Source organism: Cryptomeria japonica, chromosome 11 (genome assembly GCF_030272615.1).
Source record: "Cryptomeria japonica chromosome 11, Sugi_1.0, whole genome shotgun sequence".
Taxonomy (NCBI): domain Eukaryota; kingdom Viridiplantae; phylum Streptophyta; class Pinopsida; order Cupressales; family Cupressaceae; genus Cryptomeria; species Cryptomeria japonica.
This window is the reverse complement of record NC_081415.1, coordinates 4,810,879-4,882,967: the sequence shown is the minus strand read 5'-3', so window position 1 is coordinate 4,882,967 and position 72,089 is coordinate 4,810,879. Positions and strand designations below refer to the sequence as shown.

Here is a 72,089-nt window from a genome sequence, read left to right as displayed (position 1 = left end):
AACCAAAGAAGACCAGACAATCAAACAAGAAGGCAAAGTCTACCAGTAAGGTTCCTGCAACCTTAGCACCGGTAAATATAGATATTTCCTCTTATAAGCCGATGACACATTGTCAGAGGACTTTAAAGAATATAAAAAGGAAAGTGCTTGATGATTTAAAAGAGTATTTTGATGATTTTACTGATAGTGAAAAAGAAGAAGTAGAGTAGGAAGTTATCAAATATTTGTGTGTTAATGACCGGTCGTTGTCAGAAATTAGATCGATTACAAGAGATTCTTTGTATAATTCTTTAGATAATAAATGGTGCATTGCCATTGAAAAAGAACAGGAAATAAGGGAGAAAGTCTGCACAATACTTTCCTGATGCCTCTAATTCAAAATTATTTGAGATAATGGATAAGAACAAAGGCCTCTTCTTCATGAGAAGAAGAAGACTCGGGCTACTGGAAGGTAAAGCCTTTGAAGTGGAGAAGGATACTCATCTACATGCTAAAGAGGATGTCAAGCTACACCAAGTATCTAAAGCAAATATGAAGGCTGAACAAGAACCAGGCCTATCATCAGGAAAACCGGATGAAGCATTTGACAGTGAAGGTGAAAGAGTGACAGAGCAAATTGACACTATTGATGTTGATGCTTTAGATATTGAGGATGTCACTCCGGACAAAGATCAAGAGAAACGAGATAAGGAAAAAGCTAAGAAAGAAAAAGAAGAGAAAGAGAACCAAGATAAAGAAAAACCAAAAAAAGAGAAACAGGACAAGGAAAAATCTAAAAAAGAGAAATAGGACAAAGAGGTAGAAAAGAAGAAAGAGGAAGAGAAAAAGAAAGGGGAAGAGAAAAAGAAAGAGGAAGAGAAGAAGAAAGAGGAAGAGAAGAAGGAAGAGGAGAAGAGAAAAGAAGAGGAGAAGAGGAAAGAAGAAGACAAGAGGAAGGAAGAATAAAGGAAGGAGGAGGAAGATAAGAAAAAAGCAGAAGAGGAGAAGGAAGCAAAGAAGAACATACAGGCAGAGATTCCTAAGGCAACCGGTGGTCAAGCCAAACAGGTTGACACCACCAGTCCTATTGACTTACAATTTGTAGATGACTCTGAGCTACTTCAAAGCATAAAACTTGCACAGGAGAGACTAGAAGCATTGCGGAGGAAGAAGGAACGGGATGTTATTCAAACTATGGTTGACACCCTTACCATTCTGATTCCCGGTAATAACCTCCCCACTACCGATTCCTCCCTATCCAAGCTTAAACTTCTTTGTACCATAGTGGAGGACCAGGTACAATGCTTGGAAGATGTTGTTGCAGCCACTGCTAAGAAGAATCATGAAAAGGAACTTAACACTGCCTTAGTCAAGCAAATGAATGAGCTCTGGTCACAACTTCTGAAACAACAAAAGGATATCAGTGTTGCCATGGATGAGGGCAAATTACTTTTAAGCAAAATCTGCCAACCCCATCTATTTTGTGATGATGTGATTAAACAAAAAGATAAACTCCAATTGGAGTTACAGGCATATATAAGCAATTTCAAGATGCCATATTCCTATTATTTTGCGTATGGAGATTGCCCAGAATATCTTTCTACGAAAGAAAAGAGGAACCCGAGGCTAAAGGCAGCTAAGTACATCATTTTTAATGATGTAATATATAAGAGGGGATTGGATGGAACCTTCTTGCATTGCGTTGATAAATCACTCCAAGAGTCTCTCTTGAAAACATTCAATGACGAAGCCTATGGGGATCACTTCTCTTCAACGATAACTGCCTACAACATCTTGAGGAACTGTTATTATTGGCCAGGAATGTTCAAGGACGCATATGCATGGGTGGCTAGGTGCAAAAAATGTAAGTTGTTTACAGGTAAGTCGCAGCTCGTAGCATTACCACTTCAACCCGTGGTGGTGGATGAACATTTCAAGCAGTGGGGTCTGGATTTCATTGGTCCCTTGACACCTACCTCTAGTGTAGGACACACCCATATATTGACAGCCACAAACTATTTCACTAAATGGGTCGAGGCCATTCCGGTACAAAAGACAACCTCAGAGATTGTTTGTAATTTTCTGAAAGAGAACATCCTAGTTCGATTTGGAGTGTCATTTAAAATTGCAGCTGACAATGCTACCAATTTCTCCTCTGCAAAAATTTCTTTGTGTTGCTATGATCATGGAATCTCTCTTGCTCACTCGTCTGATTATTATCCTCAGGGAAACGGTCAGGCTAAATCCAATAATAAAAATCTCATTAATATCATGAAAAAATTAGTGAGTGAGAATTTTAAGGATTGAAATAAGAAACTATATGAAGCTCTTTGGGCCGACCATACATCACCAAAGAGGGAAATTGGGATGTCTATGTTTGAACTAGTCTATGGTGTTGGCGCTCAGGTAGCACTTCCTTTGGAGCTGGCAGCTACCAAACTACAAACGGTTATTGAAGATGTTTATTTCCAAATTTCTCTAGAAAAACAAAATGAAGAAAGAGATAAACTGGTGGACCAGATAACAGAACATCAGATGAGGGTGAAAAGGATATTTGACAAGCAAGCAAGGTCATGGAAGTTCATGCTAGGTGATTAGGTACTGCTCTAGGACAGAAGAAGAGAGTCTAACAGAGCGCATGCCAAGTTTGAATCACTCTGGAAAGGACCATTCTTTATTCATGAGGTAAAAGGACCATATTCTTTCAAACTTGCATATTTGGATGGTATTGTTCTTCCTCTAACCTATAATGGTCAAGATTTGAAATTATATCAATTGTAAATGAGTGTCCCTTGTGGTCTTTGTATAGTGTTTAGTTAATTTTGTTGTTGTGTGTCTTTTTCTATTTTGTTTCTATTTGTGTCTTTGAATAAAGTCTGCATGTGAAACCAGAGATCCTAGAGTTCATTTCTAGTTCCTTCACAGTTCTAGTCCCCAGTCAGAGTCGATGTTAGTCTACCCATATTTTTTCCCTTTTAAACATTCAAATCCGCGGGTTGCCTTTTGTGCCTTTACTTAATTCGGGTCATTTGTTTTCCTTCGTACTTGAACCGTTGAACTCTTCTTTAAAAGTTCAGATCGTTCAAGGTTCAAAGCGCGTTTTAAAAGAGTCATTTTCGGTCTTTGTTATCGTGTGAACAAGTGCACTTTTGTTCATGGTCTTTGAATTTTTAAACCCATTGAACCAAACCTCAAGTGGTTCAAAAGGTTCAAGGTTCAAAATGCCTTTTGTGAGTCGTGGCAATGTATTGTTATCTGACAAGCATAAGTCCTTATGTTTCAGGTTGATATGTGGTCTTGAAACTTGAACCAAACCTCAAGTGGTTCCAAAGGTTCAAGGTTCATGTTCAATAGTCATTTTCCTTTGTCGCTCATTCTCGATGTTGTTGTGTGTGCTGCCCACTCACTGTTATACTTCTTAAGTGAACTTGAACCATTGAACCCTTTTGTCAAGCGGTTCAAGGTTCATGGGTTCATTTCAAAATTAACTCTAAAGGCTTTTTGGTGGAAATAAAGACGGTGCGACAAGAAGGAATATTCGCTTTTCAATAGTTTAAAATTTTTAATATGGAAAGTAATCATGAGTGCATCAAGCTACTTGTGCGGAAGTGATAGGTAATTAAGAAGGTGTCAAATTTTTGTCATTTCACCATTACTTCGCATGCTTGGATAAATCATGCTGAAGTGTGTGTAGCTCTAAAGATATTTATCCATTTGGTTGAAGGAAATATGTATGAATTTATTTCCATATTTAAGAAGGTCACAGATGCCATACTTCAGTAAAATTGGAGGCGCCGAAGGTAAAACCAACTCTGTTCTCTGGAAGAATTTCAAGTTTTCATGGTGTTAACGGGTAAGTTCAGTTGATTTCTCCTAAGTTATGTTTCTTTGAGTTCTGAGGTTTTTATCAGTATAGAAAAGGGAAATCTCTAAATTATTGGGGTAGGATACTGTCTTGTTAAAATTTCTTGGTTAAGGGGGTAGATAGTTAACATGAGGCTTGTGCTACCGAAGCTTGGTTGGTCCTCATGTCTAGTGAGTATTTTGCTGAAATTGGAAGACACCTCCTTAATTCATGTAGATTTAGAGGATTTCCTGGAAAGAACCAAGAACCCTCAGACTGGTTTAATAATGGAAAAGATAGTTAAGAGTGTTCTTGTGGAAGCTGTTGCATTCCCGCTCGTCGCACCTTGCCCAGATTTAGTGTTGGCATGCATGAACAGATATGACTCTTAGAATAGATGTATCAGAACTAGTGATGGTGAAGAGTTGGTCAGAATTAATAGAGAAACGATGATGGTAGTGATGGGTATTCTGCATAAGGATGAGTATGAGGACTAGACAATTGGGAGTTTGTACGCCTATTTCTTCAAAAAGAAGAGCAAGTATAGGAGTGTAATTGCTAGAAATTGGCTCTTGAAGATTTAGAAAGGAGGATCATGGTTACCCAAGCCCCTGACCAAAAAACACTTCATCCCAGAGATGTGGGACATTGTTATACTTTTGAACAGAGTAAAGGGGAATTCACATTCCTTCTAATGGGAGGATTGGATGCACTTTTTCATCCAAGTGGTTCTATCTGGTGACAGATTTCTGGATTGGTCTCAAGTAATTGCAGAGAGACTTCACGAAGGATTGAGCAATTTTGTGGGGATGACAGGGTTTTACATGTCTTCCTACCTTTTCTATATTTTAGCTTGCATAAGGGATTGGCATGGACTACCTAATGAACCTTGGATTGATGGAATAAGGGTTTACAATTTTTACCCTCTGTTGCATTAACAGAGACATGTTGAGCAGATTGATAGATGGAATGGAGTCTTTCCAGGGAAAATTGCCTATGAGCTTCGGGGTGATGCCAACAGGAGGATGTCAGTTGAAGTTATGGAGTTTGTGAGTATATATGGAAGTTTCTTTATCCAATTTCCTCAATTTACTTACATATGGGTAGGTGGCTTTGAAGGCCAACCATTCAAACTGCCCAGGTACGCTTTTGCTAGCTATGTGCTTATAGAAGTGAGTAGGCAGTTGGCTTACATAGATAAAAGATTAGGAGCAAAGGGTGAGTCAGGGGTGGTATTTCCCATTGAACTTGGATATTACAGTTGCAAGTCTGTATCAGATGCCTTGAACTTGGAACTGGAGTTCAAAATGATAAACCTACAGCCATATGCGGCAAGGCGAAAATTTGATAGCAAGGTTTATGCAAGGAAGAACCTTATTGTAGACAGTCATTTTTACCATGAACCTCAGATAGAGGATTATTGGGAGAACTACAAGGATGAGTATGAAGTGAGAAAGAGATTGTGGTCCAGATTCACTTTGCAATAGATAATCACCATGAGGCTCCTAATTAATATATCTAGCATATAAGAAGATACAGAGGGGAATGTTTTGGATCCTGAGTTTGATACTGAGATTGAAGGAAAACCAATTCTAGAAATTGACTGGAACAAAAAAGAAGATGACAGTATCCAAACAAGAACATTCAATGTTGTTAGGAGAATAGAGAGATGGTTGAGGAATGAGAAGTTCAAAGAGGGACCTCATATGTCCCACATGAATCAACAATTGATTCACACATTGTGGTTCAATCCCCTGTTTCTGACACTAATGAAGTTGTTTATGTTGCAGGTGTCTCAAAGCCCATTGTAAAGAAATTTCAACCAAGAAGGTCAAAAAGGTCGCCACTCAGTCTTACAATTGCCCGAGTAACTCGGTCCAGAAGCAAAAAGAAGAGTAAGGAACCCATCCTGAGACAGGTTATTGCAGACTTGGACCCGAGTGAAGATCCTGAGCAAACAATGGACTCACGGGATCAAGGTGAGCCCGGAATGCAAGAAATGGACACAAATAAAGAAGTGGAAATTCAACAGGATCCCATGAATACCTTGGTAATTGTTACTTCACCAGATGCACAAACTACTCTGCCACCTAAGGAACCTGCAATTGTACCAAGATGGCTAGAAGCTACCATTAGGAAAAAGAGGAGTGTGGTGTTGGTCACAATTCCAATGGAGGACATGGTTAGAAGATGCCTGGGAAAGGCATCAAAGCCAAAAAAGCTCAAAACACAAGCAATGCTTGATGTAGATGACACAACAGGTCACTGGATAGCTAAGGTTGCCAAACCCATTCCTGGAAGAGATGCAAACAAGGCTACAAAGGAGGATTTCACTATGGAGAAGATAGATTTGGGGGTTGCTTCAAGAGTTGTAGATGTTAAGCATCTGGAATCCTCCACAAAGAGGATAATTTTAAGGACTTGGAAAGATGAAAATGATAAGAGAGAACTGAAGCAAGTTGTCACATAGATGGCTCAATACATCAATGCTATCCATGGCCCAGACCCCCAACCATAACGTAGATACCAGTGTCTTTTGATCCTAAATCACCAACAAACCAGAAGATGCTAGATCAAGTTCAAAGGAACATGGTAGTGACGGAAATGTTAAGTAAATGGTTGGACCTAATAATACAATAAGGGTCAGATTATATTCGTAATCTGGCTAAAGTTTATAAGGGTGTTGAAACTGTGAGTAAAGAGCTTGAACTAGAAATGGCTGCCTGGGAAAAAGAAAGGATTAAGTGGGTAGCAGTCCTTGCACAGAAGAACGATGTTCTAAAGTATGGAGTAATGAAATTCCTAGCTGAGAAACCGATGGAGAACTTAAGGGGGGGTGTTGGTGTAAATAATTATTCATCTTGGATATTGTTACACTTTACTTAAGTTTACGAAGATAAATGCATTTCATAGTAGTTTGGGTATGAGACACTTGGGTGTTTGTGCCACATTGGGATAGTGTGTGTAGGAGAATTTCCACCTTTTATGGTGTAGATCGTATCTTGTTGTTACATTCCACCTCATGTGGAATATTATATTGTTTCTCCTACCTACCCACACATATTTCCTACCTACCCGTGTTTCTTATCGAGCCACATGTCATGTTTGTGTGCTCACATATCCATATAGTCTTGCCTATATAAGCAGGCTCATCTACATTGTTTGTACGAGCAATCATTGAACATCTTGTAATGATCTAGTTGATCACATTTTGCATCTTGATAGAATACAGTTTATTCCTATCATCTATTTTGTTATCTCTTATTTGTTCTTTCCATTGCCTCTTGATCTTGGAAAAATCTCACATGGTATCAGTCATTAGAGTGCCATTGGTTTGCCAATTGAGAAAAATTTGGGGTTTGCATTTTGGAGCTTTCTATTGCAGATTATTATTGGAGCTTGTTGGGTCAAATATGAGGTCACCATTGGATTGAGGAGGTTCTGGCAATTAAAAAATCGCCTTTTATTTCATCCAAATCCGACATCTGAGGCCAAATCTAGAGTCGTTTGAACATGGAGGGTGGTGACTTGTCCCAGCACCGATTTGCAATTTTGGAGCATTTTTGGCCAAATATGTCATCGCCATTGCGCTGAGAAGGCCCAAAAACCCCAAGATCGACTGTCAATTCGTCGAAATCGGCCTTCGTTACCCCGAGTTGAAAATTTTCCACTCCTGGCCCGTCGTACAAACTTGCAGGTATAGGTCTAAAAAAAAATATTTTTTTTTTCCGTTTTTTGTTAATTTTCGGAAAATAAAAAATAATAATAATAATTTTTTATTAAAGGGAGGGGCATTTTTTGGTTTTGTTTTTTTAAGAAAGAAAAAAAGGGGGGGGGGGGGGGGCGGGGGGGGGTCTTTATTTGCCCGTAGGTGTACCTACGGGTATCGCAGGCCACCTGCGACCCCGTGGGCACTGAGGGTCATCGCAGGGTAAATGCGGGTCATCGCGGGGTACATGCGGGTCACCGCAGGCCCTGTGGCCCCGCAGTTTAACTATGGGTGTCTACAAGCACTGCGGCCCCGCAGTGTACTTGCAAGCCCCTCCCCGTGTGGGGGGGGTTCAATAAATTTTTATTTTTTATTTTTTTTTTTTTGAACTTTTTTTAATAATTAAAAAAAATCATTTTTTTTTCTTATTTTTTAAAATAAGATTTTTTTTAATTAAAAAATAAAAGTTTTTTAAAGTTTTTTTTCTTTTTTTTCAAAAAAACTATCGCCTTTTTTAATTTTTTTTCTTTATTTTTAATAAAAAAATTTATGGGCTATAATAAATTGTTTTTATTTAGATTTTAAAAATCTTTTAAAAACACAAATATCATTTAATAAGTCAAATTGGGAACACTTTTTTTCTTGTCACTTCACACCTATCTTGCAGTGCTTCCAACCGGCAGTCAAGGGGGGGATTGATTCGCTCCTTTATATCTCTTGGCCACATCCCAATTGGAGGCATCTTTTTCTGCAGTATTCTACAGGGCTTCTTGGTGGCATCATTTTCATGTTTCCAGATTTGCACTATCATGTTGTATGCTCTTGCATGAGCAATGTTGTACTCGCACTATCATAAAGTGTCACACCTCTTTGTATCTTGTCATTGTTGACTATATGATGTAATCCTCTTGTACACGTAGATTAGGAATATCCTTGTGAGACTTGGTGCATGGCTCAAGTTGAGACTTAGATTGTACACATTTGTGCATGGCTCCCATGAGACTTAGATTGTACCAGTATTTATGTCATTTACGAGTATCCAAATGATGCTCAAAGCAGGTTGTCTCCATGCCTGATCTTCATTTTTTTGTAGCGAGTGATTCATCGTCATTGACATGGTACCTGGTTTTGTCACACTTTGACATTATTGGTGCAGCATTGGCTCTCTTTCTTCCTTATGAGGAGGTATTTTGGTCAACATCATTGGACCATCTTTGCAGGAGATTCGACATTGAGGGGGGGCTTCATGGTCCCTTCTTCTCTCTTATGGGGGGGACATATTTTGTTCTTCTCATTCATCATTGAGAGCATTGTGTGCTTTCTTCATCTCTCTTTTGGGGGGAAAGTTTTTTCCCACTGGGTTTTTCTCTCTTTCCTCACTCTATGGGAGATTGTCTTTGCATTTGTACATGGGTACCTAACATGGCCTTGTAGCCGGGACCCATCTTGCATTGCTTAGTTGCATTGTAGACTTTAGTGCATTCCCCTAAGTTGCACTTAAGGGGAGGTGTTGGTGTAAATAATTATTCATCTTGGATATTATTACACTTTACTTAAGTTTACGAAGATAAATGCATTTCATAGTAGTTTGGGTATGAGACACTTGGGTGTTTGTGCCACATTGGGATAGTGTGTGTAGGAGAATTTCCACCTTTTACGGTGTTGATCTTATCTTGTTGTTACATTCCACCTCATGTGGAATATTATATTGTTTCTCCTACCTACCCACACCTATTTCCTACCTACCCTTGTTTCTTATTGAGCCACATGTCATGTTTGTGTGCTCACATATCCATATAGACTTGCCTATATAAGCAGGCTCATCTACATTGTTTGTACGGGCAATCATTGAACATCTTGTAATGATCCAGTTGATCATATTTTGCATCTTGATAGAATACAGTTTATTCCTATCATCTATTTTGTTCTCTCTTATCTGTGCTTTCCATTGCCTCTTGATCTTGGCAAAATCTCACACTCAGCCTCCTTGGCTAAGTACTGTATCTTCTTGAGTGTGTCCTTGAGAGGGGCGCCTGTGGCTGCTCTATCTAACCTATAAGCGAGGGCCTCTTCTTGTCCCTGTCACTCAACAATTGTATCTCTCTCTATCTGTAGTTGGGCAATCTGTCTCTGCTGCGCCAAACTATTGCAGAGAGAATTGAAGGGCCCTAATTTGTGCATCATGTTGATGGGAAGGTACCCTAATCTAGATAGGTACTTGCGAGGAAGTACCTATTGCACCTGTCTCTATCCGCGAAGCTAGTGGGGGAAGAATGTTTGATCTCCTCCTTAGTGTGGGTCGTCTACCTCCCATCGCACCTCCCACTATACTTGCCACTGCACCTCTCCCTGCACTCCACCTACACCGAGCACAAGACCACCACCTCTACTACCATCATCACCCCGATCATCCCCCTCATCATCATCATCTCCCTCATCCTCCTCTCTCCGCCTCTGACCTCCTCGCCTCTGCAGCCGCTCCTCCTCCTCATCATCATACACCAACAATGGCTCCGCATGATCAAATAAACGGGCCACCGCATGAGCAATAAAGTAGACTGAGAACTCCTCAGTCATCCTGACATCTACCACTCTGACTCTGTAATCCCAAATCTGACCTGCTAAACTCATGTACTCAGCCACTACTTCAGCACAATCTATAGTCATCCCCCACTCAGGTACATCCTATTGCTGATGAGCATACAAATAGGCTCCCTGTGGAATCCTCTGATGGACTTGTAAAGCACTGAGAGGGGGCGGTGAATCAATGACACCAAAAATAGTACTACTTTAAACACTGACCGGTAGATAAACTTAACAATTTTGTTAAACAATATGCATGCAATCAAAAATGATATAACAGCATCCACAATAAGTAAAACATCCACCATAACACAAGTGTTTATACATGGAAAAACCATATAGGTAAAAACCATGGTGAGATGGGACTCACAAGTTAGCTATCTGCTGTAATAGATAATTGACTGGTTAGGGTCTACAAATGCTCTGCTAGGAGTGAATCATGTTAAAGATACCAAAGATTAGTTAAAAGCTATACCCTATAAAAGGTAGTACCCTGTAAGGAGTAACCTCAGTGGAGGATTTCTAAATCCAAACTAATGGATCACCCAGTTAGAGGATTTGAACAATGAAGCTTGTTAGAGCTTACCCGGTTAGGGGATTTGACTGTTGCAGTGATTAGAAAATAACAGATGATGTGATCTAGTAGTAGCACAAATTGCTTGTATAGATCCTCTTATACGCACTTAACTCCTCTTTACCAACATACTCTGCGACTTAACACTTCTGCCTTTACAAATAGCATATCACTTTCACTCATACAAAATAATTCATTGTGATGTCAATATATAGACATTTAAGATTTCATGTTGGCCTCTAGAAATCATAACACAATTACCTAGGTGTAGTGAATCTGGTCAAGTGATCATAACTCATCACAAAAATACCGCCAAAACTTGTCGGTAAGGATAACTCATCACGACTTGTGATAACTCATCACATAATCAATGAATACCGATTGGAACAATCAATGCCAGTTGGAGTTAAACATATAAACTGTTATTCTTGATGCTCCTGTGATAATCTTTGATGGATCTTCATGTTGATGTCGAGTTATGTATATCCACCAGTTGTCTCCATATATATATGCCAGTTGTCACTAAGTATCGGTTAGAAATAAACCTCTAGTATACGGGTTGTAGTATAAACAACTTTGAAGTTACACCGGTAGACAATATCAATATGTGTGTGTATATGTGTTTCGTCAATGACAACATATGATGAATTCCTTACAATCATCATCAAGCCAACAATCTACCCCTTTCGCATTGATGGCAACACTTAGAAAATTTTATAGTAATAGCGCTAAGTGTGTTTACAAAAAAAATATACACATACTCCCCCTCACTACATAGATCATACAAAATTTTCAAAAGCACACATACATATTTCTACTCCCCTTTGACAACAATGTCAAATTGAAAAGCAAAATATATATATATATAGAAAAGTTTGTATCAAGACGTTTTACATATACAAAAATTTGAAAAACTGAATTAGGATTCATGCATTTGCAAGTCTCATGAAAATAACATTAAAGTTCATCTTCAACTGTGATAAGGCATGTTTCCATGTTTCAAGCATGTTCTCAGTGTACTCAAGTGTAGACATAATCTGTGTATGAAACTCTTCCATGGATTCAAGTGTACAGGTTTCTCGAGTAGCTAAAATAACTTTTGCATTCTTGTAGGCTCTTGACATTATGTCCACTTGGGATGTAAGTAGACTCTTCAACCTTCATTGACCAGAGTCTTTTTTCTTTCTCAAGATCATAGGTATCCAACTTGTTGTGCAAATCATCCACGGATTTGCTAAAAGAAAGAATAGAGTCTTGAAGTGGTACATATGCATTGCATATCTTTGCTAGCTCTTGCTCTATTTCAATTCGCCTTTTATTGATGTCGGAATAAAAGAATGAAACATTAGAAGTAGAAGCAAGATATTTGCCTCCTGTTTCAATAGCTTTACTTAACAAATCCTTATTCAAAGATAGAGCAAGTTTCCCTGTATCAATTGCTTTCATAAGTTTCTCTCCATGCCTCTTTCTATAACTCTTCTCAGCATAAGTTTGTGATGCTTTTTCAAGTGACTTAATTTGGTCAGATGCATCAGCAACCAATTGACCAAGTTTGCTAATACGGGTTGTCAGTGTTGGTATTTTGGTATGGTTTTGTCATTGATGTCAACACCTACTTTGGAGATCCAGCAACATTCACCGGCAAACAGTAAACTGTGCAACAGTTACTGGTATATGGTTCACCAGTAGGATATATTGTTCACCGGTACCTGGAATGATATGGAAGACACTTGGTAATGTCGAAGACATCATGTGGACACTTTATTTTGAAGTAATAATCATTGATATATTCTTATTTGCATATTTGCTTTTACCGGCAAATAGGTCTAGGTTATCTAGGGTTACACCGGCAGGTTTATCTTTTCCAGATCAACATGGCACGCTATGGAGATGATTTATTATTGTTGTAAATGCATTAAGCCGACATGTTTAATCGGTTATTGCATCAGATATTATATTATTTGTAAAATGTTTTTATTGTAATATCTTGTAGAGCCGACCTACTAAAATTGGTCTTAGGGTATGTTATAAATGTAAGATCTTATTTGTAAGATCAAGTGTGGAATGCGAAAAAGGTTTGAGTGAAGATATATGCGAGATCAAGCAGAGGTATACACGAAGACATCATCTGAAGGTGAAGTTAGGTTTTTGTAGAAGCATATCAGCATTACACCGGTACTGAATTCAGCATATGAAGATGCAATTTTATACAGTACATTCTTATTGGATTTAACCATCCAACTGTAGTCAGTGTGACTCCCATTTGTGATTGAGCAATGAGCTCTACGTTGTTGGCCTTTCTGCATGTGCAGACCCCTCTTTATACACTTACTATCTGTAGTAGTATCATCTGATTGTGGGTAAGGTTTCCCACCGTGGTTTTTCCCCTTACAGGGTTTCCACGTACAAATATTGGTGTCATGTGTTGTGGATGACTTTGTGTTTATGTTTCATGCATTAATTCTTACCGGTATAGCAATTTACTATTAACACTGTCTACCGGCATACTTAACTGATTTACCGGCATACTTAACTGATTTACCGGTATTAAGCATTAAGTTGGTTAATAAGTTTTTGGTTTGAATTTATTAGACAACTGATTCACCCCCCCCCCCCCTCTCATTTGTCTCCAGGACCTAACAATTGGTATCAAAGCTTAGTCCTCTTTTTGCAAAATTTTAACAACTTGAGGAGATCCAATGTCTACTAATTATTTCAGAAAGGATAGTCCTAAACTTGATGGAACCAACTATGGGATATGGAAAATCAGAGTGGAGACACATCTGAATTGCATTGGTAAAGACATCTGGGAAGTTACTAAGAATGGTTATACTGTTGCTGTAGTTGGTCAGACTGCTCCCACTACTTTAGCTAAAGATGAAGAAAATGATTGCAAAGCAAGAGAAGCACTCTTGAGCGCATTATCAGATCAACAAATCATGGGATTATTAGATAGGTCTACTGCTAAAGCTATTTGGGATCATTTGGAAACACTGAATGAAGGAGATTCCATAGTCAAAATTGCAAAACTTGAAAGCTTCCGAGTCAGGTATGAACATCTGAAAATGGAAGAAGATGAAAGGATTTTTGCTTTTATGGAAAAAGTAAATGAAATTGTTTTGGGTATCAAATGTTGTGGAGGAACCTTGAGTGAGGATGAGATTGTTTCAAAAATCTTAAGAGGTGTGCCACCAGCATATAAAATGAAGGTTACTGCTATAAATGATTTAAGAACAATGCCTAATACATCAGTAACTAGGGATACATTGATTGGAAAACTTTCAGCTTTTGAAATTGAGGAATTTGGTCCTGTTGCTACTATAAAAACTGATTTGGCCTTCAAAGCATCAACATCATCTGCTCCATCTTTTGACAAATCAGACTGGAGAGCCTTTTATGCAAGAGAACTTGAAGAAACCAGGAAGGAGAATGAAGAGCTTGAAGAACTTGAAGCACTATTTGCAAGAAAAATGCCAAAAGGCCCAATTGGAAGTAAGTATGAAGGTAAAGCACCCTTTAAATGTTTTAACTGCAATAAGATTGGTCATATGGCTTCAAGATGCCCTGATAGACATGCTAGACTAAGAGAAGAAGCTAGAAGAACATACAAACCTAATCCTGAATATCAAAGATACAGATTTAAGAAAAACAAAGATAAATCTTGTTACATTGCTGATGAAGGTGTGACTGATAATTTTGATGAGGATCCAGCAGACAATGGATGGGTCTTTGTTGCTATAATAGAAGATCAACCGAAACCTATTGCTCAACCGGTAGAACAAGCCCTAGCAGCTAAAGTTGAATCAAAGGATGAATGGATTATTGACTCAGGATGCTCACATCACATGACTGGAGACAAAGGTAAATTCTTAAACTTTCAAGAATACAATGGAGGTTTAGTAAGATTCGGAGATGACAAAGCCTGTTCAATCAAAGGTAAGGGTTCAATATCTCTTGATGGTAAACATAACACTGACAATGTCTACTATGTTGAAGGATTAAATCATAATCTTTTAAGTGTTGGTCAATTAGTTGAGAAAGGTTTTCAGTTACAATTTAAAAATGGAAAGTGCAAAATCATCAATAGAACTGGTTTGGAAATTGCAACCGGTAATTAGACTAGAGGTAATATCTTTCTTTTGAATAACAGTGAAAAGGCATGCTTAATTGTACATATAGATGAAAGTTGGCTATGGCATAAAAGACTATGTCATGTAAATTTTGATTGCATGGTAAAAATCAGTACTTCTAAGGCAGTTAGAGATCTACCTAAAATTGTGAAACCTCATAATACAATTTGCAAGGAATGTCAATTTGGAAAACAAGTTAGAGCTAGTTTCAAAAGTATTCCAGAAAAATCCAATAATGCTCTTGATTTAATTCACACTGATTTATGTGGTCCAGCTAGAACTAAAAGCTTACAAGGTGATAGATATTTCATGCTAATTATTGATGATTATTCTAGAATGTGTTGGGTTACTTTTCTCAGAGAAAAATTAGAAGCACTTGGGAAGTTCAAACTATTCAAAGCAATGGTTGAAAATGAAACCGATAAGAAAATTAAATGTTTAAGATCAGATCAAGGAGGAGAATTCACATCTAAAGATTTTAATACATTCTGTGAAGTAAATGGAATCAAAAGACCGTTATCAGCACCTCAGACACCACAACAGAATGGAGTTGTTGAAAGGAAAAACAGAACTATTTTGGATGCAGCAAGAAGTATGTTATCAGAAGCAAATCTACCACATGTGTATTAGAGAGAGGCAGTAAGCACTACTGTCTATACATTCAACAAAGTTCACATCAAAGGTGAAACTAGTAAGACCCCTCATGAACTATGGTTTGGTAATATTCCTACTCTTAAGTACTTCAAAAATTTTGGAAGTAAATGTTATATTAGAAGAGATGAGTATATTGGCAAGTTTGATCCTAGAAGTGATGAAGGAATATTTCTTGGTTATTCATCTAAGAGCAAGGCATATAGATGTTTTAATAAAAGATTACAGAAAATTGTTGAGAGTACAAATATAAAGATTGATGAACAATTCAGAGGAACTTCAAGGTATATAGACTCTGAACCGGAAACAGAAATTATGACAAATGAAACTACAATAAATCCACCGGTACAGAATGATGATCCAGTTACTCCGGTATCATCAGAGGATTCCACAGTAATTGAAGAACAACAACATACTAAGACACCCCGGTATGTAAGACTGAATCATTCTAAAGATCAGATAATTGGAAGCAAATTTAAAGGAGTCATGACAAGAGGAAGATTGGCAAATGAAGAGGTATGTCTTATTTCTCAAATTGAACCATTATCTATCAATGAGGCATGTGAAGATAAATTTTGGATTAAAGCTATTGAAGAAGAATTAGGACAAATTGAGAAAAATAATACTTGGACATTAGTTCCCTAGCCTAAAAATAAAAATGTAATTGGAACCAAATGGGTATTTAGAAACAAACTTAATGAAGATGTTAAGGTTGTCAGAAATAAAGCAAGACTAGTGTGTAAGGGATATTCTTAGAAAGAAGGAGTTGATTACAATGAAACCTTTGCACCAGTAGCCAGAATTGAGGTAGTTAGATTATTCTTGGCTTTTGCAGCTCACAAGGATTACAAAGTTTATCAAATGGATATTAAATGTGCATTTTTGAATGGAGATCTTGAAGAGGAAGTCTCTATTGATCAACCTGATGGATTTTCTTTGACAGATGACAATGATATGGTTTGCAGATTAAGAAAAGCTCTGTCTGGATTAAAACAAGCCCCAAGAGCTTGGTATGCAAGATTAGATAAGTATCTTTTAAAGATTGGTTTTACTAAAGGAAATGCAGATAACAATTTATATTACAAAGTAACTAATGATGACATCTTGATTATTGAAGTATTTTTTGATGATATAATCTTTGGAGGAGAAAATGAATTATGCAAAGAATTTTCTCTTGAAATGCAGCAAGAATTTGAAATGTCTATGATTGGAGAAATAAAATTCTCTTTAGGATTGCAGATTTTACAGACTAATAAAGGCATATTTTTGAGTCAATCTGAGTACTTGAAAGAACTACTTAAGAAATTTGGGATGGAGAACTCTAAACCGGTAAGCACACCTATGACTACAAATGACAAATTATCTCAAAGGGATGAATCTACACCTGTTAATCCAACTAGATACAAATCTATGATAGGAGGTTTACTATATTTGACACAAACCAGACCTGATATTATGAATGCGGTACGTATAGTTTCTAGATTTCAGAGTAATCCTAGGGAAAATCATGAATCAGCAATAAAAAATATATTCCGGTACTTACAAGGCACAGCAAATCTTGGATTATGGTATCCTAAAGATGAAAATTTTGATCTATATGCATACACATATGCAAATTGGGCAGGAGATGTGGATGATAGAAAAAGAACCACCGGAGGAGCATTCTTTCTTGGAAAGAGATTAGTTTCTTAGTTAAGTAAGAAACAGAGGTGTACATCTTTATCAACAGCAGAATCAGAATATGTTGCAGCAGCAACAAACTGTACACAGGTACTTTGGCTTAAGCAAATGTTAAAAGACATAAAAGTAAAATGCAAGGAACCCATTACTATATGTTGTGATAACACTGCAGCAATTGATATATCTAAAAATCCGGTATTACATTCTAAAACAAAACATGTTTCTATCAAACTAAATTTTCTAAGGGAAAAAGTTGAAGAAAAAGAGCTAAAACTGGTTTATGTGAATACTAAAGAATAGCTTGCAGATATTTTCACAAAACCTTTGCCTAAGGAAACTTTTGAGTATCTCAGAGATTAGCTCGGAGTCATACCACCACCGGTAGAGACTTAGATAGTTGATGATTGTCATCAACTAGCAAAATTAAATGGACAAATCTTTTATTCCGGTATTTTGATGAGGGAGCTACTTCTCAGGGGGAGTAGTTGGTATATTGGATTAGTTGGTATATTGAATTGGTTGGTATTTTGTATGAACTTGACCTTTTGTGACTTTGGCATTTGATGTCAAAGGGGGAGAGAGATCTATGGAAAAACATTATCCTTTTGGTAACAAAAAGAGATTTTAGGGGAGAGATTTTGAAAGACACATGAAAGATTGGTATTGTTACTCCCAGGGGGAGAAATGAAGATTGTTGGTTTTTTTTTTGGCACTTTGATGGTTTTTCCATCTTGTGTTGCCATCAATGCCAAAGGGGGAGATTGTTGGTATTTTGGTATGGTTTTGTCATTGATGTCAACACCTACTAAATACACCTACTTTGGAGATCCAGCAACATTCACCGGCAAAGAGTAAACTGTGCAACAGTTACTGGTATATGGTTCACCGACAAGATATATTGTTCACCGATACCTGGAATGATATGGAAGACACTTGGTAATTTCGAAGACATCATGTGGACACTTTATTTTGAAGAATAATCACTGATATATTCTTATTTGCATATTTGCTTTTACCGGCAAATAGGTCCAAGTTATCTAGGGTTACACTGGCAGGTTTATCTTTTCCAAATCAGCATGGCACGCTATGGAGATGATTTATTATTGTTGTAAATGCATTAAGCCGACATGTTTAATCAGTTATTGCATCGGATATTATATTATTTGTAAAATGTTTTTATTGTAATATCTTGTAGAGTCGACCTACTAAAATTGGTCTTAGGGTATGGTATAAATGTAAGATCTTATTTGTAAGATCAAGTGTGGAATGCGAAAAAGGTTTGAGTGAAGATATATGTGCGATCAAGCAGAGGTATACATGAAGACATCATCTGAAGGTGAAGTTAGGTTTTTGTAGAAGCATATCAACATTACACCGGTACTGAATTCAGCATATGAAGATGCAATTTTGTACAGTACATTCTTATTGGATTTAACCATCCAACTGTAGTCGGTGTGACTCCCATTTGTGATTGAGCAGTGAGCTCTATGCTGTTGGCCTTTCTGCATGTGCAGACCCCTCTTTGTACACTTACTATCTGTAGTAGTATCATCTGATTGTGGGTAAGGTTTCCCACCGTGGTTTTTTCCCTTACAGGGTTTCCACATACAAATATTGGTGTCGTGTTGTGGATGACTTTGTGTTTATGTTTCATGCATTAATTCTTACCGGTATAGCAATTTACTGTTAACATTGTCTACTGGCATACTTAACTGATTTACCGGTATTAAGCATTAAGTTGGTTAATAAGTTTTTGGTTTGAATTTATTAGACAAATGATTCACCCCCCCCCCCCTCTCAGTTGTCTCCAGGACCTAACAGTCAGATGTCCTGTAGAAGTTTCTGGTAGTAGACTAGATAAGATATCTACTGTATTCTGAATTGTTTCAGCTTCCATTCTTTGCTCTCTAAGTCTCTTCTTGCATGCTCTAGATTGCATGACAATTGCAATCTTCATCATTCAGATGCACTCATATTATCAACAATTATAGGCCCTGATTTGCCTAATGAGTCATCATCATCTTCATCAGTCTGCTAAATGACTAATATTTTTGTCGGTTCAGAAGATGTTACCTTAACAATTGCTTACTCTTGTCCTTTCTCCATTTCCTGTTCAGAAATCTGTGTCAACATTTTCATTAGATTCCTTCTAAATGTTCTATGAAACTGGTGGGGATTGGGGTTTCTCAGGTTGTTCCATTGCTGGTGGAATATCCACTCTTGGTTGAGTAGCCAATTTCTCAACTGAAGTAACTTGTAAAATACTGGTTTCAGGTGGCTGCATATCTAGTACAATGATGTCTCCAGATAGATCAATTGTATCCTGAATATTATCAACAACTTGGATGATAGTGTCATCCTTCTTCTTGATAGGATAGACCACATCAGCTTGCACAATTTCTTCTTCATCCATTTCAGGTCGATCAACAGTATCTTGTTCATCCTTAGAAGAATGTATAAGATCTTCCGAGTGTTTGATACTATGAGCAATCCGATAAGTCTCAGTCTCAACAGTTTGCACTTTTCCATTAATCAGCTTCAATCTTCTCATTTTGTAAGCAAAATGAACTTTATACTTATCAACCAATTCATTTAACTCGTCCTTTTACAATTCAGGAAAATATTATACAAATACATCATCAATGATTCATTCTTCTTTCTTTATTTCTTCCTCCCATTTATTCAAAAGAATAGTATACAAGGAATTATAGTTATCCTTTTCAAGATCATGTGGTAATCTATTGTAATGACACAAATGATTGATTACATGTTGAATGATTTTCTCCTTTTCATCTTCAATGAAAGAATCAAAATGTTTTTTGACATTGTTAAATATGTTTCTCCCTAATGTCTTCATTGTCTTCTCAAAGGTAGTCTTAGGCTTGTAAGTTGAGATATCAAAAGGCACAGTTTCCTTCGACACTTCCTTCACTTGCTTTTCTACTCTACCGGTAGCTTTCATTTTCTTGGGTTCTTCTTAAGTGTCAATACCTTCAGATTCTGCTTGGAGAATTAGTTTCTGACCTCTTTTCTTAGATGCATTCTCCTTCTTTGCATAAAATTTAGGTGTCGGTTCCATTTTGGTTTGGACACTTCGTGTCACTCTTGTATTTTCATCACCGAAGGTGCTTGCTCAGCCTTCTTTTTCTTACCTTTATCACTTGTGGTAGGAACAATATTGGTTCCGGCTTGTGCAGTCTGATCTTCAACAACATTCAATTTTTCCTTCTTTTTATCCTTTGGAGATGCTAACAGGTTATTAGCATAACCAATTAGTAAGTCATAGTTGACCTCATAACTCATATCTTCCATTTCTTCTTCTCTAGGCCCAATCGCCTCCATTAAACAAAAATCAGTGGTAATTGTGAAAACAATATCCTTAGAAAAATGTTTTACCACATCCTCAGGCAATCTTACTCTCATGCTCATTTTCTTCTGAAACTCATTGAAGTATTTGTTCATTGCAGCAAAAAAGGTGTTCTTCACAACCTTGATACTGTTCTTAATCTGGGCAGATACAGGTAGATCCTTAGACCATTCAAGATCACCTATTCCCGGTAGGAAATTCTGGAAATTAAAGAATAAACTGATCAATAACTGTCCAAATTTAAACTTTAGACTGTTATCCTTCTTGATAGACTGAAGATTTAACATTAATTGGCTCCTTATGGCCTCACATAGGTCATAATTAGCATTTTTAGTTATCACCTTGTAAGCATTATACACCGCTGCTAATGGAACATTATTTAATCTGCTAGAATTAAATACCTAGTAGCCTATAACCATAGTTGCCAACTTTACCGTTGGGTCCCTGATGTTATTGATAGAAAAATAACGCTTATCAGATGTTGATTCGGTTAGAGTGTATACTGTCTCTTTTGAAATATGCCTCAGTGCAGGTACTTCACCGATTGAGTAAAAACCAGTTACAGCTTGAATAGATTCCTTGGTTATAGTATGAGTTCTTTCTAAATACATGTTTTCTCCATGAACTCGACTCAAAATAATTCGGATATGTTCTTCTTCAAAATCTTCAAGAAAGTAAGTTGTGTTATGAAAACCTTTTTCATAAACCCTAATATATTATGTTTGAATCTTTTCATTCTCATCGCAAAGGGATTTTAACTAAGAATATATTGACAATGATCCTAAATCCTCAATCTTGCAATCAATGTAGCTGGACAAATCTCCTTTCACTACAACACCACTAGGAACTTGTGATAAAGCATTATAAGACACAATTTGTTCTGCTTCAACAACTTTGATAGGTTCAGATGTAATCATTAATCTCTCTACTAGTTTAGAAGATGATGCCATTCCAGATAAACTAGATTTGAAGCAGGAATTTTTAAAGAAACCTTATTTCATGCATGTTGCCTCTTCAACTGGTTGAATGCTCAAGTGCACACCAGTTTAGTCTTCTCCAACCTTCAAATCTTCTTGATTACTCAAATCTCAATGCAGCTTCGACAAATATCAGCCAACAATCCTTTCTCAGCTCTATAAGTGCTCAAAAATTCTTTCTTGAATGTGTTAGGGTAAAAATAACAAAGTGAAAACTTGCTTTTATCCTTTTTAACTACTGCATTAAATGCTCGCCCATTAGGGTTACAAACCCTAATTACACCGCTTAATGATACATAGATGTAAAACCGGTTGATAACCGATTGACAAAAAGTTATCAAAATTTCATGCATTTAAATTCTCTTACCGCTCATTTATCTCAAGGGGTTCGGAGGTGGTTTTACCATTAAGTTCCCCTTAGCCATATTAAAAAGGCTTAATTCACCGGTGCAGGATTCTCCATATTTGGTGAAGGAATAGTTTCTTCTCCAGGTGAGTCACCACTCTTCTTCTTCCATATTCGATTCATTTCTTCTCTGGTTTCTTCAACATTAACTTTCTGCTTTCCTTTCTGATCTTTAGAAGGGTTGACCGGTTTTCTCTTTCTGGATCTACATAATTTTGCCAAGTGTCCCAGTTTGTGACAGTGATAGCAGGCCATACCAAATGATTTCTAAGGTCCTACATTATCTCTCTCGGTTCTTCTTCTGCAATTCATACCCACATGACCAAAGTTGTTACAGATTGTTGACCCGGTTGTCAAAATTTCTCATCCAGTTGCCATTTGGTCTTGAATGCATATGTGGTACAGGATTGTTTGCTCCATATCTGCATTCAACTGATCTATGTCCATACATTTTACATGTGAAGCAATGACCTTCAAATTTCTTGGACACATACCTAACATTAGTATTGTAGCTTGCATTTCTATTAGGGTTTGTCTCTACAAACATTTGCAGCGTGACCAGGTTTATGGCAAACAAAACAAACAGGTTTAAAGACATTCTTACCGATAGGCTTTTTGACCTTAGGAGCAGATTTATTCTTAAAAGTGTTGCTCTTGGTACCAGAGGATTCACCTTTTTCAGATGTGTGAAAACCAAGTCTGGAGGTATCACCATTCATCCTTTGTGATTGAATTTGTTCTTCCAACAAGATAGAACTTCTGTTGAACTTTTCCAATTTCTCATTTGCTTCAGTGAGTTGTCTGGTGAGATCTTCATTATGCTTTGACATGTTCTCTCTTAAAGATGATGCTAATTCAAGATCTAGCTGTAGGTTCTCTTTTTCTTCTCTTTTTGTATTCAAATGCTCATGCAAGGTAGCATTATCTCACTTGATTTTGGCAATCTCATGATCTGTTTCTTTGGTGAGATCTTCAACAGTTCTCCTAGCTTCCAATTCCTGACTCATGTGAATAGTAAGACCTTCTAGCTCTCTCCTCAAATTTAGCTTTTCATTGTTTAGTTTTTCAACTTCCTCAACTAAAGCATCAATATTGGCCTCATCTGAAGAACTATTATCAGATATTTCTAATAGTTGTTTAGTTAGCTCTCTTCTTTTCATTTGAGAAGCTTTAAGTTTGACCCTTAGGGTTTCAAGCTCATTCCTACTAGCCTCAAGCTCTCTAGCCATCTCAAAGTAGATCATATCCCCCATGATAGCTTTAGGATTTTGTTCCAAGCGATTAGGCTTTAAGGAAGTTAGGCTTTGATACCAATTGATGGACTTCTAAAGCATTGAGAGGGGGCGGTGAATTAGTGACACCAAAAATAGTACTACTTTAAACACTGACCGGTAGATAAACTTAACAAGTTTGTTAAACAATATGCATACAATCAAAAATGATATAACAGCATCCACAATAAGTAAAACATTCATCATAACACAAGTGTTTATACGTGGAAAACCCAAATAGGTAAAAACCACAGTGAGATGGGACTCACAAGTTAACTATCTGCAGTAATATATAACTGACCGGTTAGGGTCTACAAATGCTCTACTAGGAGCGAATCATGTTAAAGATCTCAAAGCTTATTTAAAAGCTATACCCTATAAAAGGTAGTACCCTGTAAGGAGTAATCTCGATGGAGGATTTCTAAATCCAAACTAATGGATCACCCGATTAGAGGATTTGAACAATGAATCTTGTTAGAGCTTACCCGGTTAGGGGATTTGACTGTTGCAGTAATTAGAAAACAACAGGTGATGTGATCTAGTAGTAGCACAAATTGCTTGTATAGCTCCTCTTCTGCGCACTTAACTCCTCTTTACCAACATACTTTGCGACTTGACACTTCTACCTTTACACATAGCATATCACTTTCGCTCATACAAAATAATTCATTGTGATGTCAATATATAGACATTTAAGATTTCATGTCGGCCTCTAGAAATCATAACACAATTACCTAGGTACAGTGAATCTGGTCAAGTGATCATAACTCATCACAAAAATATCACCAAAACTTGTCGGTAAGGATAACCCATCACGCCTTGTGATAACTCATCACATAATTAGTGAATACCGGTTGGAACAATCAATACCGGTTGGAGTTAAACATATAAACCGTTATCCTTGAAATCTCTGTTGGATCTTCATGTTGTTGTCGAGTAATGTATATCCACTGGTTGTCTCCATATATATATACTGGTTGTCACCAAGTACCGGTTAGAAATAAACCTCTAGTATACTGGTTGTAGTATAAACAACTTTGAAGTTACACTGGTAGACAATATGAATGTGTGTGTATGTGTTTCATCAATGACAACATATGATGAATTCATTACAATCGTCATCAACCCAACATCCCCTGTTGTCATCCATATTGTTGGTGGACGTGACTGTGCAAAAACTTCTCAATAATAAAGGGCATCCATCCAATTAGATATCACGACATATATACATAGGGCATCTCTAGCCCATCCTCAACCCATACCTTGCAGTCCATATACGGTCTCTAGATGACCATGTCTATATCATCCAGGGCCCTATGTCAGTGCTCTAGTTTGCCCATCTTACACTGGACAACTACACCTATATACCCATATGCATATGGTCGGCCAACTGGTATGTCTCTATCTGCAAGCGGTCACATCACCACTATATGCTCCCAAGCCCACACCTATAATATTGTAACTCCTGCCAATAGACTAGTGTATCCCATATACACAACCTGGTGGAGCTCCCTATATAGGTGGGGCAACATGCATGACCCCCACACAAACCTATGACCCTGTGTGACCATGTCCTCTGACACCAAACCCCATCCCACAACCAGTCCCTTCGACCTACGATCGAGACATAAGAAACCACCAATTAAACCTGTCAGTACTGATGGCAGAGGAGCATAATCTAGATCCAAAAACTTGTGCCATGGGATCTCATAACCACTAATGTGGTCATCCTGAAAAACACGTCGTAGAGCCTCTGTGCCACCCTCCTCAGTCTGCTCATAGGGTAGAAAGTCTCCTACCACGAGAATCCGCAGGATCCGGTAGCAAGTCTCCTACCACAGGAATCCATAGGATCCGATAGCAATCCTCAGGCATCACCGTCATCTCAAAACAAGGTGTTGATGTCATTGTGCCACCTCTCTGCCAGAGCTGTCAACAAACCTTGGTTAATGGTATACCGGGGCGTGTCCAAAATATGATAATCCACATCTCTCAATGATATCTCTATCTGCCTGTGTCAATCGCGAGATCAATCCCCATTGCTTCGGGAATCTCTCCTGAGACTACAGCACACCAAGTTTTGCTTGCAAATCATAACATACCCACCATCAGTTATCGATTCAATCAATTCTATCAATACAAATCAACTCAATAACTCAAATTGCAAATATCCTATCACGATCAATCAGAAACATATCAATGAATCATATCAAGAGCATCATATCAAGAATCAAATCAAAATCATATTGGAATTCATATCAGGAATCACATCAACATCATTTCTCGGTAATCATATAGATAAAATCAAAAACATATCAGTACATCATATCCATATCAGAAAGCGTTCTATCGATAACAACTCAAAACAACATATCAGAGAATTCCATATTAGAGCAACATATCAAGAAACTTGATCAAAAAATCCATATCCAAGCAACATATCAGTATCCTCTATCAGCACCACTTATCGACGAAACATATCAGAGCAATGTATCAGTGACCCATATTAGAGAAACAAAATAGTGAACCATATCAGTGTCCCATATCAGGGCTTCATATTGTGACTCATATCAAAACAACAACCCATATCGTGATCTATATCGTGACCCATATCAATGCACCATATCAGAGCAAAAAATTCGATACAAAGACCCATATCAGACAAAAACATATCCATCAGATCCATATCGACATCAAAATGAGCTACATACATCGATTGTAACCTATCTCAATCATTCCACATCAAAAATCGTCTCAGAAAGCACACTTTTCACAATTTTTCATCTCACGTGCTAAATCAGATATTCAATGCGCTAACCTACTCCACATCCGCTAAACCTCCTAGTGAATGCACTAGAACTTGCGGTAGATGCGCTAAAAGTGACCTATGTGCTAAAACATATATTGAATGCATTGTACTGTTTTACCTATGTGCTAATCTATTATATGCGCTAACTTGACCATTCAATGTGCTAGTATGTGTTGTGCATGCGCTAATATAAACCTATGTGATAGTCTATCATTATAATGCACTAACGTTTCAACCTAGGGTTTCAATGCGTTATTCTATGTTGCGTATGAATGATGCCTATGCGCTAAAACACGACAATCCAACCCTAAAACATGAAAAACGTGCCAAAAATTCACAAAAATCGTACAAAAAGATAGGGATTCGAGTCACTTACTGGTGGGCCATACGCGGCGGGTCTCTGGTATCGCCTGACGTGCTCAAAACGGTGAGTATGGTAGGGAATCAACATCATTGTCAGAGCTCCAAATGCACAAATCACAAGAAGACAAGTGTAAAATGAATTTTCTTTTTCACTTTTTACCTCTTTAAAAGGGTAATAAACAAGGTTAATAAGTGGGGCATGTATTTTTTCTTCTTTTCATTTATTAACCTTATCGACATCATTTTTTTTGAGAGATGAATCAAATTGTACATATCCAAAATTCAAACATCATCAACATTATCATCTCAAAACAAAATCAAACGGTCCAAAATTTGGATTTTTTTACAACTCTATCAAACACACCCTTGATTCATCTCCCGAGGGGGCATCATCAATATCATATCAAATCCGCATCTGGGGCATCATATCAAACATTTTGACAAGTGACACCATATCGATAAAAAAATTTGCAACATATCAAGCGATTTTCTTTGAATCAACATGTGCACACACATCACTTCAAAGAGGGGCAATATGTAGACATATAAATCTGACCACCTACTTAAATAAATATTTAATATTTATTTAATCCACATCCGTCTATTAATTAAATCATATTTAATTAATTTCTTCATTTTCATCTATTTGATTAAATGAATTATTCAATTTATTTAATTAAATTCATCTAACCCCTTTCTAGCCTTTATTTAAATAAATCATTTATTTAATTAAATCTCTTTCACCATGTTAATTAAATTTACATTTAATTTACATCCTTGCATATAAATAAATCAAATTTATTTATAATCCCCCCACTTGCATTTTTCTACAAATGCAAGTTGCATCTATTTTAGTTGAAATAAAACATTTTATTTTAATTAAAATCCTATTTCTCCCACTTGCCCCTTCCTACATTTCTCGCTTACCTTCTAATCATTCTTCTAGAATCTTTCTAATCCCACTTAGTTAGCCTTAATTCTTCCAATCATATCACATCCCTAAATTTGGGGAGGTCACTTCTCAAATTTGGAAGAAAGGCTTCTAAATGCATTAAAGACTTTATTTCTTCAACAAGTTAACTTGTTGAGTTCCCCAAATTTGTTAAGTCTCTTACAAATTTGTCCCCAAAGTCTCCCAAACCATTAATGGTTAACTCAACCTTACCACATGTTTAGAGACTTTCTCTCTAACTCAACCCTCATCTAACCCAGGGGTCTCATCAAGCACTCATTGATTTGACCCTAGTTATCCTATTAACCCTTGCACAAGAGTTTACCCTTTGGGTAAAAGCTTTATCCACTAGTTAATCCTAATTAACCCTAACCACACTCTCCTAGGGTGACCTTCATGTCTTCTCAGGCATTTAATGCCTCTTGCATCTCCTCTCAAGCCACCTCTTGTCGACAATTGTCACCATTTCATTGGCAAAAATTGTAAACATGGATTGAGTAACTTTCAATCCTAGCCATTGTTAAGATTATTGGATCTTAACCATCCATTGCCCTATTTCCTCTATAAGTAGAGCTCACTTTCTTCATTCTCCATATCCATGTTTTATGCATCTACATTATAGTCTAATTATATCAAGCATTTTAGCCTCTCTTTATTAGAATAACATTGTAGCGTTTATGAGCATTTCATATCATAAAATATCCATGTTAGTATATCATGTTAGGTTAGTTTGTTAATATCTTTATCATATCATTATCTTCATTCTAGCTTAATAACATAGTTTGAACATATCATATCATAGATCTTAGATTGCATTCATGCATATAGATCAAAATATCACTTGTTCTTGGAGTTGTCATTCCTAATTCAATAGCTCAATGATTTGAGAGAAAAACATTGGCTTTAGGGATCCTATGAGATAGAGAACAATGAGACACATCTTGGGAAGTTAACTAGTTCAAGTTAGTAAATCTTTATACTCAAAAGTTTCATTGGTATGTTGGTCCTTTGATCTCAATGTTAGTATTTTGATCACCACAGATTCCAACACACACCTCTTACAAGACATCATCCTAGCCCATGATGGTTGTCCCTTTGACCATCCTTCAACTTTGCACAAGAGTTTACCTCTTGGACAATAGCATGCTCCCTTGGATAATAGCATTATCCAATGATGCCATCCCTTGAGGTTATCCCTAATGCTTACTTAGCATCTAATGCTTGCTTAGCATCCTCTCAAGCCATCTCAAGGTGACATTTGTCAACTTGGGATTGGATTGAATTCTCCTCATGGATTGATGACTTTCCATCCTAGCCCTTGTTGAGATTGTTCGATCTCAACCATCCATTTCTCTAGTTTTCTTATAAATAGAGCCCCTTCCTTCACTCTTGGAGATCCATCATCTTGTGCATCAAACTTATAGTTATTTTGCAGGTTATCAAGGAGCTCAATTTGTCATCTTCAAGCACTTAGATCATCTTAGTTGCATGCTAGTTTAGATTTCATCATGTTGATAGTATCATATTAATCTCATTTTCATGCTAGCTTAATTCATAGCCATTGTATATCAATTTCATAGCAATCTTCATGTTAGTTTAATTAGCACACCTAAGCTTTCAATTTGGAATCAATCTTAGTCTCATATCTTGCATTTCATCTTTTCATATCATTTGATCATCTAACTAGGATCTTAGTTGCATTCATTTTGATCTTGGCATATTCTTCAATCTCATTCTTTAGGTTGACATCTAAAAGATAAAATGCTCTTCCAAATGAGAGCCGCCTTGAATCTTGAAGATCCTTGGAGATAGAGGAACATGAGATGTGCTTGGGGTTCTTGATTTTGAAGCTAACTTAGTTTAGTTTCTATTTTGATTTCTAATTCTAACATAATGTTTCATGGGTGTGTTTAATTTTGTTTGATTCTCTTTTGCAGATTTCACACTTTTCAGCACACAATCTTCATTAGCATTCTTCCACCAAGTAGTAGTGCCTTTATAATGCAAGAGAGGATACTTTGTAGCCAAGTGACCAATTGAAAATCAACAACAACAATTGAAATGGGGCCCTCGTAATCAAGCAATCGAGTGCTCTATGTAGGAAGTGGAATCATCAACCTTCAAGTAGTGACCAATAGAGTTGTCAATGGCCTTATAACAAGAAGCCTCAAATGTTGATGTTACAACAATGTTAGATTCTAGAAAATGCAATCGTCAACCTTAAAGAAGTGACCAATAGAGTTGTCAATAGCCTTATAACAAGAAACATCAAACATTGTTATTTCAACAATGTTTAATTTTAGATATAACAATGCAATCCCAATAAATGTACTCGTAAATTTGATCAAAAGACTTATTGCCTACCACACACTACAATTCGTTTCACTTTTTTTGTATTAAATATAGTTTAGTTAATATTATTAATTAATAAAAATTATTCTATTATTATATTTTAGTTAATATTAAATTATTATTATATTATAATATTACAAAATATTAAATTATTATTAAGATATTATTTTATTAATATGTTTTAATATCAATCTCCCATAATTAATAATATTAGATTGAAATAATTACAAAGTTAATTAATTGTAGTTGAGAGGTGGAAGAGAACATATAATTAGCTGATAATAATGTAAAATTTAATTATTATTATTTTTTTACTTTTCATGCATTTAGATGTCACAAACAAGTCAAATTGTTTTTCATGCATTGAAATGTCACAAACACGTCAAATTGTTTTTCATGCATTTAAGTGTCACAAACACATCAAATAAATGCTTCTAGCTTTGATTGACAGACATGTTTGCATCCATATGTGAGTATAATACACCTTCAACATAAACCTAGTGTTTACATCCATATGTGAGTATAATGCGCCTTCGACATAAAACTAGGATATTTTAGGGGGCATATAGTTTTCCATACATTTAAGTGACAAACGAGCATATTGCTTTTCATTCATTTAAGTGTCACAAACATGTCAAATTAAATGTTTCAAACGTGCATCCATGTGTGAGTATGATACATTAAAGTGCTACAAACACTCAAATTGCTTTCATATATTTAAATATCACAAACACATAAGATTTAATATTCAACAAGTCTGAAAAAATATGCCCCCTATAATATCTTAGTGTAAAAAATACTAAACATGACATAAAAATGAAAATTTCTCACCCAATAATACCTCTTATTCAGGCCGTGGGTCTACTGGCTTCCTCGTGTTCATCTCGAGCTCCCTAATCCAGGTGTTTTTAATTCTGATTTATTGTCTGTAGCGACTTAGGCTGGTGGTTAGTGTTCTCTATAATTTTGTTTAAACACAAAAATGTACAACAGTGCAGTTTCTGGATTTGATTGTGGAAGATTTTTGCATCAACATTTCGAATCACACTCCGTGAAATGTAACTCTTTAAACTGCTCGACTGGTTTTTGGTTTCTTCTGCCATGGGTTGGCATCAGATTGTGAAGCCCAGAGGATCTCTCTGGCTTCATTTTCAGACCTTTTACAATGTTTTAAAAAAAATGTATATATTTAATATAAAATACATCCGGAATAACCCCTTACTGATCCAAAAAAAAAAAAAAAATATTACCTCTTATCTCACGTTAATGAACAAAGAACCTTTTGAAATATTGTTTTAACTAAAACACTCCCACATTATTAAAAGACCATTAAAACTACCCCCAAATTTAAAAAAACACATCTATTTATAAGTTTACTCCATTGAAAACCATAAACTTTCTAGACCCGAAATCTAAATACTCACACCATCCAAAACCCCAAAGCTTCCAAACTTTTGCAGAGTTGAATTTTGGAAGTGCAAACCAAAATGTCGTTTTCCATGGAATCTTAGAAACCCTCCGGAGCAAAGCAATACGGAGTTACTTATGGACCTAATACCAGCCACAACCACAATCTAGGAGCAACTCAGTTGTGCAGAGTTGAATTTTTGTGAACTCTCACGGTATCATATTTCACCCTTACAATAGGTTACATACCCTACCCCTTGCTTTTAATCTTTCCCAGCCCTTGGAACATGCAAATATAAGATTGTTGTTTCTTATAAAAAAATTAGGCTTCAATTTTAGTTTTCTATGCTTTAAATCAACTTCTACTAAACTTAGTATTTTGTAACATCGTCAAACCTTAATGTATACCTTAATAGTAGTAAGTGTATATGAAAATGCTTAATTTACACAACTAATATCAGGATGTATCTTTATATTGTTTTAAGCAAGATGTATCATCATGCATATGGCGATGCCTCTTATTGGTCTATAATGAATAACAGTACCATGCTTCCAGTCTAAGAATATTGATTAGTAAAATGCTTCCAAGACAAATAATGTAGGAGCTTTTAAAGTACGCAACCCATCCACATCTATTATGATGATAAATATGCAAACAAGTCATTGTTTAAAACAAATATTAATTCCTTAACTACAAGAATTAGCGTCTTGCCAAGATAGGTTGATGATAAATATGCAAACAAGTCATTGTTTAAAACAAATATTAATTCCTTCACTACAAGAATTAGCGCCTTGCCAAGATAGGTTGATGATAATAAAATTATTACTAGAAAATTGCAACGTGCTCATTGTGCTTCCTCACTAGTCTCAAGCCAATTCATACTATAAGCACCGAGTGGAATTTTTCAATTATTAGTTTGGCTTAGAAGAATTATACTCTTGAATGTTAGGATTTTGAGTGTCATATTTTACGTAATAATGATATATACTTCTTTAGGTTTTGTATTATAATGGTTGCCACATCTCCCTTTGTCCATCTTTTGAAGACATTGCCAGAATCTATAAGCCATCCAAGAAATTTGGGGAGGCCAAGAAATAACAAACTCAAAATTGTGATTTACAAAAACTTTAACTTGTTCTTCTATAACCTCAAGAAAATAGAATTTTACATTTCAACCAGACTGCAGAACACAACACAACAGGACTGGACGTTAACCAATGTTTACCCAACCCTCTGTTGTCTTACCACAATCGTGGTGGACACGCTACAAAAATCCTTTCAACTTTTATACAATGGACACAATAAATGCGTAAATATTACATTCTGGGAGGCCAATGGTGCCTCCCAACAATTTCAAATACTGTGTATACATATCTAATACTAAAAAGAATGCTATGATTGGATCCGAATACATCCCGAACCTTTAGGTGGCAAAAGCAAGCTGCCGAGGAATCTTCCTTGTAAATGAATGCAGCACAATACAGCTGCATCTACACGGAAACAATATTATTGACATAAGCTTGCAGAAGCTGTAGAAACTTTCACAGGCAAGCAAACTGGGGCTCAGAAGAAGTTTTTCTTCTGTACAATTTTTTTTGAGGATCTGCCCTTGCAGACCACAATAAATAAAGCCTTCAAGGGGAAGCAACAATCAAAAACCAGATAATTACATAAGAATTATATCTCATATGGTAAACAAAAAATGAATCAATGAGTTTGGTGGGAATCGTTCTCCTCACAGCTATACCTGGCTGCTCTGAGACAAGAATAGGCTAAAAGTACAACTGACACCACAGGTGAACTGACAATTATGCCAATCGGGGAGCGAAAAAAATTCAAAAATTGAAACCTCCCAGACTATTCAGCATTTGTTAATAAAAACTGAAATGCTGAGTTATCAAGAAGCTGAGGAGGAGGATTGATATCTGATAAATCTGTCTCTCGCATTGACTTGGATATGTCCTCCACAGAAAATGGTATGCTGCAGTATGAAACAACAATTCTGTCAATTTTTTGCAATAGTTGCTGAAGAACCCCCCTACCAAATGCTAACTGTGAACACCCTCACAGAAAAAAAGTTTCGCAAACTGTTGCATATCCTGACAATGACATTAGTTTTCTCTAAAATCTTACCTTGAGTCATCATCCAACAAGAAAGAATTTCCTCGAGAGCTATTTGAATCTTCAGTCATCAATACTCTCATGTTTGCAATAACCTGTAAATATCCATCGCTATTGACAATTAGGACTAACGTGTTAATTCAAGCATGCAATTGTATCACAGGCAATTATATCCGCGTTACTTACATCTTGACTCAGACTGTGAGTGCCATACTTATCATCCCAGTACATGGTGCTGATTCTATATAGTTGTTGTATGCTCAAGACCTGAGAAGCAATTATTTAAAAAACAAGATAATGAGGAAAATAGTAAACAATCTAGACAATGAAGCAAGAGAAAAAAAAAATACAACCACTGACCGGACAAAGATCATGGGTAACTTCATCCAGAGATTTCTTTGGTTTCTGATGAATAACCTGAAGGGTAAAGCAAATTCAAGTATCAAATTAAAGTTGTTGGCACCAATGTGTCAATCCTTTTAGTAAAAGATTTATGTTAACAAGGATCTATCTATCTTTACGGAGATGAAAAATATGTAAATAGAATTTAACATAATAATGGAATGTATGCCTAGTAATGATCAACTATAAAAAAAATTAAAAAAATTATTTTAAATGATGCTAGAATTTATTATGGGAAAACAATATATTCCCAGAAACATTTATCACTTTGTTGCTTACCAAAAATCCCACTGCTTGTCTGATATGCATGAGTTTATCCCAAGCTGAACCAGCATACTGCAGTGTTACAAACTTTCAACATTCAGTAAGGTATGACAAGTCCAAAAATACAAAATAACATACAATAGACCAGGTCAGCCCACATTCAAAGGTTAAGTAAAATTGCAAGCAAACCTCTTCTGTTGCTTCACAGCACCAAAGCTCCAGATCAGCTAATCCTGCTTTAACATACTCTCCATTGCTGAATGAGCAACATTCACGACGTAGAAGAAGGCTGAACCAAACATAATGTGATCACTTGTTAAATATCAAAATATTACTAGTTAAAAATGTTCACTGCCTTACAACAATGTATAAGCTCAGAATTTAAAAACATTTCCTGTGCAGATATATTCTAACCTGTTGAAAAGTTGTACATTGATGAATGCAAATATTTGAATGAAGATTTTATTGACCAAAACCGATGACACCTGCAAGATAAACAAACCCTGAGCAACATGCCCAAATATTCTTGTTCCTACAGAAATTTTGCTATTTTCATAACAAACAAAGTTACTCAAGGACTGAAATGTACATAATTTGCACGCATTGTTTGGAGAAGACTGGTTAGGCCCTTGGTAATGCTTTGCCAGTGGTTGGGAACCTGTTGTGCATTTGCATTTGCCTGCAATCTAGATGCCTTTACCATACTTGCCCTTGATGTCCTTGGAGCCTGAATATGTAATACATGATCATTTTTATGTTCATACAAGACGAACATGAGCATTGAATTATAATTTGGTAAGAAATAGAAAACTGTTTAGTTAAAATGGAGTTGAAAGTACATGAAGTCTAACAATCATCTAGACCCAGCTAAACAGATGCAAGCTTTTTGTTGGTCGCAATATATGATACTACCAAGATATTTGCCAAATAGTGAGACAAATCCTGATAGTGAAATAAAAATGGGAAGAGAAACACAAACTTTGGACTAACTGACAGCTTCAAATTATAGTCGAGTCTGCTAACCAAGGTACAATCTTTATATGTTAAGCCCTATCTCTTATTTTATATCTAGATCTGATTTGATGGCTACCAAATCTTCTCTGACAGAAAATTTTCTATATACCTGTATACACAGGCCAAGCAAGGCAGATATGTCCTTCTTCAGATTATCACGAATAATCCCATATATCTTCTCCACATATGCTGTAAGTTGTTGCTTGAATAATAAAGCTGGATATTTTGCTTCCACTTGGCGCACAGCATCTAATCCACCAATGCCGAAAGGAAGGCCCATGGCTGATGGTGAGGATCGAAAACCCTGCAAGATGAATTTGTTTATGACTTATTGAGGCAACCATATATAAATCAATAGCATTAAATTGAATATACCCAATTTGCTCTAGCCTAATAAATTAACCTTTCTTAATTATTAAGCTAAAGTTATAACTTATTATCTTTGCTGAAAAATTAAAATGAAAGCTGTATTCTTCTTACTTGAGCCATTCTCCCAAGTAAAGTAGAAGATGATCTTCGCTTCTGCGGAGTTACTCCAGCTGCACCAGTTGCCTTCAATGTACGTTGTAAGAAGAAAAGCAAAGTTGATGTATTTGACAACCAATAGGCCAAAACATCGTTGTTTTCCTGATTCTGCAATAAAAATTAAAGACTTTATGTTAGATGTAGGCACATGTGCAAAAGAATGCATAAATATTAAAAAGGCAATAGAGCATGGAAAAATAATATAAAAAGTTCCATAAAAAAGATGAAAGTGCATTGTTATATACTTAATATTAAGTAAATATGGGTGGAAATTCAAAATAATTTTTCTTTAAGCAAAAGTTGATTTCTACTAACTCGTTAAATATTTCTAGTTGAGCTAGGAGATGATATTATTTTAATGTAATGCATTCTAAGTTAGAACTAAAACGAGATTTTACTGCTCCAACTAGTATAATAGATCATCACATACTAGAACATGGATCTCAAAAAGAACCAAGAAGAGAAGCAAGATTTTAGAGTTAAGTAAATGCTTTCTAGAAAAATGAACTTGTGAAACAAAAAAAAAGACAAGCCAGAAATAATCAACTCTGAGATTGAACTGTTCTCCAAAAAAAAAGGTTCTGGCTACTGAAATATACATAATATCTTGACAGATGACACATAAATAGAACTGAACCAATGAGCTTGCAAGTAAAAAAGACATGATCCAGTGATAATCAATGGCTTGAAGATTGTAAATTGCCAAATGGCAACATTAAAAACGACAATCCACAAATGTCAACCCAATCTCATTTTGTTTCTTTTATTTAGCTGTTGTATTTTGTGTTAAGTCATTTTCACAGCCCTAGTATCTTCTCAACCTAGTTCTTTATCGGAGGTTATCCAGTGAAACTCTCGTTAACAGAAAAATAATTATCTTAAAAACAAATAGCAAAAGCATTATATTCATAAAGATTTCTGATAACCTCAATTGCGGATCCAATCATCTGAATAATACGATCAAACACACTGGTTCTTTCAGCTTCAAATGATCGCCAATGAAAAAGTGTCTTGTAAATAATGCATGCTGCAACAGGCCTGCCTTGGCTGAATCCAATATCTTGGGAGACACACTTAATAAGTGTGTCTATGCTTTCCTGAATTGGAATAATAGAAGATATTAGATTTATAGAAATAACTACTTCAAATCCAATTCAATGTATGGTAGATGATTGCAATTGCAATGCAGTTAAAAGAGACTCAAGACTTTTTAGGGAATTGAACTGAGTACATGTATATCATTAAGTGGCCTTGGTGGCTTGGTCTCTATGTCGTTGAGAGGCCTTGGTGGCTTATTCTCAATTTCAGCAGGCTCCTTGATGACAGGTACCTCACTGGCAACAGTAAACTGCAAAAAATGTTGCTTAGTCTATTTGTAACTTGTAAGGATCAATATATGACAATGGTCATATAAAAAATGGAACAAAAAATCATTTGACTAAAAACAGATAGAAATGATACTCAAAAACTCACTTTTACAGTATCAGGTTCCTCAAGCTCATGATAGCCATTTTCAAGAGTCTGGCAGAAAAAAGAATAACTGAAATGTTCAGAAAACCAGGTACAATTGCATTCGACTTTTAAAAACAAGGATTCAAATCGAATAAAAGAAATATCCCAACTATATGTGATGATTAATTAAAGTTATAATCTACCTGAGTAACTGTAGTGATTATGCGTTCCGAAAAGGCCCTTATAGGTGACTTGACCATTGTTTGCTGACGAATAACTTTATCCTCAGATTCAGCATTTGAAAGTTTAGCTTCAAACCTATTTATGTTTTGTAAACTTCCAGTTAGCAAATTCATAAAATAAGAATATGAACTACATACAAAAAATGTGGTGCTTCAGTAACAAAGAGAGCATAGTGACATTAAAGAATATTTTAAACCTTTGTAATGTATTCTTGAGCTTCTCAATTTCTGACTCTGCCTCCTTGGCCTTTCTAAGCCGTTCTTCACTCAGCTTTTGGTACTCAACATATTTCTTCTCAACCTCTTCTGCTTTCTTTTCAGCTTCATCTGCTTTTTGCTCAAGTGAACTTATCAAAGCCTGCACAATGAAAAAAATCAATAAGTACAATGCTTCAAGAAATAAAACAGAATATTGTCCAACAGAAAGCTCAGATACTTCAACAAATTCTCTAAAAGTTCAGCTATTTGTTGCATCAAACGAACAGGGTTGCTTTTCAGCAACCTTCACTATTCGAAGGCATCATTTTTATGTCAAAACACCCACAGATGTGAATTTTCTACACTACGATTGAACATTTCAACCTAGATTATGAGTACAACTACAGCTATAATTTCATAGTTTCACAAAGAATAAGAATCACCTTTAGCTTTTCATTCTCACTGGTAAGACTCTCGAGCTTTGCAGTGTCTACAACAACAACTGGAGTCTCTATGACAGTCTTAGCCTGCTCCATAGCCTTTTTAGCTGCCTCTCTCTCCTTTTCTAACAATATATTGGTTTCTCTAACCTGTGCTTCCATCTCCTGTAGAGCAGATTGCAGTTTTGCAGTCTCTTGTGATTTTGATTCTTCCAAGTCAGCCTACAAGGAAAGAGATTTGAACATGATCAAACAGTAAACTCACAAAACAAAGCAATTCTGATGTGAGCATCTGAGTTAGGAAGTAAATATGACTCTTGTGCATCATAGGTTGTACAATTAGATACAACATACTTTAGTCCTAGATTTTAGTCACCACCTGAATCAACTCAAATGAGGCCTTAGAAAGGTTAAAAAGGGAACAACACAAAAATACAAAATGAATCTGAATGCTTGAAATTTCAAACTGAAAAGAATATTAGAACTTCATCAGCCACATGGATATTCTTTCTGAGAAACTTCTTTTGTTTTTGCATAAAATTTGGAAGAATCATTACCCTTATACGCTTCTCCAGCTGCAAGCGCCATGTAAGCTCCTCTACTTGTTTCTCCAACTTGGTTTTTGCCGCTTGCAGTGCACCAGTCTCTTTAGCAGCCTGCATAGGGAAGTTAAATTTGCTTACAAACAAAGATACAATTCAAATTCACATAAGATTACAAAATCCAACAACAATAAAATTAAAAGGAATTGGTACATATCTTAGATAAATTATAGGAAGGCCACTAAAGGATAACACCATAAACATCTAAAAATTCTAAACAGTTTTATTGATGTCTAAATAATATTATTTTTTGTTCTTATCCTTTGTTTCACCTGTCACAACGCATACATGTACTCATGAAAGGAAAGACTTGCGACTCACCATCTTAAGTTTTCTGAGCTCCTTTCTTCCAGCCCTTCCTCTCCAAGCACACTGGAATGTTATGGCTGCCGCCTTTAACTTCTTATAGTATGTGTGAGCTCTATATGCACGCCATTCAGTCTGGAGGCCAGCAAACATAAAAGGGACATTGTCAGTTTACATTTTTATGGCAATTTTTTTTTCAAAGGCTCTTCCATAAACTACATGCTAATGACTTACTTGAACTATTTCTTAATGTCAAATATATAGATCCATAAAAAACATCATTAGAGATCAAAATTTGAAAAATTACACTACAACAAGCTCAAGTGATAAAACACTCTTTACATCACCCATTTGTCAAAGAAAACAAAATGAATACCTGTATAATAATTGAAGCTTTGGTTTGAGACCTAAACCGAAATTCATTGCGAGCAGCCATTGCACGTAAACCTGCTTGAATGACAATGGCTGACAATCGCAACTGTGTGTAAGCCTTGTGAGCTTGATATCTGCGGACATATTTTTGTATTCGAATTGCAGCAGCCTCCCTTCTCATGTTTTTAAAGAGCTCACGAGCTTGGTTACCTGCGAACAGTAAAACGCTAAAATATGTTGAAAATGGAAATCTTTCTTGCTTTACAAAATAAAAATTTGTATAGCCTATAAATTTACATAGCATATAAAGTACTATAAACCACTGGCATTGAGAAACAAATTTTGCAAAAGCAGCAACAAAGAATTTAATATGGAGGAAAACTTTACCACCAGTAGACCTACATATTCATGTACAAAAATACCTCTCCATAAAGACTGCAAATGAATGGCTGCATTGCGCAAAGCAAGAAATTCTTTTCGAGCAAGATGCGACCGAAATTTCTGCTGGATAATTTTTGCTGATTTTCCCAATACCTCAGTTCTTCGAGCATCCAATTCTGCCATCTGCCCAGCCCTCAGAAAAATCTTTGTTTTCCCTATCTGCACAGTTCCAAAAGAAGTGTAGGTTAACAATTCTAGAAATCAGACATCATGAAAGGGTATCTCTTCGCTTTGGGGAGAAGTGCTATTAAAAACAACTTGTTCATTTACCCGATTTAATGGTAATCACAATACAGAGCAAGTTTTTGTTAAGTCATAAAATGTCATGGTCATACAGAAATCAAGATATAAAGGTAGAGTTAGTTTACTAGTTTTAGGTCCCTGCCAAGCAAGACATCAATTTGGTATTAGGAGACTCCCTTTGTGGAATCCACAAGAGGAATATTTTTTAATTTACCTCCTGTAATATTTCAGTGACATGCAATCCTAAACCTCTTTGGAATAACACCACTCACCTCATCTTTGGACCACACGTGTCTGCAACATCAGGCTCACTGAGGGATTGCTTTTCCATTTCACTTATCCAATAGCATAGAAATTTGTCATTTGAAATTGATAATAACTTATCAAGTCCAAATATCAAGAAGGTGAACCGTGTGGTAAAAGCCTAATGGTGTTGTTCAAAGGATATAACGTTAAGGTATCATGTTTAAAAAAGGCAAGCCATGCAAGGATTTCAAGTGTTTTAGAATAGCATGGAAACATAAAGTTGGAAGTGAATATTGAGATGGGATAGGTCAAGAAGATTGCATACATCAAGAAGTTGACATGAGTCATACAGAACAACAATGCCGGAAGAAGCCAAGTTGATTAAAAGAAAAAAATTGTTGGATCGATTCAGTGGAGAGATCAGCCGGTAGGATATTTTCAACTGGTGCCAAGCAGCATTTTCTGACAATGCATAACTTATTTTGGTAGGGATCTATTTGGTATCAGTTCTGGATTCTGGATTGTGCTACCATATGCAGCATACCCATTACGCTAATAACAAACAGAAGGGATAAAATTTTCTCTAATGATTAACTGGGTAAGTTGTAAACTTAGACGTGTACAAGGCATTTAAGAATTGCTGTCTGGTGGCATCTGCAGCATAAGCAGTATGCGAATTATAAGCGGAGGAAAAAAAGTTCTCTCAAATGAATCAATCATTAACTGAGTAGGGTGTTTGAATAATCTAATATATCGGCAGTTGTCAACTTAGAAGTGCAAGGGGCATCATGACTTGATATGAATGGAAATTTTGTTAAATTTTGTTATGAAGTGCAAGGAGATGTTAGCGGAAAAGTGTTAAATTAGATGAGTCACAATTATAATGTGATGTTTTACATTTAACCAAATGCTTTGACTTATGCAGACATACGATTGGACATACCTGATAGCCTTGGAGACCCACTTTCTCTAGTAAAATTTTATTTGCAGTCTTCTCATCATAGCTACAATATGTGATCAATAGGACTAAAAGTTAGAAACTGGCATTTCATTAACAATTATCTTAATTGAGAAATATCAAATTTCAAGAATGACCATTGCCAAGTTTTTCTAAGAAAGCAGTTTTGCAGAATATGAAAACATACTTCACATCCAAGGCTTCAGGGGCAAGAATACCAAAACGGTCAAGAAATTCATCAAATGTTCGCCTTGTAGGGTACCCCGCACAGCTGATTCTGATTGCCTCCATGACACCCTGAAATACAGTTGAAGCATAAAAATAATGAAAATTCTATGTTTAAGCATTCTATCTAAATGACTGAACCTGGAAATCTCAGGAGTCATTAAAAAAGGAAATATGCCTGCTTTCTAACTACCAGCAAACTCAGAGAATCAAATGCAGAAATATATGGTCAAAAAATGCTTACCCCACAACGTAGTTGTTGTAGAACATTGTGGTTCTCAAAAATGCCTGGCTTTAGAACACTGTTTGGTTTCACACATCGTATGTAGTGAGGTTCTGTTGAGCTTAGTGTCTCTAGGAGAGATTGCAGTTGTTGCTGCACAAAATTAAAATAAGTTAATATCTCAACACTTTCAAAGATTATTCATGACAACAAAATTCCAGGTGCATATCAGTATGCATCGCAAATTCCAAGAAGTAAAAACTTTAAGGGAAAAGAAATGATAGCAAGCAGAAGAAAACAAACTCAATAATTAAAAATCACAAAAATTCTAAAAGAAAAAAGCTTGCATTGTGCCACCAGTGACAAGCAAACATCCACCCTACCTTGAAACGTGTACAAATGGAGGAAAATTTTGATGATTTGGAAGATTCCTCAGGTAGAGCAGGAAAGAGACCCGCAACAAAGGAACATTTTGAAGAATTTAATAGACCCTGATGCTCTGCAACAACATAATCTTTGTTCTTGTCAAGGAACAAATCAGTCTGATACGTAACCTGTCAGATCCATAAGACAAAAGAGATGAGAATTACTGTGATACAAATGCTAGACTAGTGAAAATAAGGTATTATAAATATGAGTTGAAAGAAACAGTTTCTCACATCACCAGCATAGTGACAAATTGTGAAGTCGGTGCGGGAAAGTTTTGGTTTGCTGAACCGCTTATTGTTCTTGAAAGTTTGGTAAAGCTTTTGTGCAAAGGTCTCATGGGTTGATCTTGGAAACATGCTGCAAAGCGAAAGGAAAGATACATATTAGTAACAAAACTTTATTTACATGTCCCTGTCACAGAAAACTTCTAAGCATTGGCATCAATCTCTTTGTAACAGTAATTAAGCATTGACCTATCCTACTCATAAATCATCACATATCCACTTCTAAATTGCCATGAAAACAGAACATCTAAATCCAATGCTAGAATCCTCTATTTGCTGAAACAAAAAAGTACCTTCCTAAGATGATCTCCTACTATCAAGCAAAACATTTATATTATCCCAATTCTATTATATCCCTTTTTTTATTTGCCCTTAAATTTTATAAACAGAAAGCAGGTCTGTACATGTGACTGATCACAAAACTCCCTATTGTTTGAACTTTGAAGAATGTCTGATTTCATTAACACATAAATGTAAATATTAAGTTGATGATCCTCAATCCATGCCTTCATATTATCCCTATTTGAGAAGTAATTACGACCTAATCTTTGTTTTGTAGCTGAAGTCCAATATGAACTCTCATCTTTTTCAACTTCCATTGATGCCTGTGGGATCCATATTTTGTTGAACAACTGAGATATAACTTTACATTCATTATATCTTGTCCTCATAGCTAAAAAAAATGTCACTCCTATTTTCATCCCATTCATTGTGTCTTATTCACATAGTTAATGCCACTCTTATTTTGAAACAAGTATAAACAATAGCCCACTGACAGTTTTAACGGAAAAAAAAAAAAGTTCCCGGAAAAAGGGCACCATCATATGATGTTGAATGAGCATCTCCAAAATTTGTAGGGACAAAGGTTACATAAGCATACCAGGCTTCATCCAGAAGAGCAACAATTCCCCCCGGTTTCTGCATATACAATAATACATAATACATTAGTAAAAGTTTATATTCTCATAAATGCAAATTTTTGACAGAGCGCTACAAGTTCAATTGAGAAAGGGATCGTTCGTAAAATATTTACTGCGTAAGATACTCAATTCTATAGGAACAATTTTAGTATTTAAAGCTTTAAACAAGTGTTAACAAAAACTGTTTTAACTGTAAACAGGATGTTTATTGAGAGCCTTTATAATGGCATTGTATGTATGCTTAACCATGCATCCTTTATTTGCAACTACAATAAAATCAGCAAAGAAAATGGAAATCAAAAATACTTTTTCAATTAGATCCAAAACATCTTGATTGTCAACAAATTCAATGTAGCTCCAATCAATTTCTTCTCTTGTGTATTCATCTTGTTCCATCTTAAAGACGTGCTGCACAGCATATACAGAAATTCGTGGAAAAAGTAAACATTATAGGCAACAAAACAGTGTTAAAATAATTAAGCAAATATACCCTGAGAAAAATCAATAGGTACAAAAAATATATTTCTATCTAAAACACCAATAATTTAATAGATATGGAAATTTCTGACCTGATTGAAGTGCTGTTGCAGCTTCTCATTTGTAAGATTGATACAGAACTGTTCAAAACTGCAATGCAGAAGATAAGTAAGTTTTCCTTAGCTCACTTAAGAGCTCCATATAATACATACACATTTCATAATATCAAGGTTTAATATATAGCTCGCTAAATTGCAGATATTATAGCTACAAGGCATGATTTCGGTAAATGCAGAAAGAATCTTGCTGGCTACGACTAAAAATATACCTGTTATTCTTAAAACTTTCAAAACCGTAGATGTCAAGAACTCCAATTAGAGTCTTTGAGTTAGGGTCCTGGCCAATCGAATTATTTATTTTATTTACCAGCCTGCATCCAATACAAATGGCATTGTCTTAAGCCAAGCCCATAAAACAATATATATCCTTCAAAAATTGAGAAATATGCTTCTCTCCAATTGCATTCTTCTTTGAGATCTTGCTCTAAATAAAGCGGGACTCATAAATGATACATCATACCAGTCAAATAATCGTGAGTATACTGTTTTTGCCAATGCATCTCGGCTGGTAACTGCAGCAACTGGATCAAGAGATTTTGTAATGCTTTCATCTCGAGTCACAATGACACGTTTACATAGAGAGTCTTCTAGACCCTTAACATCACACCTAAGAGAATATATAATTATTCCACAACAAAAAATCAGTACTCTGAAAGGGCACTGTAGCAATATATTTAGAGCCAGTATAATATCCAGATCATCTTTTTAGAAAGGAACCATACATGAATAATTCAGCTGCCATCTTCAGATGAAACATAGCTTTCTCATCTTTTGGCTTAGAAGAATCGCTATCCTTCCCCTTAGTAAAATCCACATTACCTAAATGGAGAATAGCTGCCACAACTCGAAATATTGCATCCTGAAAACATTAAGAGATTCAGGAAAAACTGTAAACATAAAAATTGTGTTTATAAAAATGTAACCATTTTAATTTCTCATTCTACAAAATGTCATACTTGTTCTTCAGTACTGATTCCAACAACTTCCATTGCTCTTCGTGTTGCAAGGTACTCTTCAGCTTCATTAACACCATCAAGTTGATAACAGTTGGATTGGTTCAAATAATGAAACAAGCTTGGATGTCCGAGCTTATATTTTTCAATTTCCTGAAATAAGAAAAAAAGAAAATTTCAAAAGATGGTTCTGCTACTGTTAGCATTCTGCCATTTAAATTTTAAAATCAATCATAAAAAGATTCAGAAAACAAAATAGAAAATAGACAATGAACCTATTACAATGATCAATTATAGTCACAATTACCAAAGCAGATGCTGCATACCTCTGGGGGTGCAGCACAGAGAAGATAGAAACAATGATAATTTCTCTCAGGATCTGAAATTTGGCAAACACGAGACCTTTCTAGCAGGTATGTTCTAACAGCAGCTCCTGATATTCTTCCATTTTTGTCAAATTGTAGCTCAACAAATTTACCAAAACGACTGCATGAAATATGCACCTTAGTCAGAAGAAATTGTACTCTTCATATCAAAGAGCTAAGCCAAATCTCATATATTAACAACTCAAGCTCTAGAAACTCCTTGTATTCAATTTCCTTCCATTATGCATGCAGTGGAGAATCTTAAAAAGGGAATTAACCTGGAATTGTTATTCCTAACAGTTTTTGCATTTCCAAAAGCTTCCAGAACAGGATTTGACTGCAAATCAGGAAATAAAAAGAAAATCAGATAATGATCACATAAGAACAACAATGAAGACGAGGTATTATAAGATTGAGATCACAACATTTCTTAATTGCTGTAGAAACATCACAGTGACTCTTTGCACTCCATTCATAAATCAAAATGCTTATCATTTCTTACTTCTAACACTTGCTGCTCCACTGATCTCCCCTCAGTTGCTGCTCGGCCTCCCATATAAGCAAGATAACGCATAAGCATTTTGGTGGATTCTGTTTTACCTGCCCCACTTTCCCCACTAACTAGAATGGACTGACTTATCCCCTCATTGATCATCACCCTGTCTCCATAAAAAGTTCAAATTGATGTATCAAACAGAGTCTCTTTGCTACAAAACAAAGCTTCAATCAGAAAAATGGAGAGGCATACCTGTATGCAGCATCTGCCACAGCAAACACATGAGGACTTAACTCTCCAAATGTTGCCCCTTTGTATTGTTCCATCATTTGACTGTCATACAAGTGAGGAAATCTTCTAAAAGGATTGATGGCAATTAATATACTTCCAGTGTAGGTCTGTCAGATACCACATAATGCCATCATAGAAATGTTGCTTTTAGTAACACTGTTCTGCAGTTTATTCAAAAGCATATATATCGAACTTAACTAAGAGAAAAACTTAGAACCATGTCATAAATGAAGATCAAACAGATGAAGAGCTATCTAAATATAACTGAATAATAAATAAGGTAATTCAAATAAAACCCTGAGAACTCACATAAATTTCATTTAATTCATATCTAGATGCCAAATTTTGTAGAACTCCTGGCTCATGCAAATAAGCAAGTTTTGTCATATCATCCACTCCACCTGGCAATGCTTCAGAATCCTTTGGGTATACATTTGACAAGTTTACAGTCACCTGCACACAAGCAGAAGCTTCTTATTTGGAGCTCCAAAACATGAAGCCTGGGGATATGATTACCAACCATATTTCCCAGCAATTTAACTCTGACAGTAATAATAACTTTGCAGACATAACATCATTCCCTAAGCTTGAGTTTATATACCATAGCTTCTCTGAAAAGAACTATAACTATTGACTTAATAGTTACTACATACAATCCAGAAAGAAAAGTTATAAAAAAAAGAAAGCCAAAGAGATTGTCATTAAAAACAGTACTGTTCACTCACCAACTTTCCATCAACCATCCGAACTTTAACCTGCTGACCATTGATCTCCAGAACTTCTCCATCAATCCAGGCCACTTTAGGATCTTCCACCCATACTTGAGAACCTACAAGAATGTTTACAGGAGCCGCCTGTATTCGGCCAAAGTGTAAGATAGTTAGGACCACATCATTAAGCCCATGCGAAAAATTCCAAAACTACTCTTGAACAGCATGACTAAATGTATCCATGAGTGTGAACACACAATTTTCTGCATTGAGAGCAGGATAACATTGCTGGCCAAACGCTGAATTAGAAAAGGATGGAGAGTGTTTATCTGTAAGATTTGCTGGCATAACCTTACATGAGTGTGATCACGCAATTTTCTACATTGAGATAATAGTTGATGTTGCTAAAAAGTCGTATATATATTAGATGCCAGAAATATAAACTCCAGTCCAACAAACATTATTATCTTGAGGCCGTTATGTAGGTATACTTTTCACTTAATAGAATTTAGAAATGTTCCTTTCTCAAGTACGAAGACAGCATAAATATTTTTGAAATTTTCATAGGAAAACTCTTGAGATACTATATATTGAAGATAATCAAAACATGATAATTTTAGTTGTCAGCAGAAAAACTTAAGCAACTAGAGTGTTGCAAGCAATTTGATGACCAAACAAAGAAAATTTGGGTGTGTCAAGTGAGCTCAACCTCTGCAAGGCAAGAGAAGCAACAGCCACTGATCTTCTCATACAGATAAGATCCTTTGGGTGAAGGATTTGAGAAGACAAAAGGTTAGGATTATACATAACAGGCTGTAATGAGGAACCACCTGGACTGGAAAGGATAGGTTTGTACAAAATAGGCTGTGGGAAAAAACCAGCTACCATAAAGAATTGGATTCCTTTACAAGCCAAATAGTTGTCAGGACATTTCTACCCAACATTGTGTTTCATCTCCCTTTGGTCAGGAAATCACACCTAAGCTGGATGGCCCCTACCAGCACTAATATTCTTCCAACTTATCGGATCTGCATGCACAACCATTCCTTCATACAAGTATATCAGCCACAACAGACAGAAAAGAAATGGCCAGGGAAGGAAAGAAAGAGTTTTGGAATGAAAACCGAAGCTTCGTCTTCTCCCTTCCTCTTGAAATAGTAGGACCCTTCCTTATGCTGCCCACCTACTTCGACATAATTTATAAGCGCATTTCTTTGATTCCCTCCCACCTGGGCTGTGCTACACTCAACCTTTCGGCAGGTCAATAAATATAATAATTATGGGTGAGTTTGTGAAAATGGACCTGGATCACAAAGTATTGACAGTGTGACGACCTCTATTGGAACCGATTTATACACCTTAGATTATAGTATAAAAAACAGATTTACTACCTCAACCAAAATATTGAAGTAGAACTATATTAGCATTTGCCAGTCATTAATAGGTAGACAACATGACCTGTATGATCCTATGTCAGTCCTTCACATCTCTGAATAAATTTAGAATTGACACTATAGGAGTAATGAGATTTCTGGCACACAATTAAATCTTTGGCTACTCTGAAGAATAGAAAGGGTCTATAGGTTCAAAAAATAAAATATCATTATATATACAGGATTTTTTCTACTGAAATTTGACTCTCACTTCTCCCAAATAGCTTTTCAAAACAAAGTTTGGTATCGAAAACTGTTAAACCTTAGAAATATAATTGGATCGGCTGTTGTTTGGCTTCACCAAATATTGTGAATATCTCTGTGGTGCTCGATCATGAATTGATGAAATGAAATTCTCAAGTTTCAATGTGTACCAGTAAAATTCAAGTGAAATTTTAAATTGTACAACTACGTACAATATAATATTAATTATCTCTATCCTAGAGGAACTTCATCTTTCAAGTGAACACCCAAACAAGTAGTGTTAACACCATGGTAGTTATGCAGACATGAATTTTGGAATTTCAAAAAGTGTTTTGGATCAGATTATAGAAGTGATTTAAGGTACAATCTTCCAGACCACTGAATCCAATCTTTTACCTGAAAGTGGGTCCTGTAGTAGGACACAAAAGTCGGACCTTAAATCACCTACATAGTTTAATCTGCAAAAATGTTGCCAATTGATGCACTATGAAAAAGATGCTCTCAAGTCCAAAACCCTTGAGATTATACCATTTGTTGAGCTAAAGAGATTCCTCCTGTGACTAGGAGCAATTCCAACATTATTGGAATTTACAACCAGTGCAAATCTTCTACCTGACCATATCTTGTAGTTGAGCATTGAGCTTTAACATTCTAACAAGAATGGGTTAGCATTTTGCCATAGCTCTGTTCTTTCTCATTCTCCAATACCTTGATGAGATAAATAAATAGCTGTTTGTTAAAAGCTAGACCAAATATGGAAGGGCACACAATTTATGTCCAAAGCACGATGCTTAAACATTACATGAGAATCAAACATAAACTGCCTCCAAATTTCGGCATACGTTTTCTACAGTCCATAGTATAATTAATATTGCTTATGGATTTGCTGTGTATATTTTTTCTATACACAGCCAATCCAGAAGCAATCTTAATTACCTCCGATTTCTCAATTTCAAAACCAGGCGCCACTCCTAATATTTTTACATGCACAATGTGCATGCTATTCTTGATTCAATATTTCAACAAAATCAAACTTTTGCCAACAACGGCTAAAGATGTATGTGAGACAGGAATCGCCTGGAACCAGTACAAAAATCTTAGGTAAGCAATTGCGATTTTCGCATTGCAAAATTTTCATTTATCACAATCTTATCCTAATGATGGATCGGGTAGGATGATTCAAAAGAAAAAACATCCATCTGTTAAACCATACATGTGCATAACAGGTGTTGCCAAAAGCTATTTAAGTGATCACTATGGTCTGTCGAAGCCTCACAACATTGGTTTTCATATATAATTGATTTTGAATACCATGCAATGGAATCAACTGTATGTGGTACATAATAATCCAAGTGAACACTTTGTTCCAGCTAAAGTAAACACAAAAAAAAAGAATTCAATCCCTTTGAAGCGAAGTCATTCCTTTAACGCTTGATTCCAAAACAAATAAAGAATTCAATGTCTGGGCAGCAAGGATGGTAGACAAAACATTTCTTCACAAATTAATTAAGAAATAAACTTTTTTTTTTTAAGGAAAAAACACAGCTCGCCTTGAGCCATAAAACAACGATCCCCAACACAAAATAGACCATCTGACAATCCCAGTAAATTGAGGATTTCGAAGACGTTCTTCAAAACTCAGATCTCTTAAGTTTCCAAACGTAATCATTTTTTCACGTTTCGCAATATGCTGTAAAGAGACTTCTGTGATGCTACATTATAATATTTCAAAAAAATGCCATAAGAATCCGTCAAATGTTGCATTTCTGCAAAATTTAGAAGAAAAAGAATTCGATACCATTAAAGGAAACAAAGTAAATAATGCATTTCAAACACAATGTTTTTTAATAATCCAAAATGCAGCGGCTAAAGTTTATTGAGTTTTCTTAGATAATCAATTTTGATAACAAGGCTTCCATGGTTCATATTTACTTGGAATTTTTGAAAATATTCGATAGATAATGTGTTTCAGCTAAATTTTGGGGAACGCGAACTTCATGTCTTTCCAATAAGACAAAGCAAAAAAATTAAATTTAAAGGACAAATTAACGAAGAAAACACAAAGATGTAAACAGAAAACTTTACATACCATTGCAGGAGGCTGTGTTGATCCAATGACCTAACCAGATACTGCCAATCAAATTTATCCCAAATTCTTTCAAATTAAACCTAAATTTTGCCTTCAATTTTATCTCCAATTCCTTCAAATTTATGCAAAATTCCTCAAAGTTTACACGTCAAGCCCTCGCATTACAAATGTTTTTATATGTCCCTTTAGATTAAAGCTCCGATCGCCCTGCGGAGATATACAGATATAAACTTTCTTCCCCGCACGGCCAAAAGAGGGTACGTTCAGCAGCTGACAGGGCCCTGCGTGATAATTTTGTGGATTAAGCCCCCCGTTCTATGCAGAGGGAGCTGAAAAAAAATGCCGAGAGCCGAATAAAAATAATGGCTATAGATCTATTGGCAGGAAAAAGAAAAAGATTTCTTGCTTTCTGTAACTAAAGTTCCTGCAACTTTTTCCAAATCGAGCAGGCCAGTCTGGCAAACGAACGAATGCCGTCCGATCGAAGTTGCCGTCGGAGCGCTGCACAATAAATATGCGAAGGAAGAAATTTCATATAAGCTTCTGGTGTGGTGTGATGTTGCCTTAGCCTAGAATAACACTCTTGTGGTTGGACGGAATCCGACGGCGAGGATGCGAGTGCAAAAGGACGGTGGAATCTGGACCGTCTATGGGATAAAGCTAGCTCCGGTTTATGCATGCGCAAACGACGGAGCTTTCGGCGCAGGGTTTGTCGTTAATGTTCGCGCGATTTGAGGTCATCCTGACGGGGATGAAGATACGCGTGACCGTTCGATTCGCTTGGTTTGTCTGAATGTTAAGGACTTTCGGCTGTTCGATTGATCATGTATAATAATAGATCCAGGATTGACACGTGGACTTTGGATGACGTGGACCGTTGGATGAAGAGAAAGAAAACAATCTTTCAGATGCAGCGCTGTTGGGAGGGAAACGAGCATAGTGCGCGACAGAAGAAACGATAACGCGTACCGTCATTTCAGAGATCCGACGATCTGTAATTTACAAGTTATGTAGATGCAATTATGACCCTACGATTGGCCAAAACCGCGAGAAATTTATTCACAGAGAAGAAATGCATGGGACGAGATCTCGCATCTTAGCCGTCGGATTAGACTAAAGTGTGAGGTGTTTAACCGCTTGCGCGTTCACGCGGCTTTTGAACTAGCCCGGGGCTTACGCAAACATTATAATTATGGCAAACCGGCTTTCCACGTGCACGGAGCGATCGGACAGCTAGCATTTGCTGCAGTGTAAAAATGACGCGATCACAACCGTCCGATCCCCAAAAAATAGGTAATCTTCTCCGACCTTTAATGGCGTTATGTGTGCCCATGATAAGACACGTTGAGAGGGATTTTGTTGGCTTGTGGCTTTGTAAGGGAAAAAATATATAAAATACAATAAAATAATAAAATATAATAGAATAATACAAAATAAAAATATACCTAAATATGTTGATTCTACTTGTGTCGTGAGATTTTCTAAGGTAAGGAGAACATTTCAAATATGACTATGTCGTAGATGGTGAACGGGGGAAGAGACAATTTTTTTTCCTAGTTTTGTATGAAGAGTTTGCCCTAACACTTTGGAAACATCTTGTAGGGTTTGTCTCTTTTGGTTGGGGGAAATTATGTCATGGAATAGCCACATGGGTGAAAGTTGTTTCTTGTCTTTTTTTTAATGTTTGAAAGCTCTTTGAAGTTAACTTGATTGAAAATGATTAAACCAAGACTATTATTGACTAAGTTGATAAGAAATAATTAGTTTATAGTGATATTTATTAAAAATATTAAGAATTTTAAATCTACATTTTTAATTGTTTATGTTATTTGAAGGATTAATTCATTGTTTTGTATTTTTTACATCTATCTCTTTCTTTGTTACTTAGAAATTTGTTGTGAGTAAAATTAGAACAAGGAACACTTCATGAATTTATTTTGTTTTGTGTTTCCTTCAAGACATGCATAGTGAATAGACTAGTCATCTTTATGCACTCTTGATATGGATGGGCTACCATAATATTCTCCAAAACTTATTTGAGGTTCACACAATAATTTTTCATTAACTTTCCTTAAAAAAATACAATTTCCTTTATAGACAAGCTAAAATACTTCATAGAGACCATCAAATTCAAACTTTCAACTAGTAAAGAATCAAACCTTACTTCCATGTTTATCTCCATGTCAAAGTAAAGAGTAGATAAAATAAATGAAAAAATTGTGATTTTTACTCCTTTAGCTTATGAATTGTTACAATATTTGGCTAGTTGTGTTATACAACTTGAAAGCTATGTAGTATTTTACTATTTCTATTGTCATAATTTTAACCAATTGAAAAAATCCATGAGATTCCTTGGATGACACAATTCACCAATTGGAATGTTAGGCATGACATATAAGTTACATTATAAGAACATGATAAAAGGAGATACAAATAGACATCTAAGAGAATTTATGGCTAAGCAAGACCTATATGTAAGTTGGAATGGTTCTAGAAAGAGAGGAATCATGACTTACACTCAGTCCTTGGATGTCAGCAAGCATGTATTCCATCTTGGAGTTTATTCACCTAGATATCGAGTGTTGGTGTTGGTAAAATTGAGAAAGAAACAATTATGTAGGGAGATGCTACCAAATAGATGTTAGAACTCCTTCAAAATTTAAGCATAAAGCATTCAATTTGCATGTAAAAGGGCCACTATGTTTGTAATCTTGTAACTCAATTGATAAAGTGTTGGCACATATTTGAAGATTGGATTTTTAAACCTAAAGGGGTCTTGCGATAAATTTGTGAGCTATATTTGTATAGTATCTTTTGTTTTGTGTTGATTGTTAATCTTCCTTGAGATTTACTATTATTTAAATATTTTACATTTAAGTTTTCATTAATTATGAAGTTTATTCTAGTTAACAATTTTTGGCATTCGATATCTATATTTGAGTATTGAGTGCTCCAAATTCCTACATTTGGTATCAAATCTTAGTTAAGCTTGATTTGTGAAAGAAGAGGCAATCTCTTTAGGAAATAGAATTTATTTTTAGTGCAAGTTATGTAAAAAAATCTACAAGTAATGGTAAATCAAAATCATGGCTTGGAGAATAGAACAAAGAAATTTAATGGGAAAATTTTTGAGATATGAAAACTCAAAATAGAGGAAATTTGGTTGATTTAGATATTTGGCATATACTTTCTAAGAAGACGACGTCTAGTTTGTCTACTAAGTACTATGCAAAATTTGATAAGAAGAGTAGGAGTCTATTTCAACTTTTTTCTAGCATATTCAATTTTGTTAGATATTTTAGATGAATACGAGAGTTTAGTACTAAACAAAGTCTCTAGTTAAATAAAATTTTATTTGGAAGAAGTTATACTCTCTAATAACGGGATATGGTGATTATGTAACTAAACATAATATTTTAATAAAACTTGTTTGAATATGTCAATGAAGATCCATGTTTGAATCCCCAAAGTGACATCTTAAGTTAATATTCCAAGTAGTGGCTCTTGGAATTCCATTATGATGTATTAGTTGAATAAAATTGTTTAACTTGTTCTAAGTTGAATATGTTAAAGGGACAACATCTCGTTTGTGATCTCCACTGTCGGCCAGTCTAAGTAATTTGTCCTTACTGATTAAAAACTAAACTTGTTTGAATGCACACCACATTCTAAAAAATGTATTCCATCAAAAATTAAATAATAATACCTTCTATATCAATTATGTAAGACAGAATTTAACAATAAAACATTTAAAAATACATCTCATACAAAAACTTTTAGAACAACACTCTCCCACCAAATATTGAAATTAACAATTATTAACATATATTTATAAATCATATTTATTAATATCAACTACATATAGTGTGATGCACTGGAAAGCTCTATACGACTAACATGCACCGTTCAAACAATATATTGGCCTATTAAAAATATAATCTCTTAATTATTAAAATATAAATCATATTTTACAAATAGTTATTTTAAGCAATCCATCTTTAAGTTGAAGTTACAAAATTGAAATCTATAAAATAAAAGATATTAAATTCATTAAAATAGTACCATTATGGAAGCGACGGACAGTTCAAGAAAAAGCAAAATTCAACGTCTGAATGAAATTCAAACAGACCATCATCATGATGTTGGAAGGAAAATATTTAAATATCTAATCATCGAATAAATTATTAAGGAGAATGACTAAAAAAGTGGGAATCATTTTGAAAAAAAGTAGATAATGATTAAAAGAAGGATAAGCTTAAAATATCTGATTCTCTAAATTAGAGGGAAAAAGTTTGAATTCAGTATTCCAAATCATTAGTCTATAAAAGCTCCCAATGACAAGTTCTATGGGGGCAAATTCAACTAACTTAGCGTATGTATATAAAATTTAATTTTAAAAGGTTTATTTAAATTTAAATATGGGACCTTAGCTTTGTCTTTATTGGTTGAACAAACTTAATTTTTACTATGTCTCATTTGCACAGCAGAAAACGTGGAGATTAAGATACTTTGAAACGTTAAGCAATCACAGATGGTAGTTAAGTGGAAATTCTCCAACGGCATGAATGAGACATTGAGATAATTTAATAATAATAATTTGGGTTCCTCTAATTAAAATAGAGATGCTAATGTGTGTTTTTTTTTACTTTTATTTATTAAATATGTTCGTTCATTATGAAATATAATTTAGATTGAGTTTAGTGGGATATTGTAAAGAAGAGAAAAGGAGATGAGAAGCGATGAAGAAGGTCCAAAGGATTATATTACTAAATTGAAATTAAGATTTAGGGTTTTGATAGAATCTTTGTAAAAATTGTTCAATCGTGTGTGTTTGTGTTTATTTTTTAGTTGTATTTGGTTTCATGTGTTGGCGTCTTCTTTGACATATTGATATCTAATGTAACTTGCTAGTGTATTTTATTCATGTATTTGTGTCCTCTGTGTTTTTAGATGTAATCAATGACCTCTTTTCGTTATCTAAACCATGCACGTATAAAATGCATAAGCCGAGTTGTGGAGGCACATTAAGGGACACACCTTAATCAAATCTTCGAGTTGATTCAACAAAAGCAATATAACTAAATTTTTTTTACTTAACCTTGGGTACAATTATAGGTAGTTTGTAACTATGGAGGTAAGTGGTATGTGCAACAATGGAGGAAACCCTATGAAATTAAAAGTGGGTTTGTAGTTTCTAGCAAACCTTGTGTTTGCTACTTATCTATTTGTAATCAGATTTGTCTAATGTAATTTGATTTTCTTCATCCAATAAAGAAAGGTGAGTTTGAACATGTATGAATAGTTTGGAACTAATTCAATTGTTGGAGGTGACTTATTCATAATGTCCTTGCTTAGGTTAAAGTAGCTTGCATTAAAATATTTAGGTTTTCTTAGAAGGTTATATATATATATATATATATATATATATATATATATATATATATATATATATAAAGCAATAACCAACCCCTCATAACCCTTGTCAAAGTTTATGGACTAATGGATACTAATTCGGAATTTCCAAGAACAACATCACAATTAGTTACTACTTTGACTACATCAAGCTCCAAATCCTTAAGCATAAAAAAGATCTCATTTGCTCCAGGCAACTTTTAAAAAAAATTAAATTTAGATTATAGCTACAATGTATGCTAGTGTATGACTTGTACTTTTGGTGTCCTAAGTTTGGCTATCCTTTGTATGTACAACAAGGGTGTGATTGGAGACTGGGACAATTTTATGTTGCACAAATAGTTTTAGTTGTTGTATGGTTGAAAACTTTCTTCTATGTATGGTTGTTATGGCTGATTTTCTTTTAACTCGACAGTCTTTGTGCTACCCATCTTCTTTGTAAAAAAAATTGCATTAAGAATAAACAAATAAATTAGGGCTCAAATTTATGCTCAATCATAAAATCTAGATTTTCCTCTTTCATTCCCATAATAACTCTAACAAAATGTGCAATTGGTTAAATAACATCAAGACCTAACCTAACTTCTTGACAAATTTAAGTAACCTAGATAAAAAAAGATAGATTTGCATTCATTAATACAAGTTTACATTGACTTACAACTCACATGACCATTATGAGGTTGCTCTTACATCCATAAAAAAGAAGAAACATATTACAAACACTACTTCAACAACTTTTGTGGATTGAGTAGGATCTCATAAGCATTTGAATGTTTTGCACTTTGATTTAGTTTCTTCCTAAAACCACCACCAGAGGCATTTTTGGAGTAACCACTTATATTGCAACAATTACAAGTGAATTACACCATCTTGATGATATTGATGACAATCACCATTGCAACTCAACCATTATCTCTAGGTGAGAATTGTCTCTTTGCCTAATAAGGTTTTACTAGTGCTATCTATTATAAAATTCTCTTAATATTTCTATTGAATAAAGTATAGATTATTTACATTATTGTAAAAGATCGATAACTACCTATTTCTAGTTCAGTATTATTAAAATTAATTTGATTATTAAAAAATGTTTTTTTATTTTTATTTTTAATTCTATATACAATTTAATTATAATTATAATATTGTTATCCAACATTAAAATTAAATACTCACTTTAATATTTAGTAATTGATAGCAAGAAGAATGAGATACATGTTAGTTTTTTGTTTTAATTATGTATATTTTTAATCAATGTTCCAATCACATTCAATGATTCATCATCAAAAAGAGGAAAATGGATCAATCCAAAATTTATTATCATTCTTCTCCATCCTCAATCCTTTCCTCAACATCCTTTGTAACTCATTTTGGCTCACTAACTATCTCCCCCCTTCTTTATATTAGTTTGTCTTGGTTTGCTACTAACCATTTTTCACCACCTTAGCTTTCTATCATTTTGATGATGGATTATAGATCGATTGGAAAAGTTCATGCAAGATAAATTTTACATAGTCGAATCCAAAAACTACACGTGTTATGAATTATAAAAATATGATGACTCCAGTATTTCTATTGAATAAAGTATCGATTATTTACATTATTGTAAAAGATCAATAACTACACATTTTCAGTATACTGTTTTTTTTATCAGCAATTTGAGTATATTTTATTAATATATATAAAGTCAAATACATATATAACTACAAAATTCAGGGATTAACCCCTATATATAGTATTTGAGCCAAGACTACCTCTCTTACATAATACTATCACTATTTCATAAAGTGCCTCTGCACAGACTAAGCAATACATACACAAAACAAAATGTGTCTTCTCTCTCCACCCCTACTCTAGTCAGAATCCAACGAAAAACATAAATTAATCCTTTAACCATACATGATAATCAGAAACATACAAAGAAACTACATTTTCTTCATAAATTTACCCAGCCCATTAACCCAATAATCTTTTGGCTCAAACTTCATTCCCTTCTTTTCCCCATCCCTTGCCATCATCTACTCCACTTCCTTTTTCTCGAATAAAATCCTTTAGCAACTCCTACCCCACATGTGCCGCCTCCTTATAAGTGGCTTGACTTGCACCATCATTCCACAGAATGAAGGTCCGAACTCCAAATCTTCTCCTTCTGGTTGAATGCCTTCTCCAAACTAGTGTTATAACCCTTTGCCCACTTCAGCTCTTGCAAGGATGGATCTCATGTCATACGTGTAATGCTTTGGAACACAAGCTCAAACAACCCACGCCACTTCCTCTTCTATCCCGAGTTTCAATCCCCAAGCAACCAGCATTGAGACAATGTCCACATTTAATTTGTAACGAAACTCTAATTTCATGTAGTCTTCCTCGAGCAACACATCTAGAATCTAAAGAAAGATGGGTTCATCAAATTTAAACAACCCCCCAGCTTGTTCTCTGAGATTTCACCAAGAAAAGCAAGTTGTTGCTTTGTTGAATGGAGTGAAAAGTTGGCCTCCTTACAAACAATTTTTCCTCACCCTAAAAATTGCCTTCTATCACTATCTCTACACCTTCTACCTTGAAAAAGAATTGCGCCAGACAAATTTGTGTCCAAATAATATCATATATTCACCTTGTCATTTCATCATTAAAACTCCCCCCTTTGGTGATGTATGACTCATTTGTCATCGAACTCAACATCTCAAAAATCCCCCCACACCACTTCACCACACACACCCTGCAATGATATAACCGCATTGGAAAGTACATCGGCTATATTATTACCTTTCCTCAATATACATTAGTGACTCGATATCATTGGAAAGTTTCCAATTCAATTTTGATCATTTTAATTATTTTGTTGATTTTCCATGAAATGGCCTCTCCTTTAATAATAGAATTAACTATTATTTGTGAATCTCCCTCTAAATGCAAACAAAGAATCAACAATCATTGCACCATTCTTACACCCCATAATGCAGCCTGCATTTCTTCTTTTTTATTTGTGTCATCCAATAATCTTCTGGCACCAATGGCTTGAATATCTCCTTGCTAATCCTAGGTACTGAATCCAACACCTGATGGTCCTGGATTATGCTTCGACGCCTCGTTGAAATTCACTTGTATCCATCCTTCCTCATGCCATTTCCATTCATTTTTTTAGCTTTTTCACCATTCTCCTTCTACTTTTCCGAATCAACTCGGGAAGGCCCATTAATGGGCCCATTTGTAGTATAGTATTATTAAAATTAATTGGATTCTCATTAAAAAAATGATCTATTTAGTTGTAAATCATATATAAAACTTAATTTTTATTATAATATTGTTATCCAATATCATAATTAAAATTGGCATTAACTTTTGATAATTGATAATAAGAAGAATGAGATACATGGTAACTTTTGGTTTGATTATGCATATTTTTAATCAACATTTCAATCACATTTAATGATTCATTATAAAAAAGAAGAAAATAGATTAATCCAAAACGTATTCTCATTCTTCTCCATTCTCAATCATTTCCTAAACCTCCTTTTTACTTGTTCAACGTGCTACCTATCTTCCCCCTTCGTTATATTAGTTTGTCTTGGTTTGCTACTAACCATTTTCCACCACCTTAGTTGTCTATCATCTTGATCACGGATCATAAAGTCATTGGAAAAGCTGATGTGAAGTAAATTTTACACAATAAATTTTAGAAACAACATGAACTTACCATAATTTATAGTGAAAATATAATGATTTTAATACACATTTAAAAGTAAAAACCATCATACATCTACTTCATAAATTATTAAAAAAATCATTAAGATGTAAAAGCTTCTAGTTTACATTGTGTATGCTTTTATGTTCAACTTTCGTCTTCTTGTTGATATACCACTAACAGTGATCCAAAATGTCGAATAAAAAAACATACACAATGTAAACCATAAACTTTTACATCTCAATTTAATGAACAGTACAAATTAATGCCAACAATAAAAAATAATGTCAAAAAGAATAAATTATATTTTACCCTTAATATATAATAATTTTTCCTATATATTGTAAAAAAATATTATATATAAATGTATCTAGCACATAAACTATTTAATTAAACTTATTTTATTACCAAATTTCATTATAAAAGTAAAAATACAAAATTTAAAAATCAAATTAAAATGCCAATAAAAATTTCATGTTCTGTCACATGGAGACCCTTACAGCTAAGCTAATTTGAGGAGTAAATCATGGAGTGAAGTGACAACTATTAAATCAATCAAATATTTGAAAGATTAAATTCCTTGTCATGGTGGGGACTATGGATAAGGCTATGGTCCAAAGTAAAAGGGAAAAACATGTTGCACTCACATGCTTTCTCTCCTAGTCTTTGACATTTTGATATTTTATCACGTACGACCTTTGAAATTCAACTAAACAATCATTATCTTCTTGTGAAGCATTTCATCTTTTCTTTGCCCTTAAGTTATGCCCTTATTATGGCACAATTAGAGAAATATTGGGTGCTTATTAAAAAAATTATTTATTTGGTGGGAGGTTGACTTTATAGTGGATTGGTTGGATAATGTATAATGTGTTAAATTATAATTTGATGTGAATTTGTGATTAAGAAGTTAGATGAATTTAGATTTGAAGATTTTGTATCTTTTTAGACTAGATCTTATTGCGCATTCTAGCCTGAAAGGTGAGACCTAGTTCTCTATTGATGTATTGGGTGTTTATTCAAACAAATTATTTATTTGGTGGGATGTTGACCTTGATGTTGATTGGTTGGATAATGTAGAATGTGTTAAATTGTAATTTGATGTGAATTCGTGATTAAGAAGTTCAAAGGAATTTAGATTGAAGGTTTTGTATCTTTTTAGATTACATCTTATTGTTTGATCTAGTTTGAAAGGTGAGACCTAATTTTCTATTGATGTGAACATTTATATTCCATTTATATTTGTTTTATTTACATTTTTCAGGTTTTGGTCATGTTGAAAAGTGTAATTTTGACTCGCTTCAAGATAATTGTCTTTCATTTGAAGTTTCTTTTATTTTCCAAATGATTTATTTTAATCTTGTAAGTGCTTTTTGATGCAACTTGTTCTTAGTCTATTTGTTCTTTTTCCAACAATTCAAAGATATTCATTCTTTCAGCAACTCTATTCTGTTGTGGAGAATACGGAGTTGTCTTATGTCTATTAATGCCACAATCTTTACGGAATCTATCAAAATCATTAGAGCAAAATTCACCGCCATTATTAGTCCTCAAAAATTTAATTTTCTTTCCAGTCTGCAACTCAACCATTGCTTTAAATTCTTTAAATCGACTGAAAACTTTAGATTTAGTCTTTAGAAAATATACCCATGTCCTTCTACTAAAATCATCAATAAATGAAACATAATATGTGGATTTTCCTATCGAAGGAACATCTATAGGACCAAACACATTAGCATGAATAAGATCCATAACACCACAGGTTTTATGATAACTTAAGTAAAACTAAACGCGGTTTTGTTTTCCATAAATGCAATGCTCACAGAAATCAAAGTCAAGATTACAATCATTCAAACCTTCAACAAGGTTTTTATTTTTCAAGGTCCTTAGACCCTTTTCTCCAATGTGGCAAAGCCTCTAGTGCCATAACATAGTCTAATCTACAGGTAACTTTGCTTCAGAAGAAAGAGCACCCTTAGGCACCCAAAATCTATATCCATTTGTTGAAGGTGAAACCCTCAAATCTTCCATAGATTTACTTTTTACAGAAGTGTTATTAGACTCAACAGTGTATGCGTCTAGCTTATACAAAGTGCCAAACCTGACATATCTAGCAATTACCATAGCACCCTTAATCATCTTACATCCTGCTTCAGAAAATACTACTTGCACACCCGCATCTATCAGTTTTCTCATAGATAACAGATTTCATTTTAATTAAACTAGGGAAATGTAGCACACCATTAATCCTTTTTATTCTACCTTCAGAAAACCTAATTCTAACTTTACCTCGACCAACAATGTCTAAATGTGAATTACCACCCAAGTACACCTTACCTCCATTAAATTCTTCGTATTTAGAAAACCAATCTCTATTGGCAATCATATGAAAAGATGCACCTGAGTCAATTAATTAGGCATCATTACCTACATGAGTCACCAAAGCTGCAATAAATGCATCACCATCTTCCTTCTCAGACTCAGAATCAAAATTGACATTTTTCTTTTTCTTCTTCTTTTCTTCTTTGCAGTCCTTACGAATTCGACCCGATTTACTACAATTCTAGCAAATGACTTTGGACTTCTAGGAGATTTCAATCTCCCTTTCAATTTGGACTTATCGCCCTTCTCATTCTTCTTGCCTTTCTCCTTAGATCTTCCACAAACAATTAGGGCTTCTTTCGAACTGTGGGATACCTTCCTTCGTATCTCTTCACCTAAGGCACCCACCACACCTGCAGACTTCAAAACAACAAAATTACTACTAATAACCATAACAAGAAAATCCCATGAATCAAACAAAGAACAAAGCAAGATCTGACATTTCTCCTCTTCGTTCACCTTAACACCGACAGACGCTAATTGAGCCACCAACATATTAAATGCTTCTAGGTGGTCTGCAACTCATCCACCCTATTCCATCTTCAAGGAATACAATTTCTTCCTCAATAAAATCTAATTTAATAAAGATTTCGCTTGATACATTTCACCAAGCTTAGTCCATAGCTTCTTTGTAGTGTTTTCTTCATTGACATTGATCTAAACAGAGTCTGCCAAGGGACAGTCTAATTAGACCCTTGGCCTTTCAATCCATAACATCATACTGAGTCGTCGTAGTAGGATCTGAGGGCCTTTGGACATTCGCATCAACAACATCCCATAGATCTCGATCTATTAGCAGATCTTCCATCTTCAACTTCTACATCTCAAAATTTGTTTCATTAAATTTCTCTGCCTCTATTTTCCCTGACGAACTTGCCATCTAAAAATTCTGCTACAAGATCAAAAAGTGTCTTATGAAAAAGCTCACACTCAAATCTGGATTAGTTTAAAAAACCCAACAACCCACAATTGAAACCAAAGGTGATCAAGCTCTGATACCACTTGTAAGGAAGTTAAGTAGCAGAACAACTTCCTACAATAAACTTGAGATGAGAGTAATGCAAAACTTTGACAGATCCTCACAATAGATATAGAAAACAGAAATAGATATAACAACATTCAAACCATAACACAGTGATTTACATGGGGAAAACCCTTTCGGGAGAAAAAACCCACACTCCAAAATCCACCCAATATAGTATTCAGTAATCAAAATAGATTACAATATACTTGTAGAGAAATCTCTTAATCAGAGATTCATAGGTAACTCAATAGCCATAAGACTCTTAGACACAACCTCTATCTCATGCACCTCATATATTGGAGATACAATACAAGAAACTGTTAAATTGTATTACAAAACCATGGGCTAAAGCCACCCAATAAGGTGTAGCCAACCTTATCTCCCTTCTAGATTCCATATGATGTGTTACAACAAACATCAACACATGTCCCTCTCTTTAACAAATCATTTATGTGTCTGATACAAATTATATTTTCTATTTCAGGAGTACAAACTTCCGGAGGCCATAACTTGTGAATCGTGTGTCCGATTGACGAACTGTTTGAAGCGTCGAAAAGCTCGTGAAGTTCTATATTGCCTTATAAGCCTCTACGCTGCCTACGCCCACTTTTTAGGATGTTTCGGGGCCTCTAAAGTCCTCAAAATTAAATTTAAACCTTTCATTAGACCCCTCAAAACAAAAAAAATTAATATCTTCAAAACCAGTTGTGATCTTGCGACATAACTTTACCGGAATGCTCATCTAGCCAACCAAAAGCTTTGGGGAGAATTTCGCACCATTTCGTTCTCAAATGAAAACTTACTATAAATAGTAACCTCATGTAAATGTAAGGTTGAGACACCATTTTCCCAACATCCTTCTGTTACATTGCAGCCAAGACAGACTAAAAAGGAAGATGTAATTCAATTCCCTTCTACACCTAAAAGAGTTGAATCGAGACCCTTCGATAGGAAAGAAGTTGAGGAGAGCTCATCTAGCTCTGAATCTTTAGAAGAGGAGGAAGAACCTCCAACTCATCTTGTTCGAAGGTCTACGAGACATAGACAACCACCTGAAAGGTATTCACTTGATGATTGGAGACATATTTTTGCTTTGAATACTAATGTGGATTAAACAAAATCTGTAGAAGAGGCATTAGGTATGAATGATGTAGAATCCTAGAAGATTGCTATGGAAGAAGAAATGGCAGCTTTTAATAAGAATGATACATAGGATCTTGTACCATTGCCTAAAGGATGAAAGCCTGTTGGTTGCAAATGGGTGTTTGAGAAAAAGATTGGTTCAAATGGGAGCATTGAGAAGTATAAAGCGAGGTTGGTTGCAAAAGGCTACTCTCAGGTTGAGGGGGTTGATTATGGTAAGATATTTTCTCCTGTTACAAAATGACATCCATTAGATTTTTGCTATCTATTGTTGCTTCTTATGATTTAGAGGTTGAGCAAATGGATGTGAAAACTGCTTTCCTTCATGGTGATTTGGAGGAGGATATTTATATGATTCAGTCGAAGCACTATGTGGTGAAAGGTAAAAGTAATTTGGTCTGTAAATTAAAGAAATCTTTGTATGGCCTCAAACAGAGTCCTAGGATGTGGTACCAGAAATTTGATGCATATGTGTTGAGTTTGGGATTTGAGCGTTCTGAATCAAATCACTGTGTTTATTATAAATCTGATGGTGATCATTTCTTGTACATTGCATTGTATGTTGATGATATGTTATTCATTGGTAAAGGGAAATGTATGATTTCAAAACTTAAGTCTTAGCTCGCTGCTAAATTTAAAATGAAAGATCTTGGTGCAACAAAACACATTCTTGGGATAGAAATTAGAAGAGATAGAGTGAATAGAAAGCTATGGCTATGCCAGAGTAAGTATATGAATTCAGTGTTACAAAGGTTCAACATGCAGGATTGTAGACCATTGTGTGTTCCTTTTACAGTTGGAATGAAATTATCTGTTAGGATAATCAATGGACAACTGAGAGGGGGGTGAACCAGTTGTCAACAGATTATAAAACTTTAAGCTCACAAAACCTTCTACCGGAATGCATAAACCAAATACCAAAATAGCAGAAGTAACAGTTAAGCATAAACATAAATTACAGAATAATCAACCAACCATCCATGATACATGACACCAAGATTTGTACGTGGAAAACTCGGTAAAGGGAAAAACCATAGTGGGAGGCCTACCCACAATCAAATAATACTTATGCAACAAGTATGTGATTACAATAAGAGGGGCTTGCACATGTAGGAAGGTGCACTTCTCATCACAAAAGGAGCCTCACTAACTACAAATAAATCCAGACTACAATCGGGAAAGATGAGTGAACTGCAAGAATAAAATCTCCTATGCCTGAGTATAATTTTGGTTAAGCTCAATATCGGAGATCTTAAACCTCTTTCACAAACCCAATTCGATCACCTATGATCAACCAAAACCTCTACATATGATTACAACATTATACGCACACAGATAATCCTATATCCCATAAAACCACGATGTACAAAGAGATCTTACATCATATTTATACCAACCCGAGACCTAAACAATTAGGTCAACCACCTAAAAGATAATACAATAGATCCATTACATAATCCCGCAAACTAATGATAAGCCAAGTCAGTCTGAGAGTGAAACAATATAATCCAACCGGTGACGCGTCAGGAGCATCAACCAACACGTTACACAAACCGGTCCATAACCTAGCAGAACAAGAACGGACCTATAATAGGTCGCCATAAGCCAAATGAAACACCATCAATCAATTGGAACATGAACAAGATAACCATCAACATCTTGATAACCTTCTAGAAGCCACACCAACACCACTTATCAAATTCATCAAAAGATCTTCATCAAAGCGTTGTCAGTAAAACCCTTATCGGTGACCAAAAGGTTTACTAGAACAAATGATAGCATCCAGACCATCAAATCCCAAACCAACTAAATGTGATATGCATTAGGGACACATGAATCACCAATCCAAGCCAATACCATAAGTTGGATCAAATATGAGAATACCGAAGATGGTCTCCAGATCAACTATCATAATGTTGAACACTAGATGTCACTGAGAGGGGGGTGAATCAGTGATTTACTAACTTTTCCCTTTTGAATCCTATGTGTATATATCGGTTAATAGATCTAATAATAAAGCAAACATACCAGTTAGATGGGAGACTCACACAAATGCAACCACACATACATGAGACATCACATAACACCAGATGTACGAGGAAAACCCAAGATGGGAAAAACCTTGGTGAGAAGTGTTGCTAGAGACTACGACTCCAATCTAGCCTCACAATGAAACATTCGGTTACAACATTTAGTGCACCAACCCAAGGAGTACCACTCATGCTTTAGGGCACCAACCCAAGGAGCATCAACCCTTGATTTTAGGGCACCAACCCAAGGAGAACCAACCCTTGCACCGAGCTCCAATTCAGTGATTTACAATGAATACATTCAATCACAAAAGTAATATCCTTGTTACAAAAGGAACTTTGTAACTGTTATGCAAATCTCTCCATCGGTTCTTCTCTCTTCAATTCTCTGTTGGTTCTCTCCTCACCTTCTCACTACAACAACCTTATCTCCTACTACAACCTACTCTCTATTGCACCCTTGTCGGTTCAGTCTCTTCTTCTTCTCTATCGGTTCTGCTCTTTGTCGATTCTCTTTTCTCTCTGTCACACTGTTGCTATTCACCATCGATCTTGATAACTTAGTCAAATGTCTACCATTTGATTCCTATTGGTTTTCAACTTGCCTTCTCTGCAATCTTCTACAACTCTTCTATGCCAGTTTAGTCACCACTGGTTTACTCCTTTGTCAGACTCAATGGCAATCTATCGGTTGCTTCACTATTGTTGGTTAAACTCTTCAACCTGTTTCTCACTCACACACTTAGTCTCTTTTCTGATTCTTGTTGAGTACTTGATTGATTTTCTCTCTCATGCAATAACAACACTCTATCATTCAACAACTTTCTTTATCGATTTTGACTTGCATATTTATCAACAAGTCTTCCAGCCAAAAACCAATTCAAACTTCAGGCAGTTAGGGTTTCTTTATTGACCTCGAGGCAAACCAAATCCAATCAGATCTTGTTCTAGAGATTTACCTCCTGCAATGGATCAATTAACTCCATGAATTACACAACCTTCAACACACATTTTCCATATTTTGCAAACATGGTAACCTGCATCCTGATATATCATCCTTGTGTTTTGTCGATTATTGTGCATGATGCGGTTTCTATCACCTACTTTGATCTGCTTGATCAGTGCATCTTGGATCTCCCCTATTGGTTTGATCTTGAGTTGTAAATCCCTGCAACACTCACATGATTTTTATGGTCAACCGTAAATGTAAACTTAGTCGGCAACTACCTCACTGACCTACACTTCAATGACCACCACATGCATGACACCTATGTCCTACGTGTCATCATCGTCGACATGCACCTCAACTCGATCACCATGTTGGTTTAGACTCTGTCACCAACCAACACACAATATCGGGTTCATCTACTGGTTTACAGACCCTGTCGGTTATACCCTAACCGGTATGCATTCAACCTTGCACTCTGCTTCTCTTCTGGTGAAACACTCAACCAATCAACACACTTGCTAACCTACCTTATGCACCTTGTGAGCTTACCAGTTTACATCTATATTGGTAGTATCTTTTGCATGTATATAGGTAAGATACCATGCACACCGGTGACACCAAACTTCATCTACATTCCTACAACATCCTTTGTTTGCAACTGCTCAACCTTTCCTTCTTCATCAATAGATCGGTTCTGCTATTAACATGTTTGTCAAAGTGACAAACATATCCTTCAATCTTTGTGCCAACAACACGGATCATGTCTACTTGATAGATCTGGTGCATATCTCTGATCTCATGCATCTAAGGCAACTTAGTGTTTCACTGATTCATCCGCTGGGAGCCTTCAATCACCTGCCTTTAACCTTTTATCTTATCTCGGAGGACTATGATACAATCCATGCATAATAGGAGATAAGCTCCACTTACCTATAGGAGAGGATCTTTGTTATCTGCTTCTGACATTGGCTTCCCTATTTGAGCAGCATATCTTCAAACAGGCACATGTGATCCATTTTGGGCCCACCTGCTATCAGTCTTCTCTTCATCCGGTGGGAGTCCTACAAATTCACATTCACACACCATACCGGTGGCCTGCACATGGTTCACCTCTGGTGTTGATGTGATTCTTGATAACATTCTCCGTCTTAATCACAATCAACAACCCAACATCTTGCCCACTTACATATGTCATCATTTACCAACTATTATATCATACTGGTCTTTGTTAGACAGTTCAAATAACCATAAGACAATTGAGAGGGAGGGGGGGGGGTGAATCAGTTGTCACTAGATTACTGGAACCTTAAGCAATTAAAACCTTAATATCAAAACACATAAGATCAATACCGGAATGCTTAATCCAATTACCAAAATAATAGATATACCAATTAAGCACAAGAAATAATTGGAGAATAAATACCATCCACATGACACCAAGATTTGTACATGGAAAACCCAGTAAAGGAAAAAACCACGGTGGGAAGCCTACTCACAGTTAGATAATACTTTTGCAGTAAGTATGTGATTACAAATTGAGGGGCCTGCACTTGCAGGAAGGCCAACAACCTAGAGTACACTGCTCATTACAAAAAGAGTCTCACTAACTACATAAAAATCTAGACTACAATCCGGAAGGAAGAATGAACTTCAATAATAGCATCTCCTATGCCTGAGTACAGTTTTGGTTAAGCTCAATACCAGAGGACTTAATCCTCTTGCATAAACACAACTCAATCACCAATGATCAACCAAATCCTCTGCATGAATGATTATTACATTATACTCTTCTATACCATATTCTTTTATCCCTTACTCGATCTACAATGAGATCTTACATCATATATATACAAACCCTCGACCATAAACAATAAATTCAGCCACCAGACAATAAACCAATTACATAATTACAAAACATGTCAGCCTGAGACCAAACAAACAATATCCAACCCATAAGACATCCTAGAAACACATCAAGAAAACCAAACAACACGTTACATTAAGCCGATCCAAAACCTAGATAGAACCTGACCCAATTTAGGTCCATACATGCTAATGTTAGGTCCCGAGGACAACTGAGAGGGGGGGGGGGTGAATCGGTTGTCTAAAAATTTAAACCAAAAATAACTTAATCAATTACTGCTTTAATACCGGTGAGACAGTCTGTTATACCAGTGGACAAATTTAACAGATAAATGCAATATTGGTAAATATTAATGCATGAAATCAAAACATAAAATCATCAACAACATGTGACACCAATATTTGTATGTGGAAACCCTGTAAGGGGAAAAACCACGGTGGGAAACCTTACCCACAATCAGATGATACTACTGCAGATAGTAAGTGTACATAAATGGGGTCTACACATGCAGAAAGGCCAAGCACCTAGAGCTCACTGCTCAAACACAGATAGGAGTCACACTGACTACAGTTGGATGGTTAAATTCAATAAGAATGTACTACTTAAAATAGCATCTTCATATGCTAAATTCAGTATCGGTGTAATGCTAATATGTCTTCACAAAAACCTAGCTTCATCTTCAAATGATGTCTTTGTGTATAGCTCTGCTTAATCTCGCATATCCTTCACACTTGATCTTACAAATAAGATCTTACATTTATACCATACCCTAAGACCAATTTTAGTAGGTCGACTCTACAAGATATTACAATAAAATCATTTTACAAACAATATAATATCGGATGCAATAACCAATTAAACATGTTGGCTTAATGCATTTACATCAATAATAAATCATCTCCATAGCGTGCCATGCTGATCTGAAAAAGATAAACCTACCGGTGTAACCCTAATTAACTTGGACCTATTTGCCGGTAAAAGCAAATATGCAAATATGAATATACCAATGATCAATTCTTCAAAACAAAGTGTCCACATGATGTCTTCGACATTACCAAGTGTCTTCCATATCATTCCAAGTGCCAGTGAACATTATATCTTGTCGGTGAACCATATACTAGTAACTGTGCAATAGTTACTTGCTTGCCGGTGAATGTTGCTGGATCTCCAAAGTGCTAGTTTTCAGTAGGTGTTGACATCAATGACAAAACCATACCAAAATACCAACAATCTTCCCCTTTGGCATTGATGGCAACACACGATGGAAAAACCATCAAAGTACCAAAACAGAAATGCCAAATACCAAAAACCAACAATCTCCTTAAACAACAATTTCTCCCCGTGGGAGCAACATGTGTTTATCCAAAGATTAATACCAATCACTCTTCAAAATATAATGTGTTTTTCCATAGATATCTCTCCCCCTTTGACATCAAATGCCAAAGCTACAACATATCAATTGTTACATACAAAATACCAACCAATTTACTATACCAACTACTCCCCCTGAGAAGTAGCTTCCTCATCAAAGCCGGAGTAAGAATATATCTCTGTTAGTTCTGTCGGTTGATGACAGACATCAAATCTTTATATATCTACCGGTGGGGGTATGACCCCAAGCTGTTCTCTGAGATACTCAAAAGTCTCCTTAGGCAAAGGTTTAGTGAAAATATCTGCAAGTCGTTCTTTAGTATTCACATAAACCAGTTGTATTTCTTTTGCTTCAACTTTTTCCCTTAGAACATTTAGTTTGATAGAAACATGTTTTGTTTTGGAATGTAATACCGGATTCTTTGATATATCAATTGCTGCAGTGTTGTCACAATAGATAGTTATAGGTTCCTTGCATTTTACCTTCAAGTCTTTCAACATTTGTTTAAGCCAGAGTACCTGTGTACAGTTAGTTGCTGCTGCAACATATTCTAATTCTGCTGTTGATAAGGATGTGCAACTTTGTTTCTTACTTAACCAAGAAACTAATTTGTTTCCAAGAAAAAATGCTCCTCCAGTGGTGCTTTTTCTATCATCAATGTCTCTTGCCCAATTTGCATCTATGTATGCACATAGATCAAAATTTTCATCTCTAGGATACCATAATCCAAGATTTGGGGTGCCTTGTAAGTACCAGAAAATCCTTTTTACTACTGATTCATGATTTTCTCTAGGATTACTCTGAAATCTTGAAACAATACATACTACATTCATAATATCAGGTCTAGTTTGTGTCAAATACAGTAAACCTCCTATCATAGATTTGTACCTAGTTGGATTCACAGGTGTAGATTCATCCCTTTGTGATAATTTGCCATTTGTTGTCATAGGTGTGCTTACCGGTTTAGAGTTCTCCATTCCAAATTTCTTAAGTAATTCTTTTAAGTACTTTGATTGATTCAAAAATATACCTTTTTCAGTCTGTGATATCTGCAATCCTAAAAAGAATTTTACTTCACCAATCATAGACATTTCAAATTTTTGCTACATTTTGATAGAAAAGTCTTTGCACAATCCATCTTCTCCTCCAAATACTATATCATCAACAAAAACTTCAATAGCCAAGATGTCATCATTAGTCATTTTATAGTATAAGTTACTGTTAGCATTTCCTTTAGAAAAACAAATCTTCAAAAGATACTTATCCAATCTTGCATACCAAGCTCTTAGAGCTTGCTTCAATCCATATAAAGCTTTCTTTAACCTGCAAACCATCTTTTTGTCATCTGTCAAAGAAAATCCATCAGGTTGTTCAATGTAAACTTCCTCCTCAAGATCTCCATTTAGAAATGCACATTTGTTATCCATCTGATATACTTTGTAATTCTTATGTGTTGCAAAAGCCAAAAATAATCTGACTGCCTCAATTCTGGCTACCAGTGCAAAGGTTTCATTATAGTCAATTCCTTCTTTCTGAGAATATCCCTTACACACTAGTCTTGCTTTATTTCTGATAACCTTACCATCTTCATTAAGTTTGTTTCTAAATACCCATTTGGTTCCAATTACATTTTTATCTTTAGGCCAGGGAACTAATGTCCAAGTATTGTTTTTCTCAATTTGTTCTAATTCTTCTTCCATAGCTTTAGTCCAATACTTATCTTCACATGCCTCATTAATTGATGATGGTTCAATATGAGAAATAAGACATACCTCTTCATTTGCCAATCTTCCTCTTGTCATAACTCCTTTAAGTTTGTTTCCAATTATCTAATCTTCAGAATGATTCAATCTTACATACCAGGGTGTCTTAGTTTGTTGTTGTTCTTCAATTACTGTGGAATCCTCTGATGATACTGGGGTAACCGGATCTTCATTCTGTACTAGTGGATTTAGTGTAGGTTTATTTGTCACAATTTCTGTTGCCGGTTCAGAGTCTATGTACCTTGAAGTTCCTCTGAATTGTTCATCAATTTTTAGATTTGTACTCTCAACAATTTTTTGCAATCTCTTATTAAAACATCTATATGCCTTGCTCTTAGATGAATAACCAAGAAATATTCCTTCATCACTTCT

General features: G+C 35.4%; 1 protein-coding gene across 2 annotated transcripts; it reads right to left on the bottom strand.

Annotated features, from left to right (window-relative positions):
* Nucleotides 1–32,170: 32,170 nt before the first annotated feature.
* Nucleotides 32,171–50,644, bottom strand: LOC131075207 (myosin-17). 2 transcript variants are annotated; one of them, XM_058012034.2, is made up of 39 exons: nt 50,100–50,644; nt 46,389–46,517; nt 45,973–46,116; nt 45,625–45,770; nt 45,379–45,535; nt 45,155–45,213; nt 44,838–44,997; nt 44,515–44,664; nt 44,281–44,417; nt 44,019–44,165; nt 43,768–43,869; nt 43,532–43,589; nt 43,269–43,370; nt 42,923–42,960; nt 41,989–42,115; nt 41,713–41,883; nt 41,351–41,482; nt 41,069–41,178; nt 40,867–40,927; nt 39,416–39,593; nt 38,998–39,203; nt 38,637–38,756; nt 38,271–38,369; nt 37,717–37,935; nt 37,273–37,433; nt 37,037–37,151; nt 36,855–36,902; nt 36,613–36,729; nt 36,308–36,478; nt 35,337–35,489; nt 34,966–35,160; nt 34,432–34,569; nt 34,257–34,327; nt 34,032–34,131; nt 33,858–33,914; nt 33,537–33,593; nt 33,363–33,443; nt 33,189–33,271; nt 32,171–33,036 (listed from the first exon to the last, which is right to left on the bottom strand). In XM_058012034.2, exons 1-39 carry the CDS (start codon nt 50,100–50,102, stop codon nt 32,913–32,915), a joined length of 4,626 nt encoding a protein of 1,541 aa, XP_057868017.2. In that variant the 5' UTR covers nt 50,103–50,644; the 3' UTR covers nt 32,171–32,912. The 2 variants fall into 2 exon arrangements, with proteins under 2 accessions (XP_057868017.2, XP_057868018.2); XM_058012035.2 differs by lacking the exons at nt 45,973–46,116; nt 46,389–46,517; nt 50,100–50,644 and having other exon boundaries at nt 45,379–45,539; nt 45,625–45,778.
* Nucleotides 50,645–72,089: the final 21,445 nt, after the last annotated feature.

What these genes read in the sequence shown, in the direction of transcription:
- LOC131075207 (XM_058012034.2), bottom strand. An exon ending in ATGGCAGCTGAATTATTCAT is followed by an intron (nt 44,166 to 44,280) that starts GTATGGTTCCTT and finishes ATATTCTCTTAG; the next exon opens with GTGTGATGTTAAGGGTCTAG. An exon ending in GAAAGTTTTAAGAATAACAG is followed by an intron (nt 43,590 to 43,767) that starts GTATATTTTTAG and finishes TCTGCATTGCAG; the next exon opens with TTTTGAACAGTTCTGTATCA.